This window comes from Trachypithecus francoisi, unplaced genomic scaffold, assembly GCF_009764315.1.
Source record: "Trachypithecus francoisi isolate TF-2019V2 unplaced genomic scaffold, Tfra_2.0 Lachesis_group18, whole genome shotgun sequence".
Lineage (NCBI taxonomy): Eukaryota > Metazoa > Chordata > Mammalia > Primates > Cercopithecidae > Trachypithecus > Trachypithecus francoisi.
This window is the reverse complement of record NW_022681463.1, coordinates 4,388,546-4,460,634: the sequence shown is the minus strand read 5'-3', so window position 1 is coordinate 4,460,634 and position 72,089 is coordinate 4,388,546. Positions and strand designations below refer to the sequence as shown.

The 72,089-nt window shown below is 43.3% G+C and overlaps 2 protein-coding genes and 1 long non-coding RNA gene across 8 annotated transcripts; 1 reads left to right on the top strand and 2 right to left on the bottom strand.

Moving 5' to 3' along the window:
* Positions 1 to 13,687: 13,687 nt before the first annotated feature.
* Positions 13,688 to 14,703, bottom strand: LOC117063375 (putative uncharacterized protein encoded by LINC00346). The gene is given in 2 exon segments (XM_033177067.1): positions 13,688 to 14,262; positions 14,264 to 14,703. Coding segments are annotated over 2 exon segments (492 nt in total). The 5' UTR covers positions 14,368 to 14,703; the 3' UTR covers positions 13,688 to 13,874.
* An 8,577-nt stretch (positions 14,704 to 23,280) lies between these two features.
* Positions 23,281 to 59,330, bottom strand: ANKRD10 (ankyrin repeat domain 10). Of its 6 annotated transcripts, none has more exons than XR_004428957.1 (7): positions 58,869 to 59,330; positions 54,435 to 54,587; positions 50,696 to 50,787; positions 38,820 to 38,913; positions 37,734 to 37,969; positions 28,431 to 28,526; positions 24,569 to 24,851 (listed from the first exon to the last, which is right to left on the bottom strand). XR_004428957.1 is itself a non-coding variant. In XM_033177245.1 (6 exons), the coding sequence occupies exons 1-6, from the start codon at positions 59,076 to 59,078 to the stop codon at positions 24,376 to 24,378; spliced, it is 1,281 nt and encodes a 426-aa protein (XP_033033136.1). In that variant the 5' UTR covers positions 59,079 to 59,330; the 3' UTR covers positions 23,281 to 24,375. The 6 variants fall into 6 exon arrangements, 4 of the variants coding, with proteins under 4 accessions (XP_033033136.1, XP_033033137.1, XP_033033138.1 ...); XR_004428958.1 differs by lacking the exon at positions 24,569 to 24,851 and adding an exon at positions 29,114 to 29,240 and having other exon boundaries at positions 28,391 to 28,526; XM_033177245.1 differs by lacking the exon at positions 38,820 to 38,913 and having other exon boundaries at positions 23,281 to 24,869.
* A 4-nt stretch (positions 59,331 to 59,334) lies between these two features.
* Positions 59,335 to 69,655, top strand: LOC117063501. Its single transcript, XR_004428959.1, has 3 exons — positions 59,335 to 59,423; positions 67,636 to 67,777; positions 69,536 to 69,655. It is a non-coding gene; the product is annotated as an uncharacterized LOC117063501 (long non-coding RNA).
* Positions 69,656 to 72,089: the final 2,434 nt, after the last annotated feature.

The following is a 72,089-nucleotide window of genomic DNA, read 5'->3' as shown; positions in this document are numbered from 1 at the left end:
TGGAAGCTTTATTTTTAAAAAAAAACTTTGAAGCACCTAGCCTTCCTAGTGGAAGCCACACAGTATCACTTCCGTCACTTTCTATTCATTAGACATGAGTCATTAGGTCCATCTACCATCCAAGGGGAGGAGAATTAAACTCCACCTTTTAAAGTCACCATGATATGGTTTGGCTGTGTCCCTACCCAGATCTCATCTTGAATTCCCACATGTTGTGGGAGGGACCTGGTGGGAAGTAATGGAATCATGGGGGCAGGTCTTTCCTGTGCTGTTCTTGTGATAGTGAATGAGTCTCATGAGATCTGATGGCTTTATAAGGTGGAGTTGCCTTGCACAAGTTCTAGCTCTTTGCCTGCTGCCATCCATGTAAGATGTGATTTGCTCCTCCTTGCCTTCCACTGTGATTGTGAGGCTTCCCCAGCCACATGGAACTGTAAGTCCAGTTAAAACTCTTTCTTTTGTAAATTGCCCAGTCTCAGGTAGGTCAGCAGCAGCAGTGTGAAAACCTGCTTTTTTCTGTCACCACATGCTTTTCTCTGGTCAGACCACACTCGGGAAATGGTGTTCTCTGTGAGGAAGTCAGACACAGGGGGTGCTTGTGCAGGGGGAAGAGATTGAATGGTGAAGAAATTGAGCCTGTGAAACCTAAGCAACTATTGAAAAGGCAGATGACATTTAGCCTATATTGGGGGAACACTACAGCATATCCTGACCTTTCCTGTACTTGTCTTTATGAAAATGGAACTGCATAAATTATTTTGTGTTAAGCTTCTTTTGCTTAACCTTATATTACTTTGTATAGTTGGACTTCTTCCATTTTTCTTAAAAGATAACTCCATTATAATTCTGTATTCCATTGTATGTACATGCTACAATTTCTCTATTCATTTTACTTTTGACGGACATTGGGGCTATTTCCAGTTTTAGGGTGTTGGGACTAATGGAGCTATGAACATTCTTGGACATGTGTACTGTTGCAGATCTGCATATTTCTCTGTTAAATAAATGCTTAGGAGGAGAATTACTAGGTCACAGGGAAGTGTATGTTAAATGTTAGGAAATAATGTTTAACTGTTTCCCAAAATGGCTTTACAACTTACACTCTGACCAAGGGTGTATTAGAGTTCCCACTGCTATATCCTTATCAGCATTTGATAATGTCAATGTTTTTAATTTTAGCTGCTCTGGTGGGTGTAAAGTGATACCTCAGTGTGGTTTAATTTGCATTTCTCTCACTACTTAGTGATGAAATAGGTCATCCATCAATATGATTATTGGCCAACTGGATACTTCTATTTATTTGTTCATTTTTTGTGTAGTGCCTGTTCAAGCCTCTTGTATATTTTATTATGGATTGTTTGTCTTTTTCTAATTGACATAAGATATTGTAATATAAACTCGTGATGCAATCTTCTCGTCAGTTACATACGTTTCTTCCATTTCCTAGCTTGCCCTTCTATTCTCTTAATATTGCATTTTGATGACTAAAAGCTCTTATGTTTTAAAAACTCATGTTAAACAATTTTACGAAAATTTCAAACACCATTTATACGTATTTCAGTACATATCATGGAAAGATAAGGACTCCTAAAATACAGATCAATATTAACAATACTTTATTAATGTCATTAAGTATCTAGGGTTCAAATTTCCCCACTTGTCTCACAAATGCTTTGATTTTAGTTTGTTTGAAGTGAGGTCCAGAAAAGCTCCCTGCATTGCCATTGGCTGACACATCTCCTAAGGCTCTTTTAATATCAATTCACCTCTATATTTTACTCATTTTCCTCAGCAATTTATTTGCTGAAGGAACTAGGTCGCTTGTTCCGTGAGTTACTCCAAGTTGGATCTGTGCTGTCCAAGAGCAAGTATTTCCATCGACCCAGGGCCAACCTCAAGCCCTGGACTCACACGCAGGCAGTCAGGGGACTGACTGTCTGGTTGAGGCAGCAGAGACTCCAGGTGCTGGGGCCTCTGTATCCCCTGCCCGCATGCTGCCCGTGCTGAGCCCAGAGAATCCGCTTCTTCTCACTACATGCTTTAAATGGGTGTAATAAAGCGAGGGGTTGATTCGTTTGATTCGTCTTCATTTGCTCTGGGACTCTGTGTTCTGTGGCCTCGGAGATCACCTATCTGAGAGTGACCTTGAGACCACGCTTGCAACAAGATCATTCCCCACACAACCGCCTGTAAAAATCCTTTGATATTTATTTCCATTGCAATTTCAGCTATCTGAGCACCATTTTAGGGAGAATTAACTCCTTTGTGACATCATCTTTTCAATTCAGTATCTCTTCCATTTATTTAGTATTTCTTTATTTCTCACAGTAATGCTGTTTCTGCACAGAACTGTTGCATACCTGATGTTAAATATATTTGACAGTCGATTTTTTAAAACTGACATTCCTGATTCAACTGAGGTTTCTGTTTGTTACTGGTGTTATAGAAATACAACTTAAAACAAAAAACAAAAAACAAAAAAACCATTGACCCTATAGCCGGGCTTTGTGGCGTGCGTCTGTAGTCCCAGCTACTCCAGAGGCTGAGGTAGGAGAATTGCTTGAGCCCAGGAGGTCAAGGCTGCAGTGAGCTCTGATCACGCCATGGCACTCCAGCCTTTGTGACAGAGTGAGGCCCTATATAAAAAAAAATGTTGACCCTGCACCCATAAATGATTGAAACTCACTTATTAATTCTAATTATATTTGAAGGCCTTTAAGCTTTCTACATACAAATTCGTATCATCCACTAATAGAATTGTTTTATTTTTTTCCTACCCAATCTTTTTTATTTTCTCACCTTATTGCACCAGGAAAAACCTCCAGTAAAAAGTGGATATATGTGGGTAAGTGGCCATTCTTGTTTGTTCCTAATCTCAGAACACTATCAACATTTAGTATTTTCCATGTGATGCTTGCTGTAAGGTTTTTGTAGTTTCCCTTAATATGGATAAGAAAGTTTCCTATTTTTATATTACAAATGTGTATTTATTAAACACTTTTCTGCGTGGATTAAGATAATCAGATGATTTTTCTTTTTTCTTTCTTGTTAACGTGATGAATTATACTGGTTAGTTTCCAAACGTTAACCCATCTTGTATTCCTGGAATAAACCTGACGTGCTCGTGGTTTACATCTAGGCTCATGAGTAGTTAGTGGTGTGGTTTGGGTGTTTGTCCTGCCGAATCTCATGTTGAGATGTAATCCTCAGTGTTGGAGGTGGGGCTCGGTGGGAGCTGATTGGATCACAGGGTGGATTTCTCATGAGTAGTTTAGCATCATCCCCTTGGTGCACCCTTAAGATGGCTAATCAGTTCTCCCGAGATCTGCTTGTTTAAAAGTGTGCGGCACCTTCCGTCTCCCTCTCTTGCTCGCTCCTGTTCTTAATGAGTGATGTACCTGCTCCCCCTTCACCTTCCGCCATGAGTGAAAGTGCCCTGAGGCCTCCCAGAAGCGGAGCAGATGCTGGAGCCAAGCTTCCTTGCAGCCGGCAGAACCAGGAGCCAGTTAAACCTCTTTTCTCTGTAAACTACCCAGTCTTAGGTATTTCTGTTTTTTGTTTTTGTTTTTTGTTTTTGAGACGGAGTCCCGCTGTGACGCCCAGACTGGAGTGAGTGGCGCGATCTCGGCTCACTGCGAGCTCAGCCTCCCGGGTTCCCGCCATTCTCCTGCCTCAGCCTCCCGAGTAGCTGGGACTACAGGCGCCGCCACCGCGCCCGGCTAATGTTTTGTATTTTTAGTAGAGACGGGGTTTCACCATGTTAGCCAGGAGGGTCTCGATCTCCTGACCTTGTGATCCGCCCGCCTCGGCCTCCCAAAGTGCTGGGATTACAGGCGTGAGCCACCGCGCCTGGCGGTATTTCTTCACAGTGATGCAAAACCGGCCTAACAGTTGGCTTGCTGGTTTCCTTTCCTGGAATGTCACGTTTTGGCATTGATGATGTTTTGGTTTCATAAAATAAATACGGAGTGCTCCTTCTTATTCTCCGTAAGAATTTGTGTTTGCCATTTTATTGTTAGATGTTTATAAGAATTTACTGGTGAATTCAATTGGGATTAAAGATTTCTTTGTGGGAAGGTTTTACATTGCACCTTCAGACAATAAATTTAGAATTAGGACTATACAGATTTCTTTCTTGTGTGTATTTTGAAAACTTGTACTTCTTAAAGGAATTTGTCTATCTAAAATTTCAAGTTTGTTGATTAAAAATATGCTTACAGTATCCTCTTATCATTTTAATAAGAAAGATTCAATATGACCTTTTACAGTCTTGAATTTTTATATCTTCCCTCTTTTCATTGATCAGTCTCACCAATGGATGTTTAATTTTTTTAGTTATTTCAAAGAGCCAAGTAATGGTTTCATTGATCTTCTCTATTATACATTTATTTCCTATTTCATTAATTTCTTCTATTTTTATTTTCTAACTTCTTAAAATGCATACTCAGTTTATTTTGGCTTTTTTCCTCCATAATATATGTTTCTACCTTCATACTTCTCTTCATGCAAGGCTTTGCATGAAGTACGGAATGTAGTACTTTTGTGGAAATGTAGTACTTTTATTATCATTTAGTTCAAAATACTTTTAAATTTCCACCATGTTATCGTCTGTGGCGCATGGGTTCTTTAGATGTATATATCTTACTTACCATACATGAGGATTTTTCAAGTGTCTTTTTATTACTTATTTCTAGTTTAATTGATTGTGGTGAAAGAAAATATCCATGTCCTTCAACTCCAATCATCTTTTATAGTGGGCATCCTAGTGGGTGTGAGATGGTGTCTCACTGTGGTTTTGATTTGCATTTCCCTGATGATTAGTGATGTTGAGCATCTTTTCATGTGCTTATTGGCCATTTGTAGATCTTCCTTGAAGAAATGTCTATTTAAGTCCTTTGCCCATTTTTAAATGTTTTGTTGTTGTTGAGTTGTGGGAGTTCTTTACATACATATTCTGGATTTCAACACTTTATCAGGTATCTGATTCGCACATATTTTCTTGCATCCCATGAGTTGCCTTTGATGGCTGTGTCCCTTGTTGCACAGGTTTAAATTTTGATGTGGTCAATTTTATCTCTTATTTCCTCTGTTGCCTGTGCTTTCAGTGTCATATTCAATAAATTACTGCCAACTGCAATGTCATGAAGTTGTTGAAGTGTGTTTTCTTCTAAGAGTTTTATAGTTTTAGTGTTACATTTAGTAAGAGCTAAATCTTACAAAATAACATTTAATAAGAGCTAAACTATAATTAAATGTATCCATATATAGTAATTAATATTAAGTGCTATTTATATGTGGTGGAAGGTAAAGGTCCAACTTCATTCTTTTGCACGTGAATGTCCAATTTTCTCAGCCTTACTTGATGGCAAGACGGTCTTTTCCCTCATTGAATGATCTTGGCACCCTTGTTGAAAATCACGTGTCCATATATGCAAGGGTTTATTTCTTGGCTGGGTCTTTTATTCCATTTGTCTATAGGTATATCTTTATGCCAATACCATGTTTTGAAAATTACTTTAGCTTTGTAATATGTTTTGAAGTCCAAAAGTGTGAGGCCTCCAGCTTTGTTCTTCTTCAAGATTGTTATGGCAATTCAATGTCCCTTGAGCTTTCATATGAATTTTAGGATGGATTTTTCTATGTCTGCAAAAATGCCATTGGGATTTGATAGGCTTTCTGATTCATTTTTAAAGTATTCTCTATATGTGGAAGGACATTAGCCCTTGGTCTAGCTTGTGATATCCTTTTTTTTTTATTCCATGTGGAATATACCTTGGAGCATGGTGTGAGGTAGTGATTTAAAACTTATTTCCCCCAATGCTAAGTCATGATATTTAATCCATTCTCTACTGATTTCTGATAACACTATATATAAGTTTCCCCTTTTCATTTGTCAGCTTCTGGTTTATCCATTTTGATCTGGCTTTACACATTTTTCTTTTCCAAACAATCTGAAGTTCCTGCCCTATCATGCCCCAAAACTTTGGGGTGTGATTCTGAGAAACAAGGACACACTCCTCCATGGTCACCCCCGGCCACCATGCATGACAGCTGTGCTGACCACCACCCCACCCGCCCTCAGGCTTTACTCACGTGTCTCCAGGTGTCATAATAATGTCCTCTATTGCGAGATCTGGCCAGCATCCCGCAGTGCAGCGGGGCTCTTTCTTTGTTCCCAGGTGGATTGACAAGTCGAGAAATAATAGACACACACAAGATAGTGAAAGCTGGGCCCAGGGGGTCACCGCCTTCTGGTCCCATAATGCCACCAGTGCACTGGATATACTAGCATTTATTATTAAGTTTAGTGAGGGTGAGGGTGGGGGTAGGTTAGTGAGGGATTCAGGGTCCTTTGATTATGAGGTGAGATGGTCAGATGGGGATGAAGTAATTCTTTAACATAACATCTGTATGCAGAAGTAAAATATACAGAGATAAGAATTTACAGTATAGCGTGTGCATCAGTAATTTCTAACAGACCCTTAAAACAGAAATACAGTCTTTCCATAACCTATGATTAGCAAGATATTAATCAGCAGTAACAGTTGCAGCAAAAGCTGGTTACAAACAATCCATAGAAACAGGAGGTGAAGCTGGACAACCGATTAGACCAGAAATTCTCAGAAGGGAGTATGCCTTAACCCTAAAGAGACCTAGAAGAGCCATGGCAAGATGAGGGCGTTTATAGCCCTATCTTATCTATATGGACAGTCACCCACCAATGCGTCCGTTTATAGGCTCTCCACAAGGATCGCATTCCATTCCCAAAGCTATGAACATCTGCTTTTCTGGGATAGGAATCTTGGTGATGTGAAACCTCCCTGACTGCAGGTCTATTCACAGGCTCTCTGCAGGGGGAAGCACATCTCGCGCTGTTAGCTCATTCTGGCAGCCAACCTGGCATTGTTTTTACACAATCCTGCATGCAATTTTGTATTTACAATAATCAGCATTTCATCTTTTATTCTGTAGCAATAGTTTCAGGGGGTCTCCCTACATCTCCCCCTTTTCTCTGATTTAAATGAACCATAGCAATCATAGCTTGGCGCTGATCATGACTGGATTGAAGAATATTTTTTCCAATTTTACACATGAACAAGAAACCAATAGCACAAATTATACTGAGAACAAAATTAACGATAGTGGATCCTCCCAAAGATTTTACTCATTGAATGGGGTTGATATTAGATAACCCCTGCAGTGAAGAATCTGGTTCACTGTAAAGGACATTATTGCAGCCATAAAAAAGAACGAGATCATGTCTTTTGTGGGAACATGGATGGAGCTGGAGGCCGTTATCCTTGGGAAACAAAGGCAGGAACAGAAAACCAAATACCGCATATTCTCACTTATAAGTGGGCGCTAAATGATGAGAACTCATGAACACAATGAAGGGAAGAACAGGCACTGAGGTCTAGTTGAGGGAGGAGGGTGGGGGGAGGGAGAGAAGCAGAAAAGAGAACTATTGGGTACTGCGCTGAATACCTGGGTGATGAAATAATACATACAACAAACCTCTGTGACATGAGTTTACCTAGATAACAAACCTGCACATGTACCCCTGAACCTAAAATAAAAGTTAATAAAAATAAAAATGAAAGAACGAACCTGGTTCAGAAGGTCGGGAGCACCATGGTTAGGTCTCTTCGGTCTCCTGCTGCTGGGACGCTCCCCAGGCGCTTTTAACCTTTACAACCCTGGCACAGGCTCCCAGTTCCTGGGTCAAGGTCACAACCTGAGTTTCTCTGGTGTTTGCTCTGAGTCAGGGTCAAGGTCTGTGCCTCCGGAAGGAATGTTCTGGAAGGCACATGTGCGTGTGCCCCATCGTGTGTGTGAATGTTTGTGTCTGCACATTTACATTCATTATTGGGCCTATTTTTATGTATTGGGAACCCTGAGCTCGTGCCCATACCTGCAGATCCAGTCTAACCCCGCAGGCCCGCTCCCATTTCCTGCTGTGACCTGAGTCCACCCTTCACACACGCAGGCCTGGTGGGCAGCATCTCCTCTCCAAGTGGCCATAGCTTTGGCCGTATCACATACCTGGCTTTTTTGTTTAATGTGGAGTACTCCGTATCATGATAGGAAGATAAAATACTTTTGACAGAATGAATATTTTTCAGTTCATCTTTGATAGAAAGCATTGGGATCAAATAACGCTGTGGGCAATGCTTGTCAGAACCTCTCTCCTGCTTTTGACACCGGGCAGTGCTGTGGCCAGAGCCCCCTTGTTCAGTGGGGGCCTACGATGTCTGTGCCTGCCCTTCCTTCTGCTGCAACCCCTGTGGGGTGAGTGGTCCTCAGCTCCCAGACTGTTTCTCCCAGGCATAAAGTCAGGTAGAAATTTAGCGTTTTCAGAGTTCCATTACTGGGTGATTCAGGTGCTCTATTTACACGTTAAAACAGAAACAAATAATATTTATTTGCAAACCAAATCAGTCGGTGTAGGGAGCCTGTGTTGAGTTAACTGGGTCAGCCCTGACCTGCCCTGCTGCTGAGCTGTTCCTGGCATACACTGCTGTTGTCACTGGGCTGCCACTGCTGCCTCCCCACCCCACACACTCACACCCCACTGTCTTTTATGGCTGGGAAGGATTGTGAGTGTCAAATATACTTTCTATATAAGCTGACACTTTTAAAGAAAATTTCAGAAGGAATACAGGAATCCATGCTCATGGTAAAACTGCCAACAACATAGAAGCTGATTGTATTAGTCTGCTCTCACACTGCTATAAAGATACTACCTGAGGCCGGGCGCGGTGGCTCAAGCCTGAAATCCCAGCACTTTGGGAGGCCGAGACAGGTGGATCACGAGGTCAGGAGATCGAGACCATCCTGGCTAACGCGGTGAAACCCCGTCTCTACTAAAAATACAAAAAAACTAGCCGGGCGAGGTGGCGGGCGCCTGTAATCCAGCTACTCCAGAGGCTGAGGCAGGAGAATGGCGTGAACCCGGGAGGTGGAGCTTGCAGTGAGCTGAGATCCGGCCACTGCACTCTAGCCCGGGCAACAGAGCAAGACTCCGTCTCAAAAAAAAAAAAAAAAAAAAAAGATGCTACCTGAGACGGGGTAATTAAGAGGTTTAATTGACTCATGATTGATTCCACATGGCTGGGGAGGCCTCAAGGAACTTACAATGATGGCAGAAGGGAAAGAGGCATGTCTTACAGGGCGTCAGGCGAGAGAGAGCAAAAAAGAGCAGGAAAAATGCCTTATAAAACCATCAGATCTTGTGAGAACTCATTACTATGAGAACAATATGGGGGAACCACCCCCATGATCCAATCGCCTCCCACCAGGTCCCTCCCTTGACATGTGGGGATTATGGGGATTACAATTCAATATGAGATTTGGGTGAAAAAACAGCCAAACCATTATCATTCTGCCCATGGCCCCTCCCCAATCTCATGTCTTCACATTTCAAAACACAATAATGCCCTTCCAACCGTCCTCCAAAGTCTTAACTCAAAAGTCCAAGTCCAAATTCTCATCTGAGACAAGGCAAGTCCCTTCCACCTATGAGCCTGTAAAATCAAGACCAAGTTAGTTACTTCCAAGATACAATGGGGGTACAGGCATTGGGTAAATTATTCCATTTCAAATGGGAGAAAGTGGCCAAAACAAAGGGGCTACCGGCCCCTTGTAAGTCCAAAATCCAGTGAGGCACCCATTAAATCTTAAAGCTCCACAATGATCTCCTTTGACTCCATGTCTCACATTCAGGTCACACTTATGAAAAAGGTGGGTTCCCATGGTCTTGGGCAGCTCTGCTTCTGTGGCTTTGTAAGGCACAGCCCCCCTCCTGGCTGCTTTCACGGACTGGCGTTGTGTGTCTGCAGCTTTTCCAGGCCACAGTGCAGGCTGTCAGTGGGTATACCATTCTGGGGTCTGGAGGATAGTGGCCCTCTTCTTACAGCTCCACTAGGCAGTGACCCAGTGGGTACTCTGCTATGGGGGCTCCAGCCCCACATTTCCCTTCCTCACTGCCCTAACAGGTTCTCCATGAAGGTTCCACCCCTACAGCAAATTTTTGCCTAGACATCCAGCTGTTTCCATACTTCTTCTGAAATCTAGGCAGAGGTTCCCAAACCTCAATTCTTGAATTCTGTGCAGGCTTGGGGCTTGCACCTGCTGAAGAAACAGCTTGAGCTGTATGTGACCCCTTTTAGCCACTACTGGAGTTGGAGTGGCAGCAGCTGGGACAGGAAGGTGTCAAGTCCAGAGGCTGCACAGAGCAGTGGGGCCCTAGATTCGGCCCATGGAACCATTCTTCCTTCCTAGGCCTCCATTCGTGTGATGAGAGGGGCTGCTGCAAAGTCCTCTGACATACCCTGGAGACGTTTTCCCCATTGTTTTGGTGATTAACACTTGGCTCCTCGTTACTTATGCAGATATCTGCAGCCAGCTTGGATTTCTCCCCAGAAAATGGGTTTTTCTTTTCTATCATATTGTCAGGCTGCAATTTTCCAAACGTTAATGCTCTGCTTCTTTGTAAACATATGTTCCAGTTTCAGGTCATCTCTCTCACATTCAAAGTTCCACAGATCTTAAGGCAGGGGCAAAATGCCACCAGTCTCTGCTAAAGCATAGCAAGAGAGAACTGTACTCCTGTTCCCAAGAAGTCCCTCCTCTCCATCTGAGACCACCGCAGCCTGGACTTCATCGTCCACATCACTATCAGCATTTTGCTCAAAACCATTCAACAAGTCTCTAGGATGTTCCAAACTTCCCCACATTTTCTTTTCTTTTTCCTGAGCCCTCCAAATTGTTCCAGTCTTTGTCTATTATCCAGTTCCAAAGTTGCTTCCACATTTCGGGTATCATTATAGCGGTACTCTACTCTCTGCAGTACCCATTTACTGTAGTAGTTCATTCTCACACTGCTGTAAGACAGACCAATTTATAAAGGAAAGAGATGTCATTGATTCACAGTTCTGTATGACTGGGGAGGCCTCAGGAAACTTACAATCATGATGGAAAGGGAAAAGGCACATCTTACCTAGCAGCAGGCAAGAGAGAATGTGCAAGAGCAGGGGGAGGTGCCTTATAAAAATCATCGGATCTCATGAGAACTCAGTATCATGAGGACAGCATGGGGGAACCACCTCCATGATCCAATCACCTCCCACGGGGTCCCTCCCTCAACACGTGGGGATGATGAGGATTACAAATCAAGATGAGATTTGGGTGGGGACACAGCCAAACCGTATCACTGGTGGACAAACACCTTGTGAGGGCATCAGCTTATTTAATCCTCACCACCATCTTATGAATGAGGAGTGGGCATTGTCACAGACCCTGCCTCAGAGAGGTGGAAATGAAGGCACAGGTTTAGGTATTTTGCCCAAATACACAGCACTAAGTAGGAGCAGGACTTGAACCCAGGCCGTCTAGCACCAGGCGAAAACCCTTCTTCACCGTCTCCCCATGCAGAGTGAAACCCTCCGGGTGTGGGGTGACAGACACATTACAGACAGATGCACTCATGTCCCCGTGTGAATGAACAGCTTGGGGCTTGTTCTTTTTCTCCTTTGAAAACACAGATAGAGCCGTCTTATCCCGCTGATGCTTGGAGACGCCTCTCCATTTCTCACCCACCCACAGTATCCCACAGCCCCACAGTTCCACCACTAGACCGTTTCCCACGGATGGCATTTAAGTGGCTTCCCATGTTTCGTCATAACAATGTTCAACCCTCATCATCCTTTGTATATTTTGTGTGCACTCGTGAATGTTCCTGTGAAAATCTCCCCTGGAAGTGGATGCTGGGTGAAAGTTTGAATGTCGTCACTGGGGGTAGATGTTAACCTACTGTTCTCGAGGTGGCACCACTTTCCAGCCCAACCTGGCCTGAGACTGTCCACTTCCCACACCTCCCCATGCTTCAGGCTGCCAACTCCTAAGCTCGCATCTTAATATGTTCAGTTTTCAACAAATTCAGACGTGCAACCAGAAACCAAGAGGAAGTTCCCCACAGTCCCACTTTTCAGAGGCATCTTACGGTCATTCCTCCTCTTTACCACCAGCGTGATTTGCTTTTATCTCTAGTTCTTGATCTGTCGACCTCAGATATTACCTCTCAGCCTTGATGATCAAAGGTGGGGATCTGGCTCACTCGTGCTGGTGCTGCTGGAGGGAGGCAGTTATGGCACTGGGTTTTGCTCTTCCAGGAGGCACTTATGGCAGCGAGTACCCTTGTGTTTCCCCAGTGTTCCTCTCTGCTTCCATGGCAGAAGATCCCAGTGTCTTTGTCTCTCCCGAGTTCCTGGAGCTCTGGAAGCCACAGGCTGGGAGGACTGGAGGTGCATGGTGGGGTGTGGCAGAGGTGCGGGGCCGAATAAAGTAATGTCATCATGACTGCCTCTGTGGTTCTGTCTTCTGCACTCACTCCATGAGGGTACCCTGACTCTCCTCCGTGCCTCCTCTCGGCCACCACCAGGTGCTGTCACCACCACACTCCCCTCACCTGGTACCGGGCGACAGGCCACCCTTTTCTACGGAGACAACTGAGTTCTGTGCTTTGTCCATAGCTGAGTTCCAAAGAAACCCTAAACTACAAATGCATTACTACAACTGTGTGAACACTGGTTTCCTACCAAAGTCTGCAGAGGTGGAGCCCACAGCCTCCCCAGACAGGCGGGAAGCTCTGCCTCCTTCCCTGCATGCCCCACCCAGCTCACGAGGAGCTAGTTGGAGATTCTGGGTACCACTGTGCGCACTCAACGCACCGTTAACACACTCAGGTATTTGGACCGCAAGTGGTACTTGTGTCTTTCCTCAAACTGTTGCTGTTATTGATGTTGGGGGACAGTGGGGGCAGTGTTTGGCTAAAGAGTGACCATCATCTCAGTCTGACAGAGACTATGCTGGTGTTAGCATTGAAAGTCCCATGTCCATACAACCCCCTCAGTAGGCTGGGCATGGTGGTTCATGCCTGTAATCACAGCACTTTGGGAGGCTGAGGCAGGTGGATCATCTGAGGTCAGGAGTTCGAGACCAGCCTGGCCAACATGGTGAAACCCCATCTCTACTAAATATTGAAAAATTAGCCAGCATGGTGGTGGGTGCCTGTAATCCCTGCTACTCAGGGAGGCTGAGACAGGAGAATCACTTGAACCCGGAAGGTGGAGGTTGTAGTGAGCCAAAATCGCACCTTTGCACTCCAGCTTGCGTAACAGAGAAAGGGGCTCTGTCTCAAAACAAACAAACAAACCCTCAGTCCCAAGCAAATTGGGACAGTTGGTGACCCTGGTGAAGCATATGCTGTAAGATTCTTTCCTAAACGATGAGTGGGTAAGAACTGTTCTGAGTCTCTACCTATTCAGAGTCCTCATTCTTTTTCCTTTTCATGTCAAAGCTAGTTTGATTCCTAGTAGGATTCTAGGTTAAACGACAGTTTCTTCTCAGACCTCTGGAATAGGTCCCATTGGCAGGCCACCCACATTCTCCTGAAAGCATTCTTGACTGTCCACCCGCATCAGTCCACAGGACAGAGCCGCACACCTGCTCTCCTCCACCTTAGGTCAGTTCCATGCCCATCTGGGGCGCACTCTGCAAATGCCAGCAACTTGTAAGGTGCAATAGGTCCTTACTTGATGTCGTCAGTAGGTTCTTGGAAAGTGCAGCCTTCAATGAAAGGACATGTAACAAAATCCATTTTTTCTCCTTAGGATGAAATGATGTTGAAGTAAAGAATGTTATTTGAGCGCCTGCTGTCTGTCCTTTTATTGAAAGTTGCCGTTTCCAAGAACCTAATGACGACCTTAAGTGAGGAATTAGTGTGCTCACAAAAATTTTTTAGAAGTTTTACGCTTACAGGAAAATGGTGAGGATAATGCAGAGAATTCTCCTGTAACAGAAATTTCTATTATTATTCACGTCTTACATGAGATAGGCATATCCTGTCCCTGTGTTTGAAGACTGAACAAGCCCACTCCCGCGGTGCACAGCTGGGGCGTGCTCCTCTGTGGTGGGGTGACCTGGCCCTCTCTCCCAGTGACGTCCTTATGCTTTGTGTCACTTGAACCACGAAATCTGAGTGAAAACAAAAGTCCATGAACGTCCAGGGTGGCCACCAGACGTGTGCAAGTAAGTCTCATGAAACAGAAGCTTCCCTGGATGGGGACAAAACACACTTCCTTCTGCTTGTCGCCATCCCTGGCTCCTTCCACTTGGTCCATCTCCATGACGCGTTCCTCTGCTTCTCTTCCTCTGAATAAAAAGGAAGCATGCCTCGCAAAGACAGCAGTGCCGGGCTGGAGCCCTCTCCCCATCAGCACTGATGGCGTGGTGCCTCTTGGCCAGCCCTTCTCTCTCCGCACCAGTGTTTTCCTTTCTTCTAGAACCTCCTCTTGGCTGAGGCCTCATGGGGAAAATAGAGGCACTGGGCCCCAGGGAAATGCCAGCACCCCGGGCCGGAGAGTAGCCGAGCTCCAGACTGAGTCATCGCTCCGTGGGCCACAAAAGCTGGTTCGTGCACAACAGCCGCCCTGGGCCCCGGCAGACACGACAGAATGGGTTTCCTCACACAAATTGAGCTTGGCAGATGTCACCTAAAAGACAGGAACGCTGAAATTCCAACAGAACGACCAAGGGGTGGCTCTGTCCTGGCAGGGCTGAAGGCTCTAAGGGACACCATGTTTCCGGAAGGTCAGCAGCAAATGCTGGTGAGCACCCACTCCTCACCTCTGTGACAGGCATATGTGTTGGTTCCACCAGGGTGCAGAAGCCACACGAGCTGCTTTAACAGAAGAAATTCATGTAAAGAACAGCTCTCGGGGCGTGGGGCTGTTCACCAGGAGGGTGTGCAGTGCACGCACTGTCCAGGTTCCGCTCAGTTTTCCTCCCATAGTCATCACCCTGTTGGGTGTTTCATGTTGTTGCTGTGAGAAGTTGCCATTGCTTGAGTGAGTCACACTGATGTGGCTCCTGCTCCAGGGTTTCCAGTCTTTCTGCTCCTAGACTGAGTCAGCGCTGGTCATTAGGCACTGTCCATCAAGGGGAACTTGCCCTGGGCATGGAAAATGCTGACCAGCTCCCTGTTTTGGAAAATGACCTCATCCCCAGGCTGCCCACAGGAGGTGGAGCATGCCAATGCCGTTCCTTACTGGTGTGTATAGCACTGTTTTTGTTCTTTTTGTGCAGCCTGTGGAGTGTACTTCTAGAGCTGTCATTTCACTCCTGTGTTTTCCCGGCCTTGGGTGAGGATCCCACGCTGCTGGTAATGAAAGCTGCCTGTTTCCCTGGCTGCTTTCACAGTCCCTCCCTCTTCCAGAGAGAGTTTTGTTTTGTTTTGTTTGAGACAGGATCTGACTCTGTCACCCAGGCTGGAGTGCAGCGGCACGATCTCGGCTCCCTGCCACCCTGCCTCCCAGGCTTGCACCGTCCTCCCACCTGTGAAGGGAAAATAAATCTCGGGCCCCCAAACTCAAGCCAAAGGGAAAAGTCAAGTTGGGAACTGGGTCGTGCAAACCTGCCTCCCCTTTTGGTCCCTAAATAAGATGCTGCAAGATGAAAAGCTGCATACCTCCCCTATATTTTACCCACGAGGAAATTCCTAGTGAGCTCTGAGATCTTGACTCGGTGTTTCTGTTTAGATTTCACGATGGCAATGCAAATTCACAGCTCATCTTTACAGGTGCAGTCAACCCCTGCCCGACAGACACAAATGCATACCTGATTGTTCCCCTGCCCCATTTGTCTATGTCATCTTGTGTAAAAATAATGCAGATTCAATGAGCCAAAGGCATGACTATTTTTCTCTACCCGCCTCTTACATGAAAATTGTGTACTTGTCATTATCCCATCCTTTCCCCTTTAAATTTGGAGCCCTCAAAATCATCTTAGGAGAAAGGTACAGACTGTCACCTGGGTGTTCGTCCTCAACTTTGGCAAACAAACCTCCTAAAATGATTGAGACTTGTCTTGTCATTTTTCTCAATTGACACACCTCAGTCTCCCAAGTAGCTGGGACTACAGGCATACGCCACCAAGCCCAGCTAATTTTTGTATTTTTTGTAGAGACAAGGTCTCATGTTATTGCCCAGGCTGGTCTTGAACCCCTGAGCTCAAACAATCTGCCCACCCCAGCCTCCCAAAATGCTGGGATTACAGGCGTGAGCTACTACGCCCAGCCAAGAGAATTTTAAAACCACTAAGGAAATGGTGCCATTGTTAGGAATCAGAGACTTAATGTGCTGTTCCGTGTAGTGGTTCCTGTCGTTTTGCTTGCAAAGTTGGCTTCAATTATCTTGAATGATATGAACTGTCAGAAAAGCCCTACAGCAGATGATGGTAATGAAAAGACATCCTTTAGCAGACAGGGAATAGGACTGATTCACTGATGCATCTGAGTTGCAATTTCTGTTTCTAAAAACCTTGTAATTAAATTCCCTGGTAAGAGCACAGTGGCCTTCATAAATAGGAAAACAGAAACATTGAAGTTGTCTCAAACTGTCCTGGAATCTTAAAGTTCAGGGGGCACCTGGCAGAGGGGAGCCATAGAAAGATGGCAGGGAAGGGAAGGTTAAGGTGAGGCCAAGATAAGCCAAGCAGGACTGTTCTAGTTTATCTTTCTTATTTTGTTCTTAAGAAAACTTGCTGAATGTAGCTGGCTTCAGATCTTCCTGTTTAAAAACAAAAAAGGCAATAAAATGAAACACCCGACGTGTCCTCCACCCTTCCCCAGCCCTCCTGCCTCTACCTGCCGTGGGTGAGCACTCTTCAGGAAGCCTGGTGGAGAGGCCCCTGCTCTCCCCTGCGCGGAGCTGGGGTGGCCTTAGGCCAACAACCATCAAAGAACTCAGGCCCTCAGTTCAGCGACCCGGAGGGGAGCTGGGTCCAGTCACCAGCCATGGGCATGAGCTTGGATGCAGAGGCTCCAGGGGAGCTTTCAGATGAGACTGCAGCCCTGGCTAACACTGCACTGCGATCTCATGAGAACGTGAGCCTGAGGAAGGGGCTCCTCCCCGGGTGGGATGTCCTGCCTCAAAGCTCAACGCTCTGCTGCTGCTGTCAGTGTTGTGTTTTGAGGGGGATGCCCAGTGCTGCACTGACCAGCTCTAACCTTGGGGACTCTGCAGCCCTGGCCATGGCCTGGGGACCCCTTCGAGGTGACCTTTCCGCACAGGTACTGGGCGGGTACCCACCCCCCAGCCTCTGCCAGACCTTGCCCAAGAGGCACATCCCTCTTTGCTGCACTGTGGACCTGCCTGCCCAGGTACTGGGGCACTTGGTCATCTGGGGGCCGTGAGCGTTACTGGGATGAGGCCTGAACTCCAGCTGGAGACCCCTTTCCCAAGCCTGCACTTCCCGGAACCCTGGGACCTCCCAGAGTCCTCTTGACCTGTGTGGCTCTGCTTGTACAGGTTGGAAACTTCTAGTTCAGCTTCCCTGGCTTAGCCCTGCCAGTTTTTCTGCTGAATGCCCAGAGAACTGGGGAACCCATGGCGACCCTCCCTCTGCCCACTCCTTCCCTGCCTGCCTGCCCACGAGGCTCGGCCACGCAGCAGCTGTAGGGTTTTTCACCTGGCCCTCACCTGTGGGGCCTCCGCCTCATCCTCAGCTCTCCCTGTGGATTGACCACAAAGTGGTCACTCAGAGTCCCTCAGGGATGGTTTCAGAGCTTCACCGGCCTCCCTTCCCCACCCTGCAACTTTCAAAGCCGGAGCGCACGCCTCGCACGTGCTATTCCCGACAGAGAAAAATGTGACCCTATCCAAGTCCTGCCCCAGACACCCAGGAGCTGCAGTCCTCTCCTCTCTCCGCGCAGTGGAAGCTTCTCCAGGGCTTGAGATGCCCACCTTCCCAGCGACTCCTGCCCGCAGACTCCGATTCCAAACCCATTCTGTCCGCATGGCCCCTTTCCGGCCCCAGCTCCCCTGCCCATCTCCTGACACCTCTCTAAGGCCCCTAGGCTCCTGAGCGGACCCCAGCAGGGCCCCTGAGCTCCATGATTCTGCACTGCCTGGGCTTTCACGCCAGAGCCCACCCTGGCCCTTCCCTCCTGCTCCCCAACAGGAGGCCGAGCTGCCCTCAGGGGCCTCTTCATGGTGTGCAGGTGCCCCCCACCCCGGCCTCCCCTCCCCGATGGCCTCTCCGCCCCTCCCCTCTCCCATGGCCTCTCCCTCCGCCTTCCCCATGGCCTCTGATCCTCCCCCCTCCCCCCTCCCCAAGCGCCTGCTCTTCCATCCATTCTCCAGATCTGCACATCACACACATAACATTCACACACATGCATACATTCACACCCACACAAGTCACACACATAACATTCACACATGCACACACATCCACACATGTACAAGTCACACATACATTCACACACATCCACAGATACACAAGTCACATTCACACACATGCCCACACCTTGACACAACACCCACATGCAACATTCACACGCATCCACACATGCACAACTCACGTTCACACGTGCACACACATAACACAAGTCTCGCACTACAACCACTCATGCACATCAGCCACACATATAAAACATTCACACCTGCACACACGCATTCATAAACGTCACACACAGCATTCACACATGCACAGAAGCCACACACATTTACACACATCCACATGCATCACACATTTATACACATCTGTGCACACGTCACACAAATCAACATTCACACGTGCACACACATACACATCCACACACATCACGTACATTCACTTATAAACATTCACACACACCAGGTTCCCACTCACAACACACACTTCCCTTCACATTCCCATACACACATTTGCACACTCACACATTCCCAACGACACACTTCCCTCCACATTCCCCCATTCCCACACTGACACACTCACAAATCCCCACAGTCCTTGAACACATTTGCACACTCACATTCATACACAGACACATGCTCGCTCACTCATGCATTTGCACACACTGATAGGCATCATCACACACTCGCACACTCAGGGTCTCCCTGGCTGCAGCTGTGTCCGGGGTCACTGTTCACGTTGCTCAGTGCAGACTCTTAGGGTGGCGTCTACCTCCAGCTCCCAGCTCCAGCCCTGCCCTGCCGCAGCCTCCACTACCCTCCCACTGCCCAGGGACCCCCCATTCGCCCCAACCCCGGCTGCGGTTCCCCAAGCAGAGCTGCGCTGGAACCGTCCGGCTCAGCCCCCTCCACTGGCACCTGCGCCTCCTCCCCCCGTTCCCGCCCTCCCGATGGCTCCTCCCCTTCCACCCGCTGCCTGTTTCTTGACTCGCCTTTTCCGGGAAACTCTTCAATGTTTCCCACGTTCTGTCTCGAAATTATTCTACCGTTTTCTCGTCCTTAATAAAACTCCAAAAACCCAACCTATGGAAAAGTCAAAAAGGGTAATTCAATGAATACCCAGTCTACATTTTCCAGTTATTTATCACTAGTTGCTTAGATCTCATCATTCGAAACATGCCAGCACTTCTCTCACTGTGGCCTGCAGAACCCCGGGGTCCCCAGGACCCCATTTCAGGGGGTCCCCAAGATCAAAACGGTCTCATTACCAAGATGTGACTTGCCTTTTTCAGTGTTGACATCTGCACTGAGGGTTCAAAAGAAACTGTGGGTAAAGCTACTAGCACCTTAGCAAAAACGGCCCCGACCTGATCACCTTTATATTCTTCACTGCTGTGCAGTCAAAAAAAGAAAAAAGTCAATTTCACTTAAGAATGCCCTCAATGCAGTAAAAATGAGTGAATTTTGACAGCGCTCATTCTGTGTGATGTGAAGAAAGTGTGCGTAAAGGATTTGTTGTGTACGGTTATCTCCAGGAAAAGCACATCTGTGGCTGATTGCGCGATAAATGTATCCAGTCGCTTTTTCAGAAACGTCATTTTCATTTGAAATAATGATTGACAAGCTATGTGATTTTTTAAAAAAATAACGAGGTTATAGTGCAGTGGCTCAAGCCTGTAGTCCTTGCACTTGAGGAGGCCAAGGTGGGAGGATTGCTTGAGGTCAGGAGTTTGAGACAGCTTGGGTAAAATAGTGAGACCCCATGTCAAAAAAAAAAAAAAAAAATTAGCTGGGCATGGTGGTGCACGACTGTAGTCCCAGCTACCTTCAAGGCTGAGTCAGGAGGATCCCTTGAGCCCAGGAGGTCAAGGCTGCAAGGAGCCAAAATCGCATCACTGCACTCCAGCTTGTGCGACAGAGTGAGACCCTGTCTCCACTTAAAAAAAAACAAAAACAAAAAAATTAACCCAGTGAACCTTCTACTTCAAAGAAAACTGACAGTATTTGTGTCCAGTGATAAAATTTGAGTTTTTCAGCATCAATCAGAATGTTGTAAAACTTATATCCAGTACCATGTGCTCGACAATTTCCAACTTTTGACTTCCATGAGATTATTGGCGATCAATGTTTTATTTATTTTTACAGATGGAGTCTTGCTTTGTCACCCAGTTTGGAGTGCAGTGGCGTGATCTCGGCTTACTGCAACTTCTGCCTCCCGGGTTCAAGTGATTCTCCTGCCTCAGCCTCCCAAGTAGCTGGGATTACAGGTGCGTGCCACCACACCCAGCTATTTTTTTTTTTATTTTTATTAGAAATGGGGTTTCACTTTGTTAGCCAGGATGGTCTCGATCTCCTGACCTCATGATCCGCCCGCCTCAGCCTCCCAAAGTGCTGGGATTACAGGCGTGAGCCACTGCGCCTGGCCAGTGATCAATGTTTTAATATTAATGACAGTTTCAACACTTGAAAGACTTGCAGAACTCAGTTAAAAGATCTTTCCCAAGTAAATAATGCATAAAGTTACAAAATTATGCATATGGGTTAAAGGTCCTTTCTAAGTGAAAGATGGATGGACTCGACTGTAACCTAATACAAGCAGCTCACTCATGCGGGTCCTGATTCAGCATTGCAACTGGCCTTTAAGAAACTACTGTTACTGGATGGAAGGTCTTGACTGCGAGTTGTCCAAGTTCCTGGTGCAGTTGAATAAATACACAAAGCAATAAAAGAAGGGAACAATGAAAGAAGCAAAAAAAAAAAAAAAAAAAAAAAAGCGCAGCTTTATTGTAGCAAAAGTACACTCCACAGAATGGGAGCCAACTTGAGGCAGGCTCAAGAGTGCCCCCTTTAGGGTTTTCACTAAGCTAAAAGAATCTGGTAACACCCCTGCGTGCCCTTTAGAGGCCTCCAATTGGCTGCACCAATGAAAGATTGGCCTGCAACCAATCAGAGGCTGAGGCGGAGACTGTCTTGTTATCATAGGTAGCAGACTGTGGCCTGAGTGCTGCCTCATCTTGCCTAGAACTGGCTGTACCTGCTGTTCTTTTGCTTATGCCTTAGCCCTTGGTTACCCTAACTTCCTATTCTCCTGCCCCACGACCACTACAGAGTTTGGGCGTGGCATCAAGCACTCACAATTAACTGCAAAGACAATTCAAATATCCCTCTTTTCAATTACCTATCTGTGTAAGGTCAGGTTTTCTCCACATACTTCAACCAAAAATTTATTTAGGTATTCTGTCTCCGAGTAATGTTTTATAGTTTTCAGTGTAGAGGTCTTGAACATCTTTTTTTTTTTTTTTTTTTTTTTTTGAGGCGGAGTCTCGCTCTGTCGCCGGGACTGGAGTGCAGTGGCCGGATCTCAGCTCACTGCAAGCTCCGCCTCCCGGGTTTACGCCATTCTCCTGCCTCAGCCTCCCGAGTAGCTGGGACTACAGGCGCCCGCCACCTCGCCCGGCTGGTTTTTGTATTTTTTAGTAGAGACGGGGTTTCACTGTATTAGCCAGGAGGGTCTCGATCTCCTGACCTCATGATCCGCCCGTCTCGGCCTCCCAAAGTGCTGGGATTACAGGCTTGAGCCACCGCGCCCGGCCGGAGGTCTTGAACATCTTAAGATATTTTCCTAGGTATGCTATGGTTCGGGTGTCACTGTAAATGGGTTTTATTTCATTTTCCAATTGTTTCTACTAGTACAAACGAATGCACGCATGGGAAAGGATCTTCAGGCCAAAAAGGCTAAGAGTCAGGGAGCTATTCTTTCAGTATAAATGTCAATTCTGGCGGACACAGAAAAACCTAAGCTTATTCTCAATGTTAAAAGGACAACCATGTTTTTTAATACAGCATTTTTCTTTCAAGTCCTAAAAAAAACCCCCAAAACACTTGTCTCAAATAAATACAAAGCAGACAGACGAATGCACCTTTACATACCCACTACCCAGCTTTAACATCAGCTCGCACCAATTGTGTTTGATCCTTGTCTCCACTCACCAGGGAGCATGGACTCCACTCGTATTTTTATATTTTGAAGCAAATTCCAGGCATAGTATTAATTCCATCATCACAATTTCCTTGTGTATCGCTAAATAAGAACTGAATATACTCGTGTAAATGACTCTAAACTAGCATATGACACACTACTTCAGTCGTCCACTCAAGTGTTCAGTCGTCCACTCAAGTGTTCAGTCGTCCACTCAAGTGTTCAGTCGTCCACTCAAGTGTGGACGTTGCCCTGCTCTAGGTTCTATGCAGTATTTTTGTTCCTAAGCAGTTATATTCTGTCCAGAAATTCAAGACTAATCAAAAGTATGTGTAGTGTGTTTTCAGAGATTCACTTAACATTTTTCAGCAAATGAACTCACTATAGATAATATCTGGAATACCTTAGAAAACAGTCCAAATGGGATGGCACCGTTTCATCTCTCTTAAAAACTCAGTAGTTTGGGTGGCTTCTTGGATCAGTCTGAGGCCAAATCTCAGTTCTAAGCTTGGTTACTAGTATCTGCCATAGGATGGGGGGGCGGTGGCCTGGACAGCACTATGCATTCTCTTCCTGTTCTCACTGTAATTTTTGCAAAACTTCCAAAGCGTAATGCTCTCTCATTGTGGTCTATTAAGTTTTTACAAGAATATGCATGATGTATTGAATGTTTTAAATAACATATGTAGGCATGCCAGAATGGCTATTTTGGTGCTATAACTGTAATTCATATTCTTAAAAGGCTTACATTAGTGAACATTTGCTAAAACCAAAGAAATTTAGAACATTATGGTTGCTGTCTTTTACGAAAATAAACACCCAGGCACGATGCTGAACTGACATGCAATTCATCCTTCCTCCACAGAGGCTCAGTACCAACAGGGCCCATAAAACTAGAGTAGAAACTCAAAAACGGGAAAAAACACCCTATGAAGAGTGTCAGAAGAGTCAAGTAAAATTTTATAAGCAAACTGAAACAACAGTCAACTTCTCCTTCCTTCCCATTCCTTCCACAGATATTCACACCCTGCTTGCCCCCAAGCCCAGAGAGAAACGCCAGGGACAAACTGAGTGTGAGAGTTTTTTATTCAATTTGTGAAGGACAGTTTCAAAACAAAATGTTAGTAACACTCTTAGAACACTGGTTTGTTCGTTTGACATTTTCTCTATCTGCACCAATTTTTATTACAAAAATCAAAAAAGTAAAAATTCATTACAATATTTGCACAGTATAACCACTAGTTGCCTAGACAAAAGCTAATTTCTACAAAATCAAAAACTTAATGCAGTTTTATTAAGAGAGTCAAAATTCTCTCAGTTAACTGGATATACATAGTGGTATATATCTTAAAGCAGAAAACCCCAAAAAACAAAAACAAGGAAAAAAGAAAATACATGTCAAAAGTCAGTTAAATATTTTGACCTGACAGTTCCTACAAATAGTAACTTCCACTACATATAAAGGAATCTGTTACGTGTGGTAAAATTTCCAGAGACCAAGTAGGAAATGTGGAATTAAAAACAGTCAATCAACGCAGCCCCAGGCTGGGCCTGCTGTCCATGAAGCCCAAGGCAGTGATCTCCACCAAGGAGGGACCACTGTCTACAACTAAAACCTTCAACCACATGGTGATCTGCAAAGCTTCATTGAAAAAGACAAACGTTCTCTTCTTCACACAAATCACTGCAGAAATCTTTGTAAGGCTGTACCTTGCATAGGGAAATAGTTGTATTCTGTCAAATTCTACAGAAAACAGTGGAAGCAAGCTTTTTAAAATGATGCCCATGTGCAAAGAGATAAATGACCAGGCACCTCATTTACCGCCCCAATTTATCTTGATCATATCATCTTTTAACAAAAGGAAAAACGGCAATATCTGGTGACAGTATTAAAAAGACATTGTTGAGACTGGCATCAGAAAAACTCCAAAAGTACATCTTATAAAAAGGACACCTCACTGTAGAAACATCTATGCACTTAGTAAGCCCTACACTCATGCACAAACAAGCAGTCGCTGGGAACTTGTCGAAGTTTACTTTTTCAGAAAGTTCAAGTATAAAAAAAATAGAAGTTGTGACATTCATTCAAATTGCTGCTACATTGGTATTCTGAGCTGGCTACCAGGAAGGACTCCTGCATTTCCAAGAGCCTGGCCAGGGTCTCTAGGAGCCGTGGTGCAGGTGCATGGTGCCCAGCATGGCACTGTCGTACCGCTCCTGCACCTTCACGGACTTGGAATGCTCGAGCACACTGTTCAGTTCTGGGATGCTTTCAGCAGTGTCCCCAAAGCCGTGGTAGTGTCCGTAGTACAGGTTATCCCCAATGTCTTCCACCCAGGAAGGCCTACTGGCTATACAGCTACTTGGACTCCCGTTCAGGTGCAGAGAACCACACAACTCAGGGTTAGCTCTCAGGGTCTTCTCTGGCTCCTCAGTCCCACTAATGCAGAGAGAACCCTGGCTACTCGGAAACGGCTGTCCTGGGGCTAATCCACTGCTAATTCCGTTAGATCCTGTCAAGCATTGGCCATTCCTGCTTTCCATCCCACTGAGCGGGGTCGTGGAGGGGAAGTCCAAATGTCCATTGATGACACATCCATTTGTCAATGTATTCGATACGGAGCTACTGTTTTTCATATCTGCATTAAGAAATACACCTGTCACCAAAATTCAGAACCAATGAGAGAGGAGAAACTATAAAATGCTTCATTGCCATTACAATTTTAAAGAATTTTAGTTTTTGGGTTTTTTTCCCCTTTTAAACCAGTTCTTTTTTCAAAGTAAAATGAATGTGCGTAAGTAGACTTGATATTAAAACGTTAACAGTATTTGCCTGGTAAGATAGGAAAATCACATGCATGTCAGTAGCATCAGGTAGCTCAACTGAAAACTGTAAGCTGACAAACACACTGCATGAAAAATACCAACACAGTCCCGAAAAGCCATCAATAAAGTGCTCTCATTTTAAGACTACTTTCGAGAGTGGTTTAAAAATCGCCCCTGAAAAGGTCCATCAGAACTGAGTGTAAAGTGTTCTACAGAGGGTTCCAATAGAACACAAACTTCTCTAGTTCTCAAGCGAAAATGGAAAAAAAGATAAATTAAGTGAATTAAGGAAATTCTTTGAACTATGTATGACAGCATCACATGAGGTTTTTAAAAAATCTCATAAATCAGGTAGGGACTGTTGACTCTCCCCCGAGCCTCAAATCAGGGCTATTAAAAGGAACCACTAAGTTTGTATTTTTTTCAGTAGCACAGAAACCTATGTAGTACTTCTGCCAAACGCCACATGAGAGCACTGGCAGAATACAGAGAAACCGGTGACCACAGCAAGGAACTGTAACGGCCAACAGTCCTATGCTTGCAGGCCTGGGCCAACAGCACAACATGGAGTCGCTTCTTCTCAGTCCAGCAATTAAAATGACCATGGCAGCCAAGGTTTCATTAGGTTACTTTCAAAAACCACCTTTGCTGGAAAAAATGTTGATAGTTCAATCTGCATATACAGACATCTATCAAGAGGGAGATGTCTTATGGGATAAAAAGTCCATCACGGAACATCTGGGCACACCAGGACAGGCAATGACAAGTCATTCTTTTGTATAGTGGAACTTGAGAATCAGTAATATTCATGTTCACAGCAATTCACATAACAGTATAAGGGATGATCTAAAATTATCTCTAACTTGGTAATACTAGATTTTATCTCAATGTTCTTTACTACCAAAGCAAAGCATGATATTAAATCTAGAAGAGCTCAGTTCTAATAACTTTTAGAATAAGGACGCAGCTTAAATACATCCAATTACCCTAACACGTCACACACTGCGCGACTCTTCCCATGGAGGGCCTCCCGTCCATCTCACTGCCTGCATACCTCTGACAGAGCTTTCTGATACATCCTGCAAGTCTTCCTGCCAATAAAGGATCAAGGCTTGTTCAGTGAATGGAAACATTATCTAAATATTCCATTAATTGTCCGGTGTTTGGATATTTAAGCAACATAGTTTAGTAATTGATATAAATTCTTCATAGGACATTGGTTTTTTTCCCCCAAATTAAGTGATAGCTTTTCTATTTGGCTGAAACCCTAGACTAGAAAACGTGTTTCAAGGACTAAATAGAAAATAAAAACAGAAATAAAACAAGTTATTTCCAGGGGAAATTCATACGATTTTTTTCAAAAACAAAGTATAAACAATGTTTTCCTAGGTGACAAAACTCAAATATGATGGCAACCCTGACAGTTGTTTATTGTATGTATAGTTTTTACTAAGAGAATAGAGTTAAGTAGAATTTTACTTCAGTGCCCAGTTAAAGTAAATCTGTTCTATTATTTCATCTCCAAATCAAGGCTGGTTGGTAAGCTCATGTTGTTACAGAGAATCTAACAAAACTGAGCATAAAACAGCGGGCACCTCACGCATCACAACCTCCAACGCTCTCCCTTCCTCTGCTCCCAGCTGCCGGCCAAGACCCGCACTTCCCTTCTCACTGTCTGCATGGCCAGCCCCCGGATCCCACGAACACCCAAACACAATGCTGGGGATGAGGTTTCAGACAAGATCCTACTTCCCTTCCAGTCAACCCCATAGAGAAGATCGGGATTTAGAAGCAAGCACCCTCCTATCCGAGTCCTTTCCAGGGGTGGGGACACTTGACCCTCCCCTGAGTCTCAAACTAGGGGCATTTAAAATGCAAAGATAGCTGTACATAGTTGTTCAAAAATGTAGAATTCTTTGGAAATAATTTTGACCAAACAAAAATTTGAACTTCCTCAAGTGTTTAAAGGAGAGCAGCTTTTGGTCTGATTCTCAAAGGACTATGGAGGCAGCTCCCTCAAGCTTCTAGTGGACATGGAGTGCCATGTCCCACCAGGAAAACCTCGAGTAATCTCTAGTGATTTAACACATTGTTTATTCAGTCAGAGTGTCATAAATGAAATGACGGGAAACACGGGGTGTATGTACTTGGCATCTGGTAAACGGGATGGGCTGGGTTTTTCAAAAGTACGTTCCAGCTTGGATATAGTTTAACAAAGAACTAATGTCTGACAAATAAAGGGTGGCCACTTCTGCCTATTCAAAAGCAGACAGCAAGGTCATTTTTAACAAACGCAGGATTTGAGTTTTGTTATGGATCTTTACCTAAGGTCAAATAGTCCCTGACTACAGAAAACCTATTATTTTAAATATACTAAGTGATCTGAATTTCTCTACTGGGAAAAAGGTGACCTCAGCAATTCTGTAGCTTCCAGAAAAATGAACACATTTTCTTTTAACTTTAGTGAACAGAAATGATTTTTTCATGTAGGTTTGGGAAAAAAATACATACTCTTTTTTTTCATCCCCAGTTATGAATTTTGCATAAAGACATAATAAACTAAAAAAAAAATCCACTTCCAAATATATTAACATGTTAAGAGAATGGCTAAAAATGTTTTTGTAGTCACCTGAATAAAAGCAGCAGGAAAAAAAAGCAATAGCTAAATGGACAAATCATTTTAGATATTCTAAATGCTATAAGAACTGAGCTGCTTCTGCCTTTTAAAAATTGGAAATAGGAATACAGTTTTAATATGCTAAAAACATTAATGTATAAAATGTGTGTTGTGAAACACAGTGTTTACCATTTTAACAGACTCAGAATGAAGACCACAGAAACCAAAGCAACCAAGTCCTGGGTAAAAGATTCCATGCTGGAGTGACCGGGTGGAGTCAGAACCACATTGACTAGTTCTCAGTGTTTACTGCTAGTCGTCCTCTTTGCGGTATATTGGTTTGAAAATATTAACCGTAGCATGTTCGGTATATTCACCCAAAGGCCATATGTCAGAAAATTAAAAATGCAAACCTCATTAAAAATAAGCAAGGCACATTAAGCAACAGCTTCAAATCAGAAAGATTGCACTTACATTTTTCATGTTCATAGAATATACCCAAAACACTTATCCTTGTATCTACAAACTTGCCCAAGATAGGCAAATTATAGTATAACATTTTTAAAAAGACACTGGACAACAAAGTGCAAAACATCTGAGAAAAACTCATGTTAGAAATAATATGCATACTGATTCTTGCAACGACAGGGGGTCTGCATTGCTGACACAGTATATATTTCTATTTCTTTTGGTCCAACAGAACCACTCTCCTGCTGTTTGGTGTCTTCGACCATTGGATTGTTGTTGCAGCTAACAGGAAACTGTCCACTCCCACCTGTTACAACAGCAAACTCCCTATCAACGTGCATTTTGTCAGCATCGTCTTCTGTGTCGCCATTCATGAGTGGCACGGCAGAATCCAAGCTTTGAGCTGCACAGAAAACAAAGACTATTTCAGATTCCTTTGTCTGTAACAAGGTAAGTGTTCAGACACACAGTTTACATTATTTTGTGTGGGCACTGAACACTTTAAACAATCACATAAAAATCGACAGGTCACTAATGAGCTTAGCACACGACTGAAAAAATTCCACAATCAAAAAAATTTATTGACATGTGCAGTGTTTTTAAAGTCATGGAATTTCAGATACCTATTATAGATTTACTTGATGGCAAAAATTCTAATTTTCTGGCCATTTAGAGGGCATAAAGTGGTTATATAACCTGGAAACATTTCTAAACTCCATTTTCAAATTCAGTAGACTTTAAAAACAAAAAAATATACTACGACAATTCTTAAATTAACATACAATTAAAACAATCCTGATTTTTTAAAAAAATCCACTATTTCCATTAACAAAAAAATAATGTAAAGGCTGAGAGACTCAAGACTAGTCTGTCAGCACTGTCCCAGAGTGGCATTTGATCTGAGCACCAAAAATACAGTAAAATAATTACACCAAAATACAGAAAGAGTTAAGAAATGTGAAGTTAAAGCTACATGGGCACTTCACTTACAAGATTACCATCCTCTGCACTGTGGAGATGCGAATGCCCCATGTCATACACTCTGCACAAGCACCTCCGCCTCCAAATCCTAGCAAGACTCACTTCTTACAAGCAGCTCCACGTGTCTGAACGGCTTCTAGTGTTTAAAAATGTGTTTTAAACAAAAAGGATTCTAACAAATCACTGTTACACGTTGTATTCATTTAGCATGGCATAAATATTGTATCAGTTAATTTCAAAACAATCTTTCCTCTGCCCTATGACTGTATTACGATTCACCTAACCAAATTCCCTGCAGCTGTCTAGGCTGCTTAGCCCTTTTCTTTCCTATCATGAACACCACAATTAACATACTCATAAATGCATTTTTGTGTGTATTTCTGGTTGACTCAGATACTTAGAATTATTTCTGGGCCAAAGAATACACACCACAAATAGCAATTTTCAGTGCTAAATACCTCTTTCATATAAACATTTAAAAATAGGGAGAACGGAACTTTGCAGCTTGAATTAGCTCTAATTTTAGAGGCACACAACTCATTTTTGATTATACTGTATATACTAGATCTGGATTATTCTACAAAGATGCTAATGTACAGGATGAGAAACCCGATTTCTGAATTAGCATCTGGGAGAGCAACAGCAGTGTGATTTATGTGGCTGAGGGGATTGGGGGTAGTCAGAAGTCTGAATAGGTAGGAGGCCAAAAGCATTCTTAAAATACAGGTGCTTTAAAACCAGAGGCATTAAATGGTGGATTTTAGTCCTTACTCATTCAAAGCTTTAAAAAATCTTCCACAGGCCAGGCTCCACTTTCACTATGACTCAGGCATGCACTTTTAAGAGATCAGTGTGTAAGCAGGGCATCTTTTGGAAAACAAAACAAAACAAAAAAGGGCTGGGCGTGGTGGCTCATGCCTATAATCCCAGCATTTTGGGAGGCCGAGGCAGGTGGATCACGAGGTCAAGCGATCGACACCATCCTGGCCAACATGCTGAAACCCCCGTCTCTACTAAAAATACAAAAATTAGCCGGGTGTGGTGGCGGGCGCCTGTAGTCCCAGCTACTCGGTAGGCTGAGGCAGGAGAATCACTAGAACCCGGGAGGCGGAGGTTGCAGTGAGCCGAGATCATGCCACTGCACTCCAGCCTGGTGACACAGCGAGACTCCGTCTAAAAAAAAAATGGGAGCGTGGGGTGGTGGAAGAGCAGATCTCCCAAGTGTGCGAAAGTCGTCCCAACCTCCGCAGGAGCAGGTCAGCGTTCGCTCCTCCCACGGGCTGCAATCCTGCAAAGCCAACCACGAACACGGTTTGTACAAAAGGGTGGACTTTGATGGGAATACAATGCAGACAGCTTAAAATACCTGCACACTCAATTGGCATTCAGATGCCAATGTTCCCCAGATAAAGTGACAACTAGGGGTTACCTGCAATTTCACACCTCTGAAAAGCAGGTTAGAAAACCCCAACAGAGAAGAGCTTCATGAAAGCTGGGGTGTTTGTCTTCTTCACTAGGCCCAGTACCTAGAATAGTACTCACATCAACAGATGAAGCCCACTCACTAGCCAGGAGAAACAAACACACAAGGTAAACAAAAACAAATGATCAGTAGCCGGCGCAGCCTGTAGTACAACCCAAGGAATCACAACCATCCAGGCAGGCCTGGCCATGCCAGGTGCAGGTGCAAGAGGCGCCACTAGGGGGCCGGAAGAGCCGCGTCAAGGGCAGCCCAGGGAAGAGAAAGCGGGCAAAACACTATCTCCCAGCAATTAATCCTGTAACTAGAAGGCTCACAGTGGCCAGGGACCTCTGAGAAACTGCTTTGAGTAGACACATCTTTTGTTAATGCAGATGGTTTCTCTAACAAAGCAGGGTAAGAATGAAAGTCTTCCATATTTTACCAATCAAGATTCGATTGTGGGAATCATGCCAACAGACACCCTGGAATTTCTATCTCCATAGATATGGCCTCTCTATACAGTGTAGTTCCCACAACCAACTGTCCCAGAGCCTTGGGTAATGCTGTTTCATGAGTGCTGCCTTCTTCATTCCTAGTAGCTATACATAAGTTCTCAATTGGCTGGTACAGATATTAAGCCTGCAATTATCTCTTTATGCTGTAAGCCATGAAATTAAAACTGGCCTCTCAAAATTTTAGGAACATTGTATATGGACCCGTTTCCTCCCACAACCAAGACCCTGCCAACTGTGGCATTTGCTCCCACACACCTGTTGCCACTGCTGAAGCTTGCATTTGAGGAAGGTGACCTGTACAATTTCAGAAAAACGTCTTCCAACGTCATCAGTTTACTCAGGAAGCACTATCCTTTCCTATCTTCCTATTGACTCTTAAACAATGATTGTTTCTGAAAATGTTAGCATGACCACTTTTTACAAAGGGTCTTTACCTGACTGTAAAAGCAGGTGTCTGTTGGGAAGACAGGCTTCTAGTACACCTGAGACACAACGTTCAGGATGGAAACCTACCTAGGACTGGCTCAAAACCTCCAGCCTCCCTGCTCAGAAATACAGCCGCGTCCAGGTGTGGTCACTGCCTGCCCTCCTAAGCAAGAACTAAAGCCAGCAGAGCATGCCTCTGGCTGAGAAACCCGCATTCCTGACCCTGGGGGACACGTAGAAATGCTCCACTTGGGGCTGATGCCCAGGGCAACTAAACTAGGTCTGCATTTGTATTTTCATCTTAAATTTGGAGATTGCACAAAACCTCTAAAGGCAGTTCCCAGTAACTCTGCAACTATATGAGCTATTCAGGATCCAGCAGCTTGAAACCATGAAAAAAGTCTTAGTTTCAAGTTCGGGAAGGTCTGCCGAATTACAGACGTAACGCAACTGGACATCAAGGTCGTGCCACTACTGAGGCTTGTGGGAGTACTGACCAAGTGAAGACACTCCGGTGCACCACTCATACCGACACACAGGAAAACAGGACTGTAACTGACAGGCATGCCTGCAGATACATGTAAGGTTTAGGAAAAATGCCTGATCATAACTTTAATCTTACATTAAAAAAAAAAAAAACCAAAAAGCACTCTATTTAAACAGTCATATTTTGGGATATAGGGGCTCCAATCAGCCAACAGGACATTACTCCCAAGACCCGAGCCATACTGGTTATATTCCCCAAGACTAAAGCAGGAGACATTTTACAAGTCAAAAACTGCCAAGCAGTTTCACACAATGAACTTAGGCGAAGCTTGAGATCATGACCTAGACTTGTAATCTACCTTTTACTGTGCCTCTAGGTGCTGTGTGGAAGGGTCCCAGGTGTTGACCCACAACCCTAGAAAGGTGGCCAAAAGGCCCAGGACCCCTCCCGCCTGTGGCCTTTCCACTGAACTGAGTGCATCCTGCTGTTACTTCCACTGGGGAAGCCTCAATGTCCTCTCATTAAAGCAGCTAGACAAGACGCTCTGCCTTCCCGGTTTCCCACCAGTCATTACCTGGAACTATTGTTTGTTCCGCTGTAGAGCACATTTTACTCAACTTTTTAAGGTCCTGTTAAAACCAAAATGTTTTTCTATTACAAGGTGACCTTTTGTGGGACCCACCAGGGCCCCGATTCCAGCAGTGCAGAGGGCTGGGATGACTCCAGGCAGCGGGAAGCAGCAGCAACCAAGGACAGAGGAAGGCAGTGAGCGCTCTGGAAAGACTAGGGCGGACTGGGGGTTTGGCTCAAGTAATACAAAAGCGGCTTGTGATCAAGTGTGCCAGTGTTGGTTTTGCTTCCCACTGGAGTGTCCACAACTCTGCTGAGGACAACTCAGGCCCGTAAGTTTGCTCAAATGGAGACTTCACAGTGGAAAACGCAGACACTGCCTGGACTGGAAGTAATTCAGACTGTATTTCAAGATGTCACATCTTCAGGGATCAAGAAAAAATAATCACTCCTTATTTGAACACAATTAGGTAGGTGTGTTCTATCCTCCTGGCCAAATTTTTATGAACAAATATACTGCAAATTTGAAAACTGTCAGGGTGTCAGCAGTTACAGTGCTCCAATATGTAACTAAACTAGAAGGAACTAAATTACAAATTTACTCCTGGGAGGCATTTTATTTCCTCTCAAGCTTCAAGCAATTACCATCTATCATTTAACAAACCAGCCAGTCATATCTGCCCTCCTTTACCAATAGTCTTTAACCCTGTTCAACACGAACAGTTAAGGACAAAAGGCAGAGATCCTTTACCCAGGTTAAATCCATTCTGGGAAAGTGTTAAAACTCTCCACCAGTAACTTTACCTCTAAATCATCAGGTTGTAGATATTTTTTTCTGTAAGGTGTTTTTATATTCAATACCTTCCCAGTATGAATGAGATTCTATGATCAATAATATGCCTATTATTAAAACCGAGCTGTTAAGTCAGTTTAACGTTAGCTTGAGATTTGCTGTCACCACAGCCTACTTCTGGGGCAAATGTCCCAATTGTGAAATTGAAGTTACTGGGTCAGTTTTTAAACTCACACTGTGTTCCCCCACTTCTTCCCCACGACTCTTGAGCTCAATCCAAAACAATTATCAATCAGCAAAATGAAGTTTTCACTCATGGAAGGGACTGGCATTCTTTTCTAACCAGGATCACTGAAAAACTTGACAAGTTTCCAAGGAGTACATATAAAAATAATTGCATTGGGTTATTCCTGAAGATTAACCAAGAACACTAGCAAACCTGAACTCAGTTTTATACAGTGCAGCTGGAATCCCAAAGCCCATGCGTCATACCATCAGAGCAAATGATTGATAAACAAAAAAAAAAAAAAAAAAAATTTAAAGACTGATACTTCCTTGCACCATCTAAAATGAACAAAATCCCACACTGGGGAAAGTATTATCCCAAGATACTTTCCATCAAAACAAACTGCTTAAGTAACTGGATTTTATTTCACCCTCCATGGACAGAGTTCATGTCCACACCTATTATATGTTCTAACTAAACTGCATTTGATACGGATGCAAATAACTTTATGAAAGTTAAAGTATGACTTCTTGTAGCGTAACTTCCAAGACAGGTAATATTCAAGCAATACAAAAGGCCAAGTCTTTATTCTTCACTTAAGATCTTTTACATCAGTTTCCAAAAGAAAATTCCTCCAATTTAAAATACTTGAAGGTAGTTTACTGAAAGCAGAGATACTACTTTTTGTGGGGAAGAGTGGTTAACATTCAGACAAGTGTTTTGGCTTTTAAGAGTGAATTTTACAGGGGATCTCCTTAAGAGAAAACTTTCTTGGAATTACTTTTGTAAATATAAATTCCGCACTAAAAGCCTCAATCTTTGTAACTCCTAAATTCTAGGAAAATGGAACAGACTAAGTTCTATTGATAAAAGTTATGCAGCCAAGATATTATCCCTGGCACCTGTAACTTTTTTGTTTTTAAAGCCAAACAAAACAAAAAACCCAGCTTAAACTCTTCTAAATATTTTTATATGTGAAGTTACTCAAAGTATTTTATATGTATGTGTTAAATGAGGAAAAAACAATTTATCTTTTTTTTTTTTTTACTCTGGCATGAGAACCAAAAACCTAGTAATTCAGATTAAGCAAAACTTAAAACACACACATTTAAACAAAATCAAAACAAGATCCCAGAAATTACAATTAAAATAAACTAAAGCAATGTATCTTTAATTCAAAACTAAAAAACTGACCAAATAATGGAAATAATTATGTATCTATTGAAACCAAGAACAATTTCATGTAGAACATTCAGGTAATTGGGAGAAAAAAAATCCTGTTTCAATGATCAAGAATGATTCCCAATACCCAACATACCACATTCAGTATGCAATGTAAAAGGGGGAGGGAATCACCTTTTCCCACAGGGAAAAGAGTGGTGGGAGTGTGGGTAAGCTGAAGATGCCCATCTATACTCACACAAACACAAAATAGAAAAATATATACAACACACCCTTGTGACGTGTGGGGCAAATCTAAGGACTGTCAACTACACAAAAGAAGCATTAGAAGTTCCAGGAAATTAGTCAAGTCACAGTCAGTATACAAATTAGGAAAACCAGAGATGAGTGGCTTTAAAGTAATGTGCATCTTGGCTGAAATATTTTTACTGTGATAATCACAGAAACATCAGTCATGTACTGTGTACCTGGAACAGTGGCTCAACCTGTTAGGTCTATGTATTACCTGCAACACTTAAGCTGGAGTGCCGGCTCTAACCATGTTTTTTGTCTAAATTAGCACCCTCAGGCTTAGGACCAGGAATGTCTAGTTTGCGAAGGCTGCATGGCGAGTTTAATGTGCAAAATGTGAACTAATCACTGGTCAACCAAAACAAATCCTCCTCCTAAAGGAAGAAAATAAGATCCCCGAAAATCAGCAGGACTCTTTAAACCAAATGTATGTAGTTATCGAGGATTAGGAAACAAGGAATCCTCAGAAATGCTTTTCAGGGTAATTAAGCAGCGTGGTACTGGCCAATTCAACTGACCGTAGACACCCTGAGACTAGTTTTACAAACTCTTCTAGGTGCATTTTGAGTCCAATTAGCATGTTAAGTGATCCCTTTTTAAAAATACTAAACAGAATTTAAGATTTATCAGCAATAAGAAAATGAAGCATAAATCATTTTTCAAGGACATTTAGACTCTACAGTGACATACACGGACAGACATGTACAATTCGTGCATGACGGCACAAGGCCACTCTACAATATTAACCAGGCTTTAAAGGAAATGACAAAGGATTTTTTTAAAAAGTGGATGCTCTTAAAAAGGCTTTGAAAATACATTAGAAAAAATGTATTAAAACATGGTACAGATAAATGACAATGCTGAATATATCACTATTAAAAAAGACCATTTTGAATTTTATGCAGATCTTCATGTCACGCTTATGATTTTAGCATCTTTCCGGAAATGCTTAACTCATAAAAATCTTGAATTTTATAAAACTGTTAAGTTTATATATTACTACAAAAAGTCTTATCACAGGAATTTTTATGGTGACAAGATTTAAGTAGTTGTGAAGTACATAATACTGACATTTTATCAACTTTATAGGAAAAAAATGTTTCACTTGGACACACTCATTAAAATAAGGTAGAAAAGATGGTTGGTTCATGCAATTTAAAATTAACCAAAACCTCTAGATTTTTAAGTGATTAACTGATAGTCACTCAGTTTTTCTTATGCTATAACTGGTAGGTTTTTTTTTAAAACCAACAGACAAAACTGTGCTTATCCTCAGGAAATCTGAGCTCACAATCTAGTTCATTACACTCCCACCTCTCCCCTTCTATGTGCACTAAATATGCCTGCCAAGCTATCACATTTACCTTATTAAGACTTTTTTTTGGCCGGGCGCGGTGGCTCAAGCCTGTAATCCCAGCACTTTGGGAGGCCGAGACGGGCGGATCACGAGGTCAGGAGATCGAGACCATCCTGGCTAACACTGTGAAACCCGTCTCTACTAAAAAATACAAAAAACTAGCCGGGCGAGGTGGCGGGCGCCTGTAGTCCCAGCTACTCGGAGGCTGAGGCAGGAGAATGGCGTGAACCCGGGAGGCGGAGCTGAGATCCGGCCACTGCACTCCAGCCTGGTGACAGAGCCAGACTCCGTCTCAAAAAAAAAAAAAAAGACTTTTTTTTTTTTATTTAAAAGAGACGAGGTCTCACTCTGTTGCCCAGGCTGGTCTCAAACTCCTGAGTTCAAGTAATCCTTCTGTCTCAGCCTCCCAAAGTGCTGGGATTACAGGTATGAGCCATGACAACTGGCCTAAGACATCTTATAGATACAGATGATTTTCCTACAGGAAAGGGAGATGTTTTCAACTTCGAGTGATTGGCTGACTGCTTATTTGCAAACTCAAACATACCTTAAAATACAAATTAGCCCGGCGTGATAGCATGCATCTGTAATCCCAGCTACTTGGGAAACCGAGACAAGGGAATTGCTTTAACCTGGGAGGCGGAGATTGCCGTGAGCTGAGATCACACCATTGCGCTCCAGCCTGTGTCACAGAGCAAGACTGTCTTTTTAAAAAAGGGTGGAAAAATACTTACAATGAAAATAACTTACCTTAGGGACTTAAATCCTCAAGATCAAATTATACACCAGATCTTGTTGTGATAAATGAACACGTATTACCATGTGGGGTACAGAGACCAGCTGAGGTCAAATCATAGTACAGAAATAGTACAGAAAACATTTACCTTCTCGAATGTGAAAATGTTTTACTGCCAGACCATCAGCAATTTTTTTAAGCCCAGGAACATTTACAAGAAACAAATTATTAAAAAAAAAAAAAAAAATCAGGCACAGTGGCAGATTTTCTTTAATAGATATATTTCAAACAGATACAACAGATGAAAAAATCTAATTCACGGCAGGTAAACATGGGTGCTCAAAGAGTTCCACACAGACATTTACACTTGGGCTGTTAGTATTTCCCTCACATCCCCTTTTGTTAAGTGTCCCATCTTCGCAGTGGCAGTACAGGAGAAATCTCCACCGTCACCGCACAATCCACCAGGCACATTACCACCTGAAGTGAAGGTCTCATCTCGAAGGTGCGTTCAGCCATAAAAAGAAAACATATTAAAGAAAGGAAAAATAAGTGTGCTCTTCCCACCCACAAAGTGATCTCACCTTCAGTTCTAGCTTTCTTTACTCCAAAGGCTTCTGAGTCTTCCAAGCATCTCTTTCGATTTGTTCCCACACTAATATGATTAGGAAATACATTCTGATGACCCCCATTTAAGATGCCATTGTTATAGAAATGGTTCAGATGACAATTCTGGAGGTTCAAGAGAAACTGGGCACACTCTTGGAAACCCTGGGTTTGTGCAATGTCTGCTGCTGTCAGGCCACTGGCATTTCTCAGGCTGTACAACACAAAAACACTGAATTATACCCCGTCCGCGTGCTAACCTGGTCTCTGCTCCTGCTGAACTGACTAGCTATCTGAGGGTGGTATGAAAGAGTAAACAAATTCATAGCAAATCTTCATTAAAGAAGTAGTTAATCAATCTAGCTCTGTAACTAACTTCTCTTATACACATTTGATTTCTAAGCAAGATTTGGGAGATAAAATAAATATGCTAAACGTTTTAAAAAGGCATCTTCCTATTTAACTTCTCAAAATCATGTTTTATGTTTAAATTTAGTCTGAAGAATCTAAATTTATGCTAACTTCAGACTTGAAACTGAATTATATATTATCTGCACTTAATTTTAATAACCCATTCCTTTAGCGTGAATAAAATCATAACAAACAAACATGTACTGAAATTGTCCATGGCATTCATAACTGTCTTCCTAAAAATAAAAATAATGGCTTACCAACAAGCCAGCCTTTATGCTTACATGTGACACTGTAAGTGGAAGTTTAGAAGGATGTCCTGACATTAAAGTAACTATCATCAGACTCCAGAGCTGAAAAGCTGTTTTTGTGTCAGATTTTGATTGTTTTGGCCTTGCTTGGAAAACCTTGCAAAAGTATTACATTTTTGGCATTCTAGAGCATTTGAGTAGTTGGTTCCTTTAAAAAGGCTTTGAATACTGCCCTAAAAATTCATCCCTATCACTCACAGGAACCAAAGCTTTACCTGGCTAATAGTACTAAAAAGGAAAGGTCTGGGATTTCTACAGTAGCTAAAACTCAGATTAAAGTAGGAAGTGATGGCAGAATAAGTGAAAGAGCTGAATAAAATAGAGTAAGTTGAACTTGTAAACCTTTAGACACTGAATTAAAACTGAGGGATCAAAGGTAACTCCATGTTGAAGTTCCCCTGGAAGACAAGAATGTACACTGCTCTGTGAAATAAACCTGTAAAAAAGCAGACATCCTGTTAGCTGCAGGTTGATAAACAAACTGGAGAAGTACTTAACAGCAAAGACAGCTTCCATACCTGTTCAGCAAGCTACACTACATCCACAGCAAAAGCATGATGAAATAAAGGCCTTGTGCTGTGTCTCTCAAACAACCAATCCAGAACCCTGATGCTTTTCTTGGGGTTACTGTTAATGCAAAAAAACAAAAACACCCTGCATTTGAGAGTGAAAACTGCAGAATTAGGGACAAATAATATTTTCTTATTTATAAGAACAATAATCTTGTATTCGTTATTTCCGGACATCATAAAGCTCTGACCTCAGAAATGAAAAGTGGGCATGGACGCTCACTAAACGTGTCTCTCTACTTTTTAAAGCATAAATGTATTATACATTTTGAAAAAAGACCCAAATCCTATTTGATCAGGTATAAAAGAGAATTGAGAATCTCAGAAACCAACAAAATTCTTAAAAATATAAGGCAGCTATGTGCAGGATGATTAGAGACTAAAGTCAGTATTTTTATTAGCCAATAAGACTTCATGGCTATGAATGGCCGTATTTTCTAGTATTGCATATTTTTATTTTGATATATGAATTAAATGAAAAGGAAGCACCAAAGTTTGGGCAGACTGAATTACATTAATTACACTTTGTACAAAATCAGATCACCTTGTTATTGAAATAGAAAATATACTAATATTAAGTGACAGCTTAATCATATAGCTGAACTTTTTATTAATGGTGTTATTTCACTTTCAAAAGATATCAGAAGTGCAGATGACCTGGGAGGATCTACTCTGTCAAGAATGTGAACAGAAAAGTAAGTTGCCAAATGAAAATTCAAAAACTCTTCAAGGAGAACATAAGTTTATAAACTGATTATTTCTACAAACAAGCACAGACTTGCTCTCCAAAATCAAGAAATAGAGACATGAGAAGCTACTGCTTAGTATTAGAACAAATAAAAATATGAAACAAATCCCACAGTATAAAGATTACTCTTTAGTGGACCAGAGAATAAAAAAGAGCAAACAGATTTTTGAAATGGCACTTAGAATCATAAATACCATGCTGGGCGTGGTGGCTCACGCCTGTAATCCTAGCACTTTGGGAGGCCAAGGTGGGTGGATCACCTGACGTCAGGAGGTTTGAGGCCAGCTTGGCTTACATGGTGAAACCCCATCTCTACTAAAAATACAAAAAATTAGCTGAGTGTTGTGGTGGCACATGCCCATGGTCCCTGCAACTCGGGAGGCTGAGGCAGGAGAATCGCTTGAACCTGGGAGGGAGAGGCTGCAGTGGGCCGAGATCACACCACTGCACTCCAGCCTGGGCGACAAGAGTGAGACTCTATCTCTAAATAAATAAATAAATACCAATTCGCTGAGGGAAGTTTACATGCTCAACGGGCATGCCAACATTCTGAAGTTGTTGAAAGAACATCCAAAGCACATTCAATTCCTTTATTCCTTATTCAGAAGCTGAAGACTACACTGAATTTGGGTTAAAACAGCAAGTTTACTGATCTTCCAAAGAAATATAACCTTAAAGAAAAATAATCAACAAAACAGTGCCAACATATGGAGATTCCCGGAGACTGAAGTTTGAGAGTGTTGCCTACACATAGATAGCACGGGTAAGCTCTCCCACTTCGCTTTTTCCCCTACCAAAAGTAGTTAAACATGTGCTTGTCCTCTACTTAGACCAACCAAATTTCCATGTGGTCTTAGGTATTATCTCAAAACTTACTTCACTAAAAGAGCTCAAAAGATCGATTATGGCCCACTCATGCTATATACTCTACTCATGCATAAGGACCAAGGAAGCAAGAACAATCACAGGTCAAACAACTTCTAGCAGCTCACGTAATTTGGGGGCACTAGAAGGTAGACATGATGGGGAGATCAAAAAGTTCTAGGAATTGTATTGGACAGGTATCAGAATCCAGGATACACGGTAACTGGAGGAATTACTTAGAGGAGACTGTAATTTTGCTCTACATTTAAGTGGCACTATCTATGCAGCATTATCAGAAACAGAAATATCCAGCACCCTTTCTCTGCTGCTAGTGAGGTACAAGAACATTTCAACTCTTATCATTTCCCTTGTTACCAAGGGCTGAATGTATACAACATACAGTTTAACTTGATAGCATTTATATTCTACTCTGAGGAAATCTGTTGGTACCTGACTCAGGAACACAACACAAAATGACACCACCATCTCTTGCCCCTGAAAGTCTTCATTCTCATTTCCTCTCCTTACCTACATTTATCACCTCCACTATCCCTGCTCACATTAAAAACCTTGCAAGTGGTCGCTCAACTGTTCAGTGCACATTATAGAAACTGGCCTGAAATGATCATTAAGGATCATCTTCCAGAAGGCACTTTTCTAAAAAGGACTATGTAGTCATTATTTTAGACTTTGAAGACCATACATTCTCAGTTCTACTCAATTCTTTTGTTGTAGGCTGAAAGCAGCCTCAAGACAATTAAGCATGGCTACGCTCTCATAAAGCTTTATTTACGAACACTAAAATTGAAATTTCATCTAATTTTATATACTAGAAAATATTATTCTATTGATTTTTGCTCAACTATTTAAAAATGTAAAAACCATTCTTGGCCCACAAGTCATACAAAAAAAGGCAGCAGGCCAGAACTGCTGAATAACATTTAACCAAATAGATACTGTAAATATTCCTCTGTTATTATGGGGTACACTGTAAATTCCAATACAACATATAGGGATTAAAAAAAACAAAATAGCATATGCATCACCTCAAACACTTTTCATTTGTATTGAATTAGCTATATAAAAAAATTAAAAATTACCATTAACTAGTCACCCTACAGGGCAAGGTAACACTAGAATTTACTCTTTCCATCTAGTAACCACTCTTTTTTAAAAAGACAGAGTATCTCCCTGTTGCCCCAGCTGGAGATTGCAGTGGCACAATCGTAGTTCACTGCAGCCTGGAACTCCTGGGCTAAGGGATCCTCCTTAGCCTCAGCCTCCCAAGTAGCTAGGTATACAGGCATGTGCCACCATGCCTGGCTACTTTTTTAATTTTGAAAGAGATGTTGCTCAGGCTGGTCTCAAACTCCAGGCCTCAAGTGATCCTCCCACCTCAGACTCCTAAAGCACTGAAATTAGAGGCATGAGCCACTCTCTACTTCTATGAGATCTTTTTTACCTTCCATGTAAGTACAGTACATGGAGTATTTATCTTTCTGTGCCTGGCTTACCTAACATAATGTCTTCTAAGCTCATACATGTTGCTGAGAATTACAAAATTTTGTTTTTTTAATGGCTAAATGGTATTCCACTGGGTATACATACCACTGTTCGTTTGCTGACAGCCACTTAGGTTGATTCCAAATCTTGGCTACTGTGAACAGTGCTGGAATGAGCATGGCAGGTGCAGATGTCTCAGTATATGGATTTTCTTTTGGATATATACCCAGTAGTAAGACTGCTGAATCATATGGTAGTTCTATTTTTAGTGTGTTCAGGAACCTCCATACTGTTTTCCACAATGGCTGTACAAGTCTACATTCCCACTAATAGTGTTTAAACGTTCCTTTGTCTCTGCATTCTCATCAGCATTTGTTACTGTCTTTTTCATAACTGTCATTCTAATGGGGATAGACAGTCTCTCATTGTGGTTTTGATTCTCTTTAGAATATTTCTCCTCTGAATATTCCTCTACTCTTAATAATGGATTTTCTGAAAACATCTATTAATTTTACGCACTATTCAACTCAAATAAAACAGTAACTTTTTGAAAGTTGCCAAATCTGTCACAAAATATTAAATAAGAAAAATATATAAAGGTAAACTTGAGAGGGGTGTAAAAAAAAAAGACCCTGAGAGAGCACTTAGCTGTAAAACAATCATTCCTATTCCTAAATTGAGTGTTTTTGGTTACATGTTCTAAGTTCCTTGCAATAAACCAGGCAATGTGCTTTATCTGGAAAAAGGGAGCCCTAACTTCAAAGTCTGAGTTCCTCAAACTTTTTTATTAGTTAAATTTCAAATATGTTAGACTGAAAATAATTTGGGTTTCCAAGTCAAAGATTAGAACAAATAATCATTAAAGATCATAAAAGAGGTTCAGGTCTTTAAATTCTATGTTCATATGTGCTTTCCTATTTGTTAAGCAATATTTCAATTTTCATGTTTTAATTGCTAAAATTCAGTAAGAGTTGAACACATAAATGAAACACTTAATTTACAGGTTCTGTGTTTCCATCCACACTCAAACCTAGTACTTCTAGTACTTTGTTCTGTCATAGTAATTTTTAAATACTCCATCCTTTACCCTTCACTCCACAGGTTTTTTGTCTGTTTGTTTTCAACAGGGTCTCACTCCTGTCACCCAGGCTGGAGTGCAGTGGTGCAACCACAGCTCACTGTAGCCTCCTCTACCTCCCGGGCTCAGGTGCTCCTCCCACCTCAGCCTCCTGAATAGATGGGACCATAGGTACCACCACCATGCCCAACTAGTTTGTGTTTTTTTTTTTTTTTTGAGACGGAGTGTCACTCTTGTTGCCCAGGCTGGCGTGCAATGGCGTGATCTCGGCTCACCGCAACCTCCACCTCCTGGGTTCAAGAGGTTCTCCTGCCTCAGCCTCCCAACTAGCTGGGATTACAAGCACCCACCACCACACCCGGCTAATTTTTTATATTTTTAGTAGAGACAGGGTTTCACCATGTTGGCCAGGCTGGTCTTAAACTCCTGACCTCAGGTGATCCACCCACCTCAGCCTCCCAAAGTGCTGGGATTACAGGCAAGAGCCACTGCGCCCAGCCATTGTTTTTAAGTTTTTTATGGAGACCGGATTTTCACTCCACAGGTACCGACTTAGTGTATTACGTGACCATAGGCACTAACTGCTGGCCACCCCTGTCAACCTCAAGTGAGGTATCAGTAGTAAAGACAAAGTTCATCTGGACTGTGTTTACGCACACTATTCCAAAGGGAAAATTAAAGTATCCAGAAGAAAGAATTTAAAAAGAGTCTCAAAAACTATTTTGAATGCAAACTGGTGGTAATGAAGGTGTACACATTATTTTCAGATGAAATCTGCAAAACAGACGCACTTTTGAACTGAGCACCCCCAGTCTGATGCAGCTGGATACATGGGCTGTGCCTGACCTAAAATGCCTGTCTGTTTGTTTCTGAAAATAGGAATGTGTCGTTCTACAGCTATAGCCTGTCCTCCATGGTCCTCTCCAACATCCATTTGAAAAATCTTTGAAAATGGGAAGAGATTTTTAAAACTCAGACAACGGTCAACTTGCGGTTCAAACTGGTTCTAGTTTGAAGTTCTAAAATTAACTTTCTTTAAAAGAAACGCAGCATGATCAGATTTTTAGGCTAGCAAGCTAAATGTGCTGCAATTTATTGTGGAAACTATGATGGCTGTGCTTTTATCTATAAATTCTATCCCTGTAACATTCACTAAGACTAGGAAAAGCAGTCACTGAGCAGGCCACCCATTTGCTCTCTACTATTCTTTCAAAACAGGAATATTAAAATGTGGGACAACACAGAATCATTTTTACTGTGAATTACATGTTCTGTTAAATAACTGGCAAAAACAAATCAAACCGGCATTAACTTTACTAAAGACACAAATGCTTATATGCTATATTTTCTTATTCTGAGTAGAATATTAAAATTTATTACCTCTAGGCCAAGGACAGTGGCTCAACCCTATAATCCTGGCGCTTTGGGAGACAGAGGCAGGAGGATCACTTGAGGCCAGAAGTTTGAGAACAGCCTAGGCAACACAGGAAGACCTTGTCTCTTCAAACACTCAAATTGATATCTGAGAACTCTCCCCAAAAGAACTTTCACTAAAATTTATATCTAAGAATTCTCCCCCAAAGAACTTTAAAAATCAGGCTCCACTCTGAAGCCAGCCAGGGTCCCACCAGTTTCCACTTATAGTGCCACAATTCCAGAACAAAGGATAAGCCATTCTGATGAGAACGACTTTAATTTTGAGGAAACCACGGATCAGGAAATACCTGAAGTTTAATTTTTAGAATCCGAGTTGTCACATCACCTCCAGGATGTTTTCTTATTGTTAATGCCATGTGACAATAAAAGATAACAATTTTTATATAAATATTTCTGTTAAAATTCTGATCTCAACTTAGCTATTGTTAGTTTACAAATAGAAAGGTAGATATCATAAATTAGGTAAGCAAAGCATGCAAATCTAAAGCATCTCTATCTGAATTCCTAGATTAGCGTTAAAACCAATCACCGCAACAAATACCTCAACAGTATGCCTCGTGTGCAGAAAGGAAGCGATACTGAACATTCAATGCCACAACTGTAAGGTTTTCGGAGAAGCACCTGTGGCAGTTTCAGCAGTTTCTATATGGAATGCTCCCCCTTTCTAGGATTACTTGAAAAAATCAAGTCAATTCGAATTACGTAGCTGTAAAACATTGACATGTGTAGTTTTTACAGATTCAGAATCTTCTGTGTGATTTAAAACGGGCAATGGTTCATAATACAGGAAACTTAAATAATAAGGGATCACATATTTGCAGGCAACATTTGGATTAAAAATACATACACACATAATGTGCAGAAGCACACTGACTGAGCTTAAGCCATTGTCATGTGACCACCTTGACCATGAGCTATTGCTCTAAAACACTGCCTTTTAAATTACCTTTGGTAATTTTTTAGCATGAAGCCAATTTAAATATGTCAATATTTCAACATAAGTTTAACAGTATGGACTAAAAACCATCAACTCACGATTCTGGTTACTTTAAAATTTGGTATGCTGTATCTCAAATACATTAGTAACTATTCCTAGATGGAAATAAGCAAATACATGGAATCATTAAAAAAAGATAAAAAAACATTACTAAATTGTCCATTTGTACAGACAAAACATTAGCAAACATCTAAGATATCTTCAGCAAAAGAAATACGTGTATTTTTAACCCTTTGGTATCCAAAATCTTATTTAATTATGAAGACTTTCTTAAATATATCCTTCAGTTAATAACAGGAAGAAACTATAAATTAAAGAGTTTCTACCTAAATAAATTTGGTGCCAAGTTTTCAAGTTCAAAGTTACTGAGGATAGTTTTACATTGCAATTGAAACACAATTATGTTTGTATACATTAAAATGTAAAACCATCATTCCAGGAGTTTGATGAAATATTTAGCACGCTCCTGCTATAATTTAGCAAGGGAAAAAGACATTTGGATTTAGAAATCATTGGTTTTATTTGAAAGCACTATCTACAAAAGCAGTAAAGAAATTTTATCTGTATTTTAATCAAGCTGCTATGAAAAAAAACCAAAATTCTAAACTTAATTTCTTAAGTCTGGAATGGTATCAACCCACTTACTGTCCCTGTCTAGCAGGCAGAACTTAACAGCTATCTCAGGAAGAGATTCCTCCATCCTGAAATACTTTAACAACCAGAAAATAGCCAAGACCAGACAAGTGTGCTATGGTGACAACTAGATAAAAGGAGGCTGCTGCACAGTGGCTCACACCTGTAAACCCAGTGCTCTGGGAGGCCAAGGTGGAAGGACTGCTTGAGCCTAGGAGTTTGAGATCAGCCTGGATAACACAGCAAGACCCCCCCCATCTCTACAAAACATTTTTAAAAATTAGTTGGGCATGGTGGTATGTGCCTGTAGTCCTGGCTACTCAAGAATCTGAGGCAGGAGGATCACTGGAGCCCAGGAGTTTGAAGTTGCAGTGAACTATAATCATGCCACTGTACTTTAGCCTGGACGACAGAGTGAGACTCTGGCTCTTTAAAAAAAAAAAAAAAAAAAAAGAGGCAAAAAGTAAGATGTGAGGATGACCAGAATTCAGAGGACCTAAAATCAGAAAATATGAATTCAGAGTCATAATTCTGGTAGATTTTGTAACTATTATTCTGACGGGCAAAAAAATGAACAAATGAAAATAAACCACAAATTTCAAAATGAACAGCTAAAAGTAAATCTAGGTTACATTTGCCAAGGGCAAAAGTCGCAAATGAATTTAACACTAGTATTAAATATGCTCATCACCTGTATTTGCCCTAATGAAAATCTGGTTTCTAGACCGGGCTCTATGGTAAACAAAGGTGGGTCATAAATGGTCAATTATGATCCAAACTAAGACAATTCCATTTTAATTAAAATGTCTAAAAGCGAAGCAGTTTTTGTGGCATTAAAATAGTCTACTAACACCACATTCTAGGCTTTTGTTATTACAGCCAACTGTGCCTACTTTCTAAACTAGGCAAGAGAGACTTCTAGAGTTAAGTCACTGAATTTGCTTATTTAAGGCTATTGATGCTTCTCAAGCTATCTAATGATCCCAGTTAAGATAAAAATAATTAAGTTAAAATACATGTATCCCAGCTGAAGATCTGGTTACCACAGAATAAATGGCTTTCAAAGAAATCTTCTCCTATAGAAAAGTTCTGAGACTCTGCCATTAAACACTGGCATCCATATAATGTAGTATTAAAATGCATCTACAAATCTGCCTGAGATGCAAGGAATGCTGGTTCATTCTAAATCTCTTTATTTCTACTCAGTGGTATAAAGCTATTTTACTAGCTGGTTGATATGGAAACATCCTCCACTTTATCTCAAGAAAATAAAGACGAATTAGCCAAAATTAATTGGTACCAAATTACTAAAAGTACAGCTAATCCAAGGCTCGAATTCTGCTATTTACAATGTTAGTAGTGAAAAGATCTTAATTATCAGCAGATAGTAAGTTTTCAAGTTTTTTTCCAAAAATCACATTAAGACTTAATGTTATACTGTTACTTGTTCCATCGTCCAAAAGAAAAATGAGATGACAATCTTTTTGTAATATATCCTCTTCTTCCAGTCAAAACCTGAGTATCAAGCAAGCAGCACTCAAATACTGGCTGTAGTGGAAAAATGGAACTACTATATAAGCAAGATTAAGGATGGTGACAACTTCACATACTCGCTGAAAACTCCACACACAGAGATTTAGGTCCTTTAAAGTACACAAACATTGAGTTTGGTCACAAGTTAGATTTAATCCTGTGCATTTTAATTTTTAGATGTAAACAATGGTAAACAATAATGACCAACATATAAGCCAGAAACAGAGCCTCATATACAGAAAACTTGGCACCAAAACTCAAGATTTAAAATAAGTAAAGAAAAAGAAAGTCCATTAACATACTCACGTGTGGTGCTAGAAAATTTAATACGATGCACAGCAGCTGAAATGCGTTATCTTACAGATGCAACCTACATTAACAAGTAAGTTATATAACAAACCGTTCTAGCCACAGACACTTAGTGTACTTGCCCTTATAATTATGTACCTGATGTCCAAAAAAGCACAACAATTGAAGACTTTGGGCACTTTAGGTAGCAGATATATAAAAAGCAAAGCAGGAATTAAGAGCAAATTAATTTAATAATACTGATATAAGGCAGCTTTTAATCTATTCACAGGACAAGGAAAAATTTATGTTATCTCCTAAATATTATAGCATGTAATATGAAGAGTTAATAATCTGGTCCATTCTGAATGAAAAAAAAAAAAAAGTAAATGCTCCTTGAACGTTTTAAAAAAAGAAATGGTTATGATTTGCTAGGACTACACTTTACCATATGAGCAGCATTACAGGGAATAAAATAGACCTAGTACCATTATTTTGGAGATTCAAACTGTTACACATTGGTGGACTAAATGGGGTAAAGTATAAAAATGTGCAGAAATCAAGAAGCAACTTACAAATTAACTTACTGACAAAAGTGACATTTTATCTAGATGTTAAAATGAAATAACCACATATACAATAGCAACGAATAATGATTACTTGTGCGCTATTCTCCAGGCCAAAGGCTTATTAAGAATTGTTTTTGGCTAGGTAGCTCAGGCTAAATATTTCTTGTAAAAAAAAATATGAAAGCTCAGTTCAGGGAAGTCACCATAATGCAGGGTCTTGAGGGGTGGCTCTTATACTGAGAAGGAAAAACAGACTGGCACCTGAGCCCATCTCAGCCACACCTGGTGGAAAAGAGACACTTGAGGGCCCTGTAACCAAGGACAGAATTGTAAATAAAAGATTCTCATTTTTAAAAAGACACCTACTCAAAAAAGGACATTGTGATATTTATTGGCTGAAAAGATTAAACTATCCATAAAATGAATAAAACACCTTTGTAAGAAAATGTTCAGGACCAATTAGAGTATTATTTAGAAAGTCATTAAAAATATCAACTTCTAATTATCCACTGTTTCAATAAATAACAAGCAATTTAATCATATGACTCCATATTTTATAATGAAAGCTTCTGTTATTAAAATTAAAGATGAGTTTTTAATCTAACTACAGCTAAGAAAAATGCACAACTTTGCTTTAAAGCAATCCACTGAGAATCATCTCAATGTTCTACTATTATATAAAACATACTATCGTTTCAACATTACCTTTAGTCACAACTATACATGAAGTCGCGAGAGTCCCTGCAACGTAACAGTAAACAGAGGCTATGTTTATAATACTAAATCACTATATAAGGATCACAGCCCAAACTAATGGTGAATCTTGCCAATAAACTTAACAAAACAGAAGCTAAGATATTCACAGATGACTGACAGCCTCTGGTACCTACACATGTTGTGCATGAACCTTGTATAGTTTTGCTGTTGGGATCTATTTTCAATATTTACTATAATACAGAGTCAAAGCAATGAAATGGAAACCAAAGGGTTAAACTAGTTTTGTGGGTTTTATTTCCTCCAAAGTCTAAATGTTCACATTTCTGATTAGAATAATGTGGTTTATAATTAATCTTTATGAATTATTCGTAACATTTAAAGTAAAACAAAAAAGCTGATATCAGTTATTTTGGTTATTATGGCTCTATAGCTTACACTCAATATTTAAGGGTGAAAACCGCATCCATTTTGTTAATGCTGTGAACTGCAGAAGAAAAATTTTTATAATATAAATCTTTAAGAAAAAGTTAATACAAATAAATTTAATAGTTAAAATAAATGTATAATGCCATGGCTAATGATTTGCATATAAGATCTCACTTCTAAAAGAATACACGTCAACATTAAGATTGTCCTATCAAAGCATAAATAAGCTAACTGATGTAAGCTGAGCTAAAACAAAAGATATTTTAAAATAATGCCACCAGTGCCAGAAGCTTACAGCAAGCTTGAGGTCTTTAATGAAATAATCCTATTTTACAAGGAACTATCAACCATTAAGTTATAATAGGCTTTAAAACATAACTTTCTCACATCTGCTAAGATGTGGAAATCAAAACAAAGAAAAGTGAATTTTCTTCAGAAACCTTTTGAGCCAGAGAGGCCTGAAAAGATATTTTAATCCAATCCAAGCTTCTTGTTTTGACATCAAAACTTGGCAAAGAAAAGTTTAAAGACCACAGTGACACAACTAGTTAGTGGCAAAGTAATGGTGGCAAAGTAATGATGCCAAGTTCCAAATCTAATTAGTTAACTGTTCTTTCAGTTCAAATACACTCTCTTGGCAAGAATATTGAGGCTGCTGTGAAATTAAACCCCCTCCTCTAGAGATCAATTTAATCCACACAATTTTCCTCACTAACACCAACTGTTCTAAAAGGCAAAATTACATTACTAATTTTGAAAACAAAGTTTTAGGATTTTTGCCTGCTTATGTACTACCTTTAAACAAAACATCCTCGACTACATCTTCAGCTGGCAAGAATAAACGAAAAACACTTACTCGACCTGAGCCCCATTCGCCACAAGGGCACTGATGCATTCTAGGCTCCCAGAGCGAGCTGCCTTGTGAATGGGAGTTTCACCCTCACAATCCTGAAACAACAAAAAGCAAAATATACACATACTCAGAAGACAATTTCTGACATTTTGAAGTGATGTCATTAGCACAGATCAGAGACCTTCTCATCTCTCTTTGAAGTAAAACGTGTTGAGCAAGATCTGAAGCAGAACACAAAGAAACTTACACATGAACGGAGGATGAAAGCAAACCAGGAGGGGCCAAGATATTTGGTCACTGACCAAATATCTTGGGGCCCCTCTAGTAGTGACAGCGTGAATGCTCTCAACAGTGATTTATAAATCACTTTATGCTGAATCTTAACAGATCTTAGCAGAGAAAAAAGTGATTTCTGGTGGAAAATGAAGACTCTGGGAAATCCTGGGGGCTCCACAGCAACACCTGTGGAATACTCACACAGAAACCTCACTGGAAGCTGAACTGGGCAGACTACCACACAATTAAGAGACCAAGATAAAAAGGAGTGCAGTAATTGTGGGTCACTTAGAAAACAGTTCATTCCTAAACTCAGTAAATAGCTAAGCTCCTTCACCAACGCATACTCACAGGAAAAAACATGAGGTAAGGGCCACCCAAAGTTAAAAACAGCGGTAGATTAATTCACAGAAAAATAAGAGTATGAAAGGCTTGAGTGCTTGGTGGAGGGAAAAGTGTGCACATTTATTTAAACAAAGGTCTAAAGAGAATATAAAGCAATGTAAAGCTCTAAACAGAAAAATCCATTTTTGAAGACAGAAACACAGAAAACCATGCGGCTATAAACGATCCAGCCAACACGGATTTCTTAAAAAGCAAAAACCTAGCCCTAACCTCCCCAAAAGAGAGGTGGGGAGGGGAGAGAAGCAGTACAAAATAAAGACAAATAAAAATTACATTAAAATATTCCCAAGAAAACTGGAGCTGAGACTTAGATACAGTTTTGCCAAAAAAGAAAAAAGCTAAAAAGGAAAAAAGGTCTTTAAAGCTATCCTTGGAACAAGACAAAAAAGTAAAGGTCTGTCATGGTGGGATATGAACAGATGACAGAGAAAAAGCAAAACTACCAAGCTCTTCAGGGACAATCTTTAAGGGCAGAGCAAACACTAAAGAAAAGCCCGGGCACCCTGAGAGAAGGTAGCCAAGAGAAAAGATACTTCCAGCAAAGAGCCAGGTGAAGGTGTCCGGGCCTCCAGCTCAGCCCAGTCACATCGCAGCCACGGCAAATTGAGTGATACAGGGAACTGGGAGCAGTGCCAGAATGCTCAAGACAGGCTGGGCACCCTGGGTTTTCATAAAGAAAAAATTTCATTTCTAATCTAGATATGAAAAATTAAAGACAACATCAAATGCCAGCAAAATTCTACAAGAGGCATATGAAAGAGAATGTTTGCTAATTACACACCAAGGCTAGTCAATATAGATTCACTAAAAACAAAATCACAGGAAAGCTGACTTCATTTCCTCTTGGGGAAACCGAGAACACGGGCTTCCAGGCAGCATATGAGCTTTGGTAATCTCACAGGCTCACCTTAGAGGTTGCCAAAAAAGTCTGTGGTATTAATCTTGAGGAAAATGAACTCAGAACTGTTAGTAGCTAACACTCCAAAAGATTAACAGGCTAGAAATTGTCTTAAAACACTGTATCAACAGGCTCAAAAAATTAAATGGATACAAACAACAAAGGAGAAAGACCTGCATCTGGCATCCTGAGTTTCTATGAGAAATTAGAGAAACCGTCTGCCTGGAGATGAGTCAGCAGGTAGGCGGGGTGGGGAGCTAACAAAAGGGCTGTTGTGTCCTCAAGAGTCACTGGGTGCTGAAATTCACCCACTACGTAATAAAGTGAGATGATGCCTGAGATTGGGATGTAAACTCCACATGCTAGCAGACCACAACTACCTAAGACATACTAAGGAGAAAATCCAGGATGCTTAACAATGCCAAATGATATGCCCTAGGCACATGTGAGGACTTGGAAATGTCCATCTGGATATTTCAAGTACAGGGAGGGCTGCAAAGGAAAAGATTTTAGGATCCTGCCTGGGAAGAAGCAGAGTGTGGTAGAGGTTTCCAGAAGGTGTTATCTAGAGGCATCTGAGAGGAAGGTGGGGGACACAGCAGCACACTTTCTGCCCCACTCCCTTTATCTACTGAAAACACTAAACTGCCATAAGACACTTTGAAAAGGGGGCTTCTCGATTAAAAAAGGACTGGAAAGCAGTGTTAGACAATTTCTCTAGTCCTCTCTAAGTAAGATGCTATGTAACAATTTCATGAAAATTAACATACAAAAATTATATAAATTCCATACTAATTACTGCCATTCATGGAATTATTCACCGTATTTTACTGACAAGGAGATTGAGCCACAGACCAAGTTAATGACTTGCCCAAGGAATCAAGCCCACACTGCCCTTTCTACCAGGGGACGGGGTAGGGAAAGAAAAACACAAGGCGATGCCCAGCACATAAGGGTATAGAGTAGGTTAATTCATAACTCTTGAATTTATGAATACGAGCAGCAGAGAAATATACATTATGTAAAGGCATCCATGCAGAGATGGAAGGAGAGAAGTGGCAGCATAACCTTAAAAGTTGTCCCACATCCCAAGTTTCAGTTTAGTAACAAACAGGCCTAAACTCTTGGCCACCTTCCCTTACATTGTTTTTTCTACTTCATATCTCTCAAGGCGACAAACTGCCTTATCACTTACCCCACTTTCCCACTGATCCTTGTTTTAAATCATGGCTAAAAACACCTTCTTTCTCAATTACTGCTTAGATGGGCTGCTGAGGTTTTAGGAGAGGGACTAGAAACAACCTTATACCTGGTTATAATCAAGGACTGAATTTTGGGAAAGACAGAAAAGTAGAAAGACTTTGCATACAAGACCTTGATGACTATAAAGCATTTAAAAATAGGAGTAAAAGAGGCATAAAAAAACAGCTCCCAGAGCCCATGCCCAGGTCTTAAGAGAAGAAAATTACAAATTAGTCTAAGGACTAATCCATCTTCAGCAAAGGACACTGATTCCAGGGACTGCTCCCAGTCAGACAACCTAATGGTTATCAGATGCTGCTTGTCTTATACAACCAAGTACCTAATCTGAACACTCGTGTGTATGGTTTAGGTGAAATGATACTGAAAACACACCATGAAAAAAATCTGGCATGATTATGTTCCTGTTTGTATGCTTAATCTTAAATACCAAGTCCTCAAGTCACTTACTCTTCCGACTTAGGAAATGATACTTAGCTACTTATCTGCATCAAGGCAGCAACTTGTATCTAAAGCTCACTTTGGAGCTGACTTACTAGTCATGCTTTTTCTAGGATGAAAGTGTTTTATAATTATCTGTGGAAATGAAGCTAAGGCAGCTGTGAGAAGAAAGCCAGGAAACCTGGGCTTAAGGCCAGGCTCCTTTAATTACCAGCTATAACCTTGGGCACATCACCCTGGATCAGTTTATCACACAATAGGTGGAAGCACTCTATGAACAGAGGCATTCCTATGGAAAGGGTCTATTATCCTTCACAAACAAGTGAAGAAACAGAAACTCCAGTTTGCCCTCAGGTAAAGATATCAAACTCTAATTAAGGCCTCCATTTAAAGCAATACCGTGTATAATTATAACTGCAAAAACCGAAAGCAAAAGCAAAAGTCCATCACCAGCACTCTTACCGGTTTGTTAATGTTGGCTCCTGCTTGAATCAGCCAGACCAGGCACTGAGGATGTCCCCCAAAGGCCGCAATGTGGGCTGGCGTCTGCGCGTACCGTGTGGTAGAGACATTGAGTGTGGCTCCAGCTCTCACCAACTGCACTAAGCACTCCAACTTCGAAAACAAGAGAGGTAATGAAAACACGCAGACATGTCAGTACACTATTCAATATTACAGGAATAATCTAAATTCTATAATGGTGACAAATGGCATCGTTACCAGTTTTTTAATAGATCAAATTAAGTCACTCTTTCCCAATGCCATGCAAATTTTAAAGAGCATTTAAAATAACATTTTCCCTTGTCCTTATGAAAAAGATGGGAACTAGAAAAATGCAAAAAGACTAATAACACTACACCGATTTAAATATTTTGGTTTCCCTACAACTGAATAAGCCAAAATCAGAAAATATGGACTGCGCTGTTCCAAGACTTCCAACAAAAATGTTTGTTGCACAGACTATTCTTAAAAAACTGTGTAGGCCGGGAGCGGTGGCTCATGCCTGTAATCCTAGCACTTTGGGAGGCCAAGGCGGGTGGATCACTTGAGGTCAGGAATTCGAAACCAGCCTGGCCAACATGGTGAAACCCCGTCTCTACTAAAAATACAAAAAAATTACCCAGGCGTGGTGGCGGGCACCTGTAATCCCAGCTACTTGGGAGGCTGAGGCAGGAGAATTGCTTGAACCTGGAAGGCAGAGGTTTGCAGGGAGCTGAGATCATGCCACTGCATTCCAACCTGGGCGACAGAGCAAGTCTCCATCTCAAACAACACTTTGTGTAATGCCAGGTGCAGTGACTCAAGTCAGTAATCCCAGCACTTTGGAAGGCCAAGGCGGGTGGATCACCTGAGGTCAGAGGTTCAAGACCAGCCTGGCCAACACTGTGAAATCCCATGTTGGGGTTTCAAAAATACAAAATTACAAAAAATTAGCTGGGCGCGTAGTCCATGCCTATAATTCCAGCTACTCAGAAGGCTGAGGCAGGAGAATCGCTTGATCCTGGGAGGCGGAGTTTCCAGTGAGCAGAGATCACGCTGCTGCACTCCAGCTTGGGCAACAGGGCAAGACCCTGTCACAAAAAAAACCAAAACAACACAACAACGAAAAACCCCACAAACTTTGTGTAGCCATAGTAAACTCCTCATAGTCAAAAACTATTTTCTATAGTGTGCACAACTGTGCACTTTTACACAAGCCAGCACTGAATACTCACTGATTACTCAATGGAGACCCCATTCTCCACATTTTTTTACTCTTTTCAAATGATTTGTATTTTAAAACCCTATGTTAAAAAAAAAAGCCTACAGCATAAGTGAGCAACGCACCCAGTGGGTGACTAACACTGGCAAGTTAAGACTTTGTGGCCAGGCACCAATACTATGATAGTCTCTGGCTAAAATAATTCACCACATTCAACAAATTTAGCAAGTGCCTACCATGTGCCAAGCAATTGTTCAACCCACCTTCTCTGATCCTAGACTGCTTGTTTTCCCTCACTCCAATCACAATGCAGTTAGGGATCAAGCTATGCCTGACCGCAAGCAAGTCTCTTGAAGAGGAGAGACCTCACCTGAAGCAAAATACCTGACACTCTCCCCCATCTCACCTCAAGGTTTCCTTTTCCATCTAAGTACTGTCAGGCTTTCAATGCACACTCCTGTGAGATGAAGGGTAGACTCAAAGACTCAAAACACCCTCTTCAACCAACGTGGACCTGCGAGTAAAGGCTGATGTCTCTCTCTTTTTTTCCTGAGACGGAACCTCGCTCTGTCGCCCAGGCTGGAGCGCCGTGGCGGGGTCTTGGCTCACTGCAAGCTCCGCCTCCCGGGTTGGCGCCATTCTCCTCTCTCAGCCTCTCGAGTAGCTGGGACTACAGGCGCCCGCTACCACGCCCGGCTAATTTTTTGTATTTTTAGTAGAGACGGGGTTTCACCGTGTTAGCCAGGATGGTCTCGATCTCCTGACCTCATGATCCACCCGCCTCGGCCTCCCAAAGTGCTGGGATTACAGGCGTGAGCCAATGCACCCGACCGTCTATTTTTATTTATTGCCTTTATTAATTTACTGGGTGAAAATGGAAGTATTAACTAGCGATAAGATGAACAAGTCTCAAATCCAATAAAAATAAAACGGATGAAAATCACTTGGCATACCAAAAATCATCCACTGAGGGCTCGCTGGGCTTAAACCTGTTACCCTTGGGTTCAATTTAGAAACTTGGATTTGTTATTCTGGAAAGATACTGTTCAATATGATATCATAAAAAGTACAAGAGAGCTTTTAAACAACCCGTTTAGTCCTCTGGAAGCAAACGAGTCTTACCAGCGGTTAGGGATCTTGTGCACCACTGGCACATTTCTACGAACACGAGCCTGAAACCTGTGTAAGAGGGCAGCCGTTAGCAGGGCTGGGGAGAAAGCCTAGACTTCGCAAGCGGCAGCCCTGAGTCCCGGCCTGACTCCTGTCCTAACAGCTTCTTCTCAGAAGGGAATGTTTGGACCCTGGACAGGGGCTTTCTAAGGCCCCTTCGGTATCTAAGACCAAACAGCCCTATGATTCAGACAGCTGGAAACAATGAAGTAACTGCTTCTTGTTATAACATCTGACGACCAAGGTAAAGCTACTACTCAAAGTTCCATGGAAGCAGACTTTTGAAAAGTGATTTCAGTTGGTGTTTTTATAAAAATTGTGATAAAATACACCTTAAAAGTTACCATTTTAAAGCAGTTATGGCTATTTTAATCCCCAGAGACAAGTGGAGGCGCCATTGGGTTCAATTTTTAAGTGACCATCTGTAATGAAGCTTTAAGCATTCTACAGATCGCTGTTGACTGTCACCCAGTAATGTGTCATTCTCAACCAGGGTAGAAAGGACGGAATCCTAAAGTTTAGTGTAAAAATAAACCACAGCAAGAGACACTCTGGAGAGAGGAAATCCTCAGATTACTGACTACCTCGGGAAATCTATTTAAGGCCTCAGGCAGAAGAGCAGGGAGGCGGCTTTTTTACTTTTGTTTGTTAAGAAACTCATTTCCCCTGGGCACCTGTTTCCTCCAGCTGGTACTTCGGTTGCACAACTTCAGAGACAGTGCCACAGGAACCTAACAGCCCTTGAGGGTGGATTAACTTGCTTGTCCCACCCCGATCGTCAAAACTCCTTCTCATTTATTTTGTTGAAAGAAAAGTGACTTTTCCACTTTAAAAGGAGAATCAGAAACTGCTTCCCAAAAGATACAACTGCGTTGTGAATGTAGCACCAGGGGCAGCAAGGTAAAGCGCAACTTTGTCAGCTGGTAACATTACCAGGGCCAGGCCTTCTTAAAATAACTTACTTCACATTATCTCCCACATATTTCTGCAAAACTAACCCCATCTCATCTTTTACGAGAAAAACACTATAAATATTCCTGAATTTTAGTCAATTGAAAATATTAATCATTAAAAAAAATCATTAAAACCAGCCACTTCTGAAAAGGACGGTGAATCTCATTTTAAGATTTCTCTGAGCAAGTACCCCAACGACTTCACAGATGAGGAAACTGTAGCTATGTTTTAAAACCTTAAAGCAGCACTGTGTTCCCTCAGAATTTTCAGTTTAAAAAAAGGGGGTACGTAAAGGCTCCACGGGAAGAGAATTGTGCTTAATTTAACCACTTCTGCAGTCATTTAGATCCAAGATAAACACAGCCGTTACTCATTTTCCTGAAGCGGGGCCAGTTACGAGCTTTAAAGCAAACCCAGAACCTGGAGAGCCGGCCTCCATCCCACACAGCTGCCCGAGCTTTCCAGACCCGCCGGGGAGCGCGGTCCTCGGCTGAGCTCGTCCTCAGCGCGGCCCTTGGCTCCTGGCGAGGGTGCGCCGAACCAGAAGGTCGACCGCGCCCGGGCATTCCCCGCGCGCCTCTTTCCGGCACCGCGAGGGCGAAAGACGCCTCTGACCCCGCCTCGGCTCCCCGTAAGCCGCCGGGGCGGCTACGCGAGATAATACCCGGCTCTGCGAGGTCGCCCGCACCCCCCACCCGGCCTGGAGGGCCCCGCGCCATCCGCGCGCGCAGGCTCCGGCCGACAGGCGCCGGGACTCCTGGAGCCCGCCTTGTTACTTGCTACATGCGCCGCCGCACATGCGCCCTAGGCCCCTCGAGGCGCAGGCGCCGCCGACCCCGCTTCCGCCCAGCGCTCCCGGCACGCCCCGCGCCCCCCGGCTGCCCCGCCGCGGCCCCTGACGGCGAGCGCTGCCGCACAGGCGCCTTAGGCCCCGCGAGGCACAAGCGCCGCCAACCCCGCTTCCGCCCCGCGTTCCCGGCACGCCCCGCGCCCCCCGCACCTCAGACCCGCTTTCACCGACCCCCACTGGACAGCCGCGGAAAATGGCGCCTTAAAGCGTTCGCGCCCACCTTGCCGAAGTGCGCGGCCCAGTGTACGGGCGTCCAGCCATAGAAGGAGTCCTCAGAGGTCAGGTGGGCGTGCGGCGTCTGCTGCAGCAGCGAGCAGAGCGTGGCCAGGTCCCCATCGCGGCAGGCGCGGTGCAGCGGGAAACGGAGCGAGAGCAGCTCCTCGCTCGAGAAGCCCGCCTCCACGCCCGCGCCCGCTCCCGCCGCCGACATGGTCCGTCACTGGAGAGCGCGGGGCTGTCTGGCCGAGAGGACGCGTCAGAGAGGACTCGAGAAGCCGCCGCCGCAGCCGAAGCACAAAGGAACGAGACTAGCGCTGCGGTCGCGTCCCACAGGCTGCCGAGCGGAGCGCGCACAGAGGGGGCGGGGCGGGGCCTGAAGCGGCCGGGTTGGGGGCGGGGCCTGGCCAGAGGACGCCTTGTGCAGCCGGGCAGGGGGCGGGGCCTGGAGCCGCGGACCTCTGGAGCGGCCGGGCAGGAGGCGGTACTTGGGCCTCAGGACGCCTGGAGCAGCCGGGCGGAGGGCGGGGCCTGGAGCTGCGGACGTCTGAGGCGGCCGGTAGGGGGCGGGGTCTAGCCCAGGGGATGCCTGGAGTAGCCGGGTAGGGGGCGGGACCTGGACCAGAGGACGCCTGGAGCGTCCGGGCAGGGGGCGGGGCATGGCTTGGGCCCACGCCTGGGGCGGCCGGGGGCGGCCGGGGGCGGGGCCTGTTTAGAAGCAACGCTTGGAGCTCTGGTGCAGGGTGCGAGGCCTGGCTGGGTCACTGCTTACAGCGGCTTCCGGGGTTCTGAGGTCACGGGGCTGGCTGTGTGGGGGCTCGGGGTCGTAGAGCGGCCAGGCATTGGTCTGAGTGGGGCCGGTGGCCGCCCGCGCTGTGGGTTTCGGCTGCGCCCCGGGTGCGGACCGTGGTGTCTCCAGCGTGGGAGCCGTTCCGGGCGGGGAGTCCCGGCTGCCAGGGGCGCAGGTTGAGGCTCTGCGGGCCCGCGCCCAGAGCGGGTGGGAGACACGGGTCTCCCCGAGGCCCGGTAGAGCGCGGTGAAGTTGTCCAGTTAAAATTTATGGAGCGCCTACGGAGAGCAGGGCTTCGCATTAAAATCTGAGAATCAACAAGTCCTAGTTCCTTACAGAGCAGGACAGATTCCTCAGTTTTGTCTGAGGGACGCCTTCCTCAGAACCAAGTGCAGTGGGCTAGCACTACACTTTTGCAGCTTTAAGAGATGAGCCATAAGACCAGACAGAGCAAAATATAAAAGGCTTGTTGTTGAGAACTGTGTAACTGTAAGGAAATACTAAATTCCCTGTTTCGAATGACAGTGTCATGGGCTTTTTTACATATGTAATTTTATTCTGATTGTGAAAGCATCAGTGATTTCATTATTGAGGAATAACCACAATGTTTGCGAATATTTCCTTTCCTTCTAAATATGCGGTGTTTTAAAATCATGTATTTTGTTTCATTTGTTTTTTTTTTTTTTTTTTTTGAGACGGAGTCTCACTCTGTCGCCCAGGCTGGAGTGCAGTGGCCGGATCTCAGCTCACTGCAAGCTCCACCTCCCGGGTTCACGCCATTCTCCTGTCTCAGCCTCCCGAGTAGCTGGGACTACAGGCGCCCGCCTCGTCGCCCGGCTAGTTTTTTGTATTTTTTTTTTTAGTAGAGACGGGGTTTCACCGTATTAGCCAGGATGGTCTCGATCTCCTGACCTCGTGATCCGCCCGTCTCGGCCTCCCAAAGTGCTGGGATTACAGGCTTGAGCCACCGCGCCCGGCCTGTTTCATTTGTATATATAGTTTTCCGCTGTGTAAATTTCCTTCCTTTTTGCAAAATTCTACGTCACAGAAATTGAACTTTAACAAGGCAATTAGATGTATAGGGAAATACTGATGCACGAGAAAGCATATTGCAGCATTGGTTAGTAAAACAAAAAATAGAAACCTAATATTTAACAAAGGGAAATTGTTAACTAGTGGTATAACCACTCAACACAGACATTTCTTCATACAGCAAACATTTGTTGAGTACAATGCTGAATGAAACACATTGAGAAGCACTCTAGTGAAGAAGTAGCAAATATTTCAGTTCAGTGAGCAATTGCTAATGCATGGAAAGTATGACACATAGAATCTATCTTCTCTCAAGGAGTTTGTAATCTATTAGTGAGGCTGGAGAGAATAATCGAGCAATACTTTTTTGTTTGGACCAAAAGGGTGAGAATAGACTATAAACTCATTTCAGGTTTTGTTTACTCTAGAACTTAATCATTTTTCTTTTCACATGCCATGTTTATTTTAATCTAATCTCTTTAAAACATATCCCCCTGATAATGACTTCAATCTTTCTTAGGAAAGAGGCGTCCCATTCTGCAAAGGGACATGAGTGTATCTTGTCCTCCATATAATGAAAGGGAGGGATTACTGGCTAGGCTGCATTCTGGGAATGGTGAAACAGAGCCAGTGGTAGGTCAAGGAATTTGCCCGAGGGCAAACTGCATGCCTGCAGCAGAGCTTAGGATAATATCCAGACCTAGGTTCCAACCCACTGTTAGATTTTTTTTAACTTTGGAATTTCTTTTGCATCGAGTCTTAAAGGCTAGGAAGATAAAATAGGTTATAGTGATGGGATACTTAGTGTACGTCTTTCCTGGCTTCAGATGCCTGGTTTTTTTAAGGATTATTTCGACTGTATACATATTTATGTAGCTGTACTGGAGTAGACTGACATATATACATGGTGATGAATCCCCAAGACAGATCTTGTAACTCTGGCAGGAGGATTGTGGATAGGATGGTGTCTACTGACTATTCCCAATGCCAGTGGTCTAAATGGTTGGTCACCCAGGTTTTCTCAACTCTTATAATTGTCAGATACATTCGAACTAGAACAACTCCATCTCAAATGGGGCTGGGTAAAATGAGGCTGAGACCTACTGGGATGCGTTCCCAGAGGGTTGAGGCATTCTAAGTCACAGGATGAGTTAAGAGGTCAGCACAAGATACAGGTCATGAAGACGTTGCTGATAAAACAGGTTGCAGTAAAGAAGCCAGCTAAAACCCACCAAAACCAAGATGGCCACAAGAGTGACCTCTGATCATCCTCACTGCTACACTCCCACCAGCGCCTTGACAGTTTACAAATGCCATGGCAACATCAGGAAGTTACCCTATATGGTCTAAAAAGGGGAGGCATGAATAATCCACCCCTTGTTTAGCATATCATCAAGAAATAACCATAAAAATGGGCAACCAAGGCGTTCGGGGCTGCTCTAAGGAAGCGTCATTGTTTTATTCCTTTACTTTCCTAATAAACTTACTTTCACTTTACTCTGTGGCCTCACTCTCAATTCTTTCTTGAGTGAGATCCTAGAACCCTCCCTCTCCTGGGGTCTGGATTGGACCCCTTTCCTGTAACATAATCATTACCAATCTCAGATTTCGTTTGGGACTCTCATTTTTAAAAAGCTCCAAAGAGAAGAAAAGAGCAGAGTCATAACATCTTTTTCATCTGGTGAAGCAAGCATACACGAGCCAACTTAGGCATTTGAAGATACGATCCAAATCCGTGAAAGAAAACAGGAAAACTCAAAACATATTAAGATTGCCTTTCGATTGGAATTTTTTTTTTTTTTTCAAAAAAGGATTGTATTGTGTGAGAAATTGTGGAAATGGGGCAGGGCTCTGTTGTGTGAATGGCACAGTGATACAGTGTCCATACGTGTGACAGACATTGATGGGCATCTCTTGAATGTCGTTATTACACGAGGAGCAGTGCGCCCTGAGGGACGTGGGGTTGGAGAGGAAGGCAAGCCCCAGCTGATGTTCCATACTAAGCATGCCGTGCTAAGGAGTGGCTTTTTAATTTCAAAAAGTTTGGGAACCAATGAGGGGTTTTGTTGTGCCATTTAAGGGAGGGAGTGATGACTTGGGGTGGAGCAGTGGGGGGACCCGGGTCAGACTTGCAGCTTGGCTGTGAGGATGGAGGTCAGGGAGCCCACTGTGACGACACCTTCAGGACTCAACGTGGGCCTCCAAGCCTTGCTGTTTTCTCCTTGGCTCCCTCGCAATTCCTATCCACATCCACTACGCTGGCAGATCCATCTTTTGAGAGGGCAAATCTGCTTAAAAATTGATGCAAGAACAGTTTCCAAAACTTGTTGTTCAGATACCATCTGCATGTGGGTTTTTTTTTTTTTTTTTTTTGAGACAAGATCTCACTCTTGTCACCCAGGCTGGAGTACAGTGGTACAGTCATAGCTCACTGCACCCTTGACCTCCTGGGCTCAAGGGATCCTCCTGCCTTGGCCTCCCAAAACCCAAAGCACTAGGATTACAGGTGTGAGCTACGGCTCCTGGCCCTATGTGGACTTTTATATCTACACAGGATTGATACTTTTTTTCTTAAACCTGGTTCACCTTTTTAAAACTTAGCTACTTCATTCATATCCTTTCATTCATAGAACATTAGTTTGTGGTGCTAGTTACATTTTCTCCCTATCCATTTAAACAAATAGATATCAAAATAGAGTTTGTTCTGTGAACCTTCCAAATTGGCTTCTGCCATTTGAGGTTTTCAGACCACACCTGGGAAAATGCTCCTAGCAAGCAGAGTCCCAGATCAGACCCTTGGCTGGGTGATGTTCTTACAGCCGGGCCGACTGCCTGTCTTTGGACTTCTTGTGATGTCACTGCCCAGGGCTGTCCAGAGCACGTCCTTGACACTCCGGCTACCTCTGCCTGGAAGGCTGCTCCCTGCCCTGTCCCAGAGTCCACTCCCTCTGATCAGGGTTGAATTGTGTCCCCCCCAAATTCATGTGTTGAAGTTCTAACCCCCAGAACTAAGAATGTGGCCTTGTTTGGAAATAGGGTCACTGCAGATATAAATAGTTGAGATGAGGTCACACTGAAGTAGGGTGGGCCCCCAATCCCATATGACTGGTGTCCTTATAGAAAGGGGACATTTGTCACGCCTGTAATCCCAGCACTTTGGAGGCCAAGATGGGTGGATCACCGGAGGTCACGAGTTTGAGACCAGCCTGACCAGCATAGAAAAACCCGTCTCTACAAAAAAAAAAAAATTAGCCTGGTGTGCTGGCACATGCCTGTAATTTCAGCTACTCGGAAGGCTGGGGCAGGAGAATCGCTTGAACCCGGGAGGCGGAGGTTGCGGTGAGCCGAGATCAGCCCACTGCACTCCAGCCTGGGCCACAAGAACAAAACTCGGTCTCAAAAAACAAAACAAAACAAAACAAAAGGGGTGGGGGACATTTGAACACAGACACGGTCAGGGAGAAGACAACCATGTGAAGACAGAGGCAGAGATGGGGGTGGTGCTTCTACAAGCCAAGGAACCCCAAGGGCAAATCACGAGAAGCCATGGAGAGGCCTGGAGCAGATCCTTCTCTCGCAGCCCCAGCAGGAAGCAGCGCTGCTGACACCTCCATCTGGGCCTTCCAGCCTGCGGGGCTGCAGGACAACACATTTCTGTTGTGAAGCCGTCCAGCTCCGGAAAACAACACACTGGTCTGTGCTGGGTTCCACCTCTCTCGCCCGAGGTAGAGAGGCCCCAGCCACCCGCTGGGTGCCTCTGTGCACTGGCTTCTTCGGTGCTGTTCACTTCCCTTTCTAAAGCTGTTTTCCAGTTAAGACAGGAGCTTCCGTCCCCTGCAGGCAGCCTCGGGAGGATCCAGGTGTCTAGCCTTGAAAATGTTTTCAACTGATTCCTTCATTTCCCCATGTGGGTACCATAGAGGAAAGTCCCTAGTGAGTCCCTAGCGAGTTATTAAAATGGCTTCTGCCGATCTTCCTGGGAGGGGTGCTGGTGGCCCTGCCGTGCTCTCCTCCAGCCGGCTGCCCAGCCACTGACCCGCTCCTGGCTGGACCAGGCCCTGGTACCTGCTGTGACTCAAGGGATTTACATCTTCCTCACCCTTCCTGAAATTGCCATTATTGTATTTATTCCTTAAGAACATTCTAGAAAGAAAAGCATTTACCCTCACAGGATTTCCTGTCACCTCCAAATGAAATAATTTAAAAACCAGACAAGTAAATGTTACTCTTATTTCTAATCATGAAAGAGATTGATTTTTTAAAAAATCCTGACCGTGGAGAGGCGTGCCTGAGACTGCATCCCCCTATTCATACACTCTTGTGATTAGAAACATGCCAGAGATTTGCTTCTGGGGGCTTTAAGTGTGGAAACCAACAGCTGTCTTTCCAGCTGCTCCCTCTCTGCTCTGGAGGGGAGCTCTTGGTGAGCCCCTTAAGCAGGTAGAGGAGACTGCTCTGAAAATATTAAATACTTCTGGCTGATGCTCCGTGTTCTGCTCAGCAGTGTCACAGACGGATCTCTGTCTGTCTCTCTCTCCATCATTACTGTATCCCTCGAACGTAGGAAGTAGGACAGTGCCCAGCCCATATTAAGTCCTTAATGCCTAGTTCCTGAATGGCATGAAATTGAAATGGAAGACTGAGCTTCAAATCAGTTGATAGCTCCCTTCAGAAAGGGAGAAAGCACCATGGACCAGGGATCTTGAATATAAAGAACATGAAGATTCTAGAATCTTACTAATCATCCTGTGTCTTGCTTTTGTCTTGTTAAAAAAGTGATTAGCAAAATCACTTTAAATTAGCAAAAGCATTTAAAAAAAAAAGGAAAAGTCCGCAGCTCTACTCAGAAGCAAGGGCAGGCCTGTCTGCGGGAGACCGACTGTGGAGTGGGGAGGGATAGATGGGCGAGGGTGTTGAAGGAAGGAAAAGGAAACAGGCTGCCCGCTGGTCCCTGCCCCCTAAAGAAAGAGCAAGCTGCCGGAGGAGCTGCTGGGGGAGGATGACCTGCAGGTGGTTTGCTGACATCTTGACCTTTAATTTAGCAACCATACAGTCCTTGAAAATGTTTTCAACCGATTCCTTAACTTCCTCATGTGGCTACCATAGAGGAAAGTCCCTAGTGAGTCACTGCTGTTATTAAAATGGCTTCTGTCAATCTTCCTGGGAGCGGTGCTGGTGCCCTCCCACCCCTACACATGCTGTCCTCCACCAGCCGAGTGCCCAGCCTCGAGGCAGGGCCCACTGACCCGCTCCCGGCTGGACCAGGCCTTGGTACCTTGTGTGACTCAAAGGATTTACATCTTACTCACCCTTCCTGAAATTGCCATTATTGTATTTATTCCTTAAGACCATTCTAAAAACAAAAGCATTTACCCTGATAGGAATTTTCATGACCTAGGATAAAATAATCCACCCATCTCATTTTAAGAGAAAGTGGATGTCGCCTTAAAACCACTTATACCTCACAGCATAAGACAGTGAATGCAGAACAGTCCCAGCCATGCAGAAACACCAGGGCATGGGGAGCCAAAGAGATCAAATCATTGGTGTCACAGTGTGGGCTCTGCCTAGCAGAAAAACGCTTGGTTGTCTCCCTTTATCCTATAGCGCCTAAAACCTTCCACATCCCTCCCTGGCTCTTCCAAACTTGAGCGCTGACTCTATAAGCTTGGCTAACTAAGTGTCTTAGGGAGCAGCCAGAAGCAGGGATGGAAACAAGAAAACAGCACCGCTCCGGCCCCGGTGCAGAGCCCGTGGGTAATTACTGGGACAGTTCAGTTTCTCGTTGTGACAGCCTTCTTTTTCTTTTCCCTGTTTCTGAAGGCTGGGTTGAAAAGAATATTGCAAACAACATTGCACAGGGGGTTCTTCTGCTGGAGGAAGGGTTTCCTCCCTGCCCTGCCTCAGTTTCCTTATTTATTAAAGGAAGACAATAATTTTCCTGTCCAGGTAAAGGTCATTGTGAGGGTCAGGTGAGCTTTTGGGTGTGGAAGGATCTCTAGACTAGGAAGATACTGGGTACTAATTGTTCTCCCAAGTGCCTTTATGAATTTACACTGCCAGCAGCAATTCACCAAAATCCCAGTTCCCGATTCTTTCTGATACTAGGTATTGCTATTAGATTTTTTTTTTTGTTCTGCATTTTCATGAAGGTTAAATTGCAGTGGTAATGGCTGCTAGGGGCTTTGTTGTCAGAAACTGGCACCACTGAGTGCAGGCCAGCTGTTGAGAGCGTCCTCAGTGCCTGTTGGGCTCCTGTGCCGGACCCAGTGCCCCGGGGTACTGCTTCACCTGGCACTGTCCTCTACACAGGCTGCCGAGGCTGCAGCATTCTGACCTCTGGCCGTGGGGAGTTCATCCCTGTAGGATGGCTGTTTCCTCTTCATTCTCCAATGTGCAGCAGCCCTCAGCCTGTGACTTTGATCCACACTTACTGCAGGTTCGGTGTGCTGGCAAGGATGTGTCACTCCACAGAGAATAACCAGGGCCACAAACCCAGAGTTGCTCCTGTTTACTTGGATGTGCCTTCCCGCTGCTTCACTCCAGCCTGACTCCAGGAGTAGTGGGCAAGGACAGAGGAACAATTTGAGTTCAAACACACTCAAAAATCTGTTCCACATGGATTAGACTTCAATGTGAAAGCAAAATGGAAAAAGATTTATAAGAAAACATAGCAGAACATCTTTATGACCTTAGAGGGTGGAGGATTTCTCAACAAGATACATAAAGCACAGCAATAGAAATGTCCAAACTTGCCTATGTTATAAGTAATAATATAATAATGTCTTTCAATTGTTATTAATTAATAACATAACTTCTTTCAAAGCAAAAGACAAGCTATAGAACAAGGGAAATTGTTTGCAATTCATTTAACACGTACAGTCATGCCTCGCTTAACAACAGGGATATGTTCTAAGAAATGCACCATTAGGCTATTTCCTCATTTCAGCATCTTGGAGTGTGTCCCCACGAACTTGGATGGCACAGCCCTGTCACACACCGAGGCTAGATGGTGGAGCTTGTTTCTCCTAGGCTACAAACCTGTACAGCATGTTCCCATACAGAATACTGCAGGCAATTGTGACGTAACGGTAAGTATTGGCATATTTAACATACCTAAAGATAGGAAAGGTACAGTCAAAATATATTAATAGTATTATCAGCTCATGGGACCACTATTGTATATGCAGCCTGTGATTGACCAAAAGGTTGTATGAAGGGCGTGACTGTAGAGCATTCTTATTCAGCATATAAAAAGAACTTCTATAAATCAAGGAGAGAGAGATGAACAACAGGGGCAAAGGATATTGACAGGCAATTTACCAGAAAGAGATATAAGTGTCCAATAAGCAAGATGCTCAGAAATCAGTCATTTCTCTGCCCTACCGAATGGATTAGTCCCCTCACCAGGCAAATCTGCTGCGACCACTTACAGTGGTTCTCTACCTTAAAATAAGCACACGCTCTCATCATACTCCGTTCTAGCTCCTGCCCATCTCTGCCCTTTCAAAGAATTGTCTGCAGCCATTGTCTCCCAGGCCCTCCTCAACCCTTTCCAACTGGACATCAGCCCCCAGCACTCCCAGGGATCACCAGGGAAGTTCATCATAGTCCTTCAAATCTGCCAAACCAAATGGTCAGTTCTCTATTCTTATCTGGCTTTATCTTGCTGGAACATGCAACAAGTTGACCATTAGCTCCTTTTCGAAACACTCCGTCCTGGCTTCCGTGACACATCAACTCTCTTGCTGGACCCCAAATGTTTAAAGATCCCAGGACTGGGTCCTAGATCCTCCACTCTCTGTATTTTCTTCCTAAGCAATGTCATTTAATCCCACACCTCCAAACACTACTTACATGCTGGTGATTTCTTTTCTTTTTTTTTTTTTTTGAGATGGTGTCTCGCTCTGTCGCCCAGGCTGGAGTGCAGTGGCCGGATCTCAGCTCACTGCAAGCTCCGCCTCCCGGGTTTACGCCATTCTCCTGCCTGAGCCTCCCGAGTAGCTGGGACTACAGGCGCCCGCCACCTCGCCCGGCTAGTTTTTTGTATTTTTTAGTAGAGACGGGGTTTCACCATGTTAGCCAGGATGGTCTCGATCTCCTGACCTCGTGATCCGCCCGTCTCGGCTCCCAAAGTGCTGGGATTACAGGTGTGAGCCACCACGCCCGGCCATGCTGGTGATTTCTAAATTTATGTGTCTAGACCTGACCTCTGAGCTCCAGACTCAAATCCCATGGCTTAGTAAATACCTCCACTTGGATCTCTGAGGGGCATCTCTACTCATGCCCCAAATGAAATTCTTGAGTCACCCTCCCCACACCTGCTGCCCACCCCACACACACATAGTGTTCTCGAACTCTGTAAATAACACCACCACCTATCCAGGGGCTTTGAGTCCAGCATCTGCAGGTCAATACTTTTTCAACTGCCACGTGCAAACCACCTGTAAGCCCAGGGGGGCTCTACCTCCAAATATATCTCAAGTCCACGTGCCTCTTTCTTTCTCCCCTCCTATCTCCCTGACCCATTCTCTCTCACTTAAGCTGACACGGTAGCGTCTCGGCTTTTCCTGTCCAGCAGCCAGAGGATCTTTTTACGATATAAATCTAATAATAGTGCCAGCTTAAAACCTTCCTATGCTTTTTCATTGAACTTGGAACAAAATCCAAATGGCATAGAGACTTGGTGCCCTGTTGGGCACCTGCAGCCCCTCTTGCCCAGCCTTCTACTGCTCTCTCTTGCCCTCACTGGGGTTATGCAGGCCTCGGGCTTCCTGTTCCTGGACCCAGCTCCGTCTGCTGGGAATGCTGTCACCTGAAACTCGCAATGCTGATTCCTTGTTTTTCAGGCCTCCCCTCAAAAACATACCGGAGGAACGGTATGGCCTGAACCCTAGCCCGAGTCGTCTTCTGCAGCAGCGCCTGCTTTGCTTTCTTCCCAGCATATACCTCTGGAATGATCTGATTTCTCACTGTCCTGGCCCCCTGGAATGGTGGCCCAGAGAGACAAGACCTCCTTCACAGCGGATACTCAGAATTTAACTAAATGCTTTAACCAATAAATTTAGATAAAACTAAATTTACGATGGAGTTGTGCCTTTAGGGATTGAGTGACAAATTCAAATCATTTGCTGCTTGTTTCCCAGTCAAAACTGCCCTTGTTGGCCGGGCACGGTGGCTCAAGCCTGTAATCCCAGCACTTTGGGAGGCTGAGACGGGCGGATCACGAGGTCAGGAGATCGAGACCATCCTGGCTAACATGGTGAAACCCCGTCTCTACTAAAAAATACAAAAAACTAGCCGGGCGAGGTGGCGGGCGCCTGTAGTCCCAGCTACTCGGGAGGCTGAGGCAGGAGAATGGCGTGAACCCGGGAGGCGGAGCTTGCAGTGAGCTGAGCTCCGGCCACTGCACTCCAGCCTGGGCGACAGAGCCAGACTCCGTCTCAAAAAAAAAAAAAAAAAAAAAACTGCCCTTGTGTCAGAGGCGTGTGAACCAGGGTAACTCCATCTTGAATAGGGACTGGGTAAAATGAGGCTGAGACCTATTGGGCTGCGTTCCCAGATGGTTAAAGCATTCCAAGTCACAGGATGAGATAGGAGGCTGGCACAAGATACAGTTCATGACCTTGCTGATAAAACAAACAGGTTGCAGTAAAGAAGCCAGCTAAAACCCACCCAAACCAAGAGAGTGATGAGAGTGACCTCTGGTGGTCCTCACTACTACACTCCCACCAGTGCCATGACGGTTTACAGATGCCATGGCAACGTCAGGAAGTTACCCTATATGGTCTAAAAAGGGGAGGCATGTATAATCCACCCCTTGTTTAGCATATCATCAAGAAATAGCTGTAAAAATGGGCAACCAGCAGCCCTCAGGGCTGCTCTGTCTATGGAGTAGCAGTTCTTTTATTTCTCTACTTTCTTAAAAACCGTAGTTTCACTTTAGGGACTTGCCTTGAATTCTTTTTTGCAAGAGATCCAAGAACCCTCTCTTGGAGTTCGGGACCCCTTTCCTGTAACACTTGCAAGTCTCTTTCAATTGCTTGTAAAGGACAGTAGAAAGCTGTGTGGTCTGTAGCAACTGCTGGCCACAGGGTGCTTTAGAGCGCTTGAAATGTGGCCAATGAGACTGAGGAACTAAATTTTAAATTTTATTTAATTTTAACTTATTTAAATGTGAACTTAAAAACTGAAGCCTGATTCAGTTATTGGAAAATTCTTAAGTAGGTTTGCAACAACTTAGATCTGTGCGTGGAACTCTTTCAAATGTAATGGTCTAAAATCTAAGTAAGGTTCAACTGTTGTCAGTGAAACTTTAATGCCCCATTGAGATGTGCTGTAAAACACACACTGAACTTCCCAGGCTTAGTAAAAGTGAAGGAATATGAAATAGCTCATTAATGATTTTAAATGTTGAATGTATGTTAATATGTGTAAATATGTTGATATAATAAATTGATAATACTTAGGATACACTAGGTTAAGGAAAATATATTATTCAAATTAATTTCACCTGTTTCTCTTTACTTGGTGTGTGGTTAGGGAAAAGTTTAAATAACATATATATCTCAAATTTTATTTTTATTGAGTGGCTGTAATAGTTGAGTGTCAACTTGATTGGATTGAAGGATGGAAAATATTGATCCTGGGTGTGTCTGTGAGGGTGTTACCAAAGGAGATTAACATTTGAGTCAGTGAACCAGGAGAGGCAGACCCACCCTTGATCTGGGTGGGCACCATCTAATCAGCTGCCCGTGTAGCCAGAATAAAAGCAGGCGGGAGAACATGGAAAGACTAGACTGGTTTAGTCTTCTGGCCTACATCTTTCTCCCATGCTGGATGCTTCCTGCCCTCGAATATCGGACTCCAAATTCTTCAGCTTTGGGACTTGGACTGGCTTCCTTGCTCCTCAGCTTGCAGATGGCCTATTGTGGGACCTCACCTTGCGATGGTGTGAGTCAGTACTCCTTAATAAACTCCCTTTTATATGAGCATGTATCCTATTCATTCTGTCCCTCTAGAGAACCCTGACTAATACAATGGCACTGGAATATTGGAGACTAATATGTATCTCATCGATCAATAAATCACATAACTAGTTGTTTTGTTTCTTCTGCTAGGAGATTACTGTTTCTTTTGTTCAGTACCAGACTTGACCTGGGACCCATCTTGAAGAAAAAAATAAATGTCTTTAAAGAATGGAACCCCACCCAAGGTGGCAAAATGCCCACAAGAGACTCAGGGGGACGGAGAACAGCTGAGTGAACAGCAGGTCCAGGTCTTCTCACTCACTGCTGGGTTCCAGGAGCGGAGCCGTATCTGACATTATCATCTGCTCTGTGAATTGTTCTTCTCCCTTTCCCTTCCTCCCTCCCTCTTTACCCAGTATGTACAGTTATACTT

Bases quoted from the DNA above. Each gene is read 5' to 3' on its own strand.
- ANKRD10 (XM_033177245.1), bottom strand. From the start codon at position 59,078: ATGTCGGCGGCGGGAGCGGGCGCGGGCGTGGAGGCGGGCTTCTCGAGC. The intron at 54,588-58,868 runs GTGGGCGCGAAC...TTGTTTTCGAAG, and splicing joins GGGCCGCGCACTTCGGCAAG to TTGGAGTGCTTAGTGCAGTT. The intron at 37,970-50,695 runs GTAAGTGTTTTT...TGTGTTGTACAG, and splicing joins GCGAATGGGGCTCAGGTCGA to CCTGAGAAATGCCAGTGGCC.